General features: G+C 45.5%; 1 protein-coding gene, 1 long non-coding RNA gene and 1 pseudogene across 3 annotated transcripts; 1 reads left to right on the top strand and 2 right to left on the bottom strand.

Annotated features, from left to right (window-relative positions):
- The first annotated feature begins 13,255 nt into the window (after nucleotides 1-13,255).
- On the top strand, nucleotides 13,256-71,471 carry LOC144785434 (uncharacterized). Its single transcript, XR_013601882.1, has 3 exons — nucleotides 13,256-13,435; nucleotides 68,201-68,319; nucleotides 70,858-71,471. It is a non-coding gene; the product is annotated as an uncharacterized LOC144785434 (long non-coding RNA).
- Nucleotides 32,235-40,307, bottom strand: LOC144785253 (polypyrimidine tract-binding protein 2-like; annotated as a pseudogene).
- RPS15A (ribosomal protein S15a) lies at nucleotides 49,357-62,294 on the bottom strand. 2 transcript variants are annotated; one of them, XM_078663175.1, is made up of 5 exons: nucleotides 62,148-62,294; nucleotides 60,708-60,845; nucleotides 60,415-60,494; nucleotides 52,850-52,935; nucleotides 49,357-49,486 (listed from the first exon to the last, which is right to left on the bottom strand). In XM_078663175.1, exons 2-5 carry the CDS (start codon nucleotides 60,838-60,840, stop codon nucleotides 49,393-49,395), a joined length of 393 nt encoding a protein of 130 aa, XP_078519301.1. In that variant the 5' UTR covers nucleotides 60,841-60,845; nucleotides 62,148-62,294; the 3' UTR covers nucleotides 49,357-49,392. The 2 variants fall into 2 exon arrangements, with proteins under 2 accessions (XP_078519301.1, XP_078519300.1); XM_078663174.1 differs by having other exon boundaries at nucleotides 62,111-62,209.
- Nucleotides 71,472-72,089: the final 618 nt, after the last annotated feature.

The raw sequence follows: 72,089 nt of genomic DNA, 5'->3' as shown, positions 1-72,089 counted from the left end.
TATTAATACGACTTAACTCTGTATGTATGCATATACTTACCGTATGTTAATTTCACATATGATGTATCTGTAGTCAACCCCAAAGGAATATCGTGCCATCATGTTCAACTCCTTCTCCCTTTCCTTGTTTTAGTTTTCCCTCTTCCCCAGTTTCACCTCTTTGACTTTGACTGTGTTGGGCTGATTTGGTGAGTGAGGGAAGTTTGGCTCCGGCATCTGTTCATCCCCCTCGCCTCTGCAGAAAAAACAGTGAGCTCCACACTGCAAACCAACAGTCCGGTTACCAGTCCCGCTGTTAACTTTGCGTACTGTAATGAGTCCATAGGCAGCTTGGTGGCCAAGGGCGCGGATTCCACTTGGCAGAGCCTTAGAAACATATAGCTGAACTGGCTACAACAGCTGCAAACCAGCAGTCAGGTCAGCAGTCGCCCTCCTCCCCCCCAGGTGGCCATATCCTCTTATAATTTTTCAACAGTTGCATCAACTGTGGTCCTTCAGATGGTGTTTTCTCTCCAAAGGAGCCTCTTTATGAGGATGTGCAACGTTCTCAAACCAGAGGCTACTTAAAGGCAGCAGTCCATTCCCAGCACGCCAAACGCAGCAAACAGACGTGGACTGCATAATTAGTCCACCTGCTGCTCAATGGACCCAGGCCCTAGCAGTAAATACATTACTCTCTTCCACAAAGCCATTTAATTTGACAGTTCAGGAAACATTGCTCCCTTATCCAGTGATATGGAACCAAATGATCAGTCTCTTCTGGAACTGTCCATTTTCCTTACAGTCCATTCGGAGCCCTGGTCTGCAAGATAAACCTGTCCCCAATACGATTACACCTTCCCCCAGCACAATCTGGTCAAAACTCTTGCAAACATTATAATCCACTGTCTCTGCCTTAAATTATCATTCAAGCAAACTGGATGTAGAAGTTGACCTTTTGAAGTCACTGGCTGTTTTTACGGCAAGGATAGACAATAAAATTGACAACCTAAACAAACTAATCCATAGAGCACAATTAAACACAAGTCTTGCGCAGTATGTTTGCTGCTGTTCTCCCATCATAGACAGACTGCATTTGTTTCCTTAATGCTGTCCTGACTGAAATCAAGGGACTCCCCGGTGGCTCTGGCCAATGCCAAAAACCCACATTTGCAACTTCACAACAAATACCTGTGGCCCACAACAGCAAAACATCTGACGTGTATTCTAGTTCTGGTCCAGAACCTGAGGTTCTCCAGTCGGCGTCCAGCCCCTCGGTAACCAGCAAAACTGTTGCCACTCAGACCCACACCATCTCTGACTGACCCCCTGGAAAAACTGCCTCAGGTGACCTGCAGTCAACATGCCCTTCCAGTAATATAAGCATTCAGTCTATGACTTTGAGTCCCATGCTGTCAGAGGCTGAATCCTCACCATTTCTAAAAGGAGACCTACTTCAGCGATCAAGTCAATCCTTTTTTTTCCTCTTTTTATTGGCATTTTGTCATAACAACAATATACAAAGGACTGAAATAAAGATAGAAAACAATCAGTGCAGTGCATTCCTTCATAACAGCGAGTACAAGTCATTACAAATTGTTATCTACAAAGGCAGTTTGTATACCATGTGTATTCCAGCTCGGATTTGCAAGTCCTGACCCCAAACACTTTCCATGTATTTAATGCATACCTCCTAACCAAACACCGCACGACCCACTCTATAGAGCCAACTGTGTAACAATTTGTGGGTCCACGCACTCCCCGCCCTCCGGCATGTCTACGTTTCGGTGTACTCGATGCATGATTCACAACATTGAATTTAGATCATCCGCGGCCTTCGTGCCCAGCCAAGCCACAAAGGGCTCCCAAGTGTCTGTCGGTCTGGATCTTGGCAGTAACAGCTCCCAATAGTTACCCAGTTGTGTTTTGCAGTATGTCACACTCCCCACCCACTCTTTGACTGTAGGGGTGTCACTGCGCCCCAGTGTATGGATATTTGTCTTTTTACCATGAGTAATAGCATTTCTGGCAGTTTACGCGCTTTTGGCGGTATGGTAGTTCTAATTCCAAATAAGGCGGCCTGGGGTGTACATGGCACTTCCCATCCTGTAATATTTGTTATGTGATGTATTATTAATTTCCAATAGTTTGCTATGGGTCTACAGTGCCAGGCCATATGTAGAAAGGTTGCCGGCGTGGTCCCACATCTTCAGCAACTGTCATCTGTGGGCAATCCCATTCTGTGTATTTGTGGGGGTGTTCGGTAAAGGCGATGTAAGTATTTAAAATGTAGCAGTCTTGACGGTAATTTGGTGACAGTTTCTCAAGTAATTTGCAGCTCTGATCCCACTGTTCATCTGTGAGTACCTCCCCTAGGTCTTCGTCCCACGCTTTTCGGGCTACCGGGATTGCCACTGGAGCCAAGCGCTGGGTCGTGTGGTAGATCCGCGATATTAATTTCTTACCAGAGTCATTGGTTAATATGTTTTCAAGTGCGTGTACTATTTGCGGGGTTGGGATGGGAAGTAAATTTGTCTTTACAAAATGTCTGTAGTTGATAACAGAGCAACATGTCCAATGCCGTCGGGAGTAAGGGGTCGTACATCTTGTCTATTGTGAGGAAGACCTTCGCATGATATAGATCTCCTGCCTTTGTCAGACCATGCAAGATGGCCCTTTCACGCGCCTTTGCATCTGTGAGTGGGGGGATCATTGGGTTGTTTAAAATAGGCATAGAAGGAGCATATAATAGATCAGCGTGTGTTCTTTTACGAATACCTTCCCACGCCCAACATAGTATTTGTACGGTATCTCTTTCATCTCATGGCCGGCGGTATGGCTGGTATAGTGCAGTGGCTAAGGGGAGGGGGGCAACTTTATCAATCTCGAAAGTGACATGTGGTTGGAATGACGTTGGGTGCATCCAAAAATGCAAAAACTGAGCCTGGGCACTGTAAGCAAACAACGCGAATTCAGGGACCGCCTGTTAGACCTGTCAGCCCTTTCGGTGGTCCCTCCTTATTTTTCTCCTCTTTTTGCCTTCTATTTTTGTGACCACCGTAAGTTTTGGGTTTTGACCATAGGTCTCTGGGCACCTCATTATTACCAATTAACAATGTGGCGCAGGTGCTCCTCTAAAATGGAGGGAGTGTAGGTGAAATACAAAATGGTGGCCTGTCCAGATCACCTCATAGCCTGGGGCCATAGGGTTGCACTGAGGGGTTCCAGAACCTTTTGGTCCACTCTGGACTCTCCTGGCCCAGGCTATAAAAGGTGGAATGTTGGGTGGCCATTTTGTGGGGGCATTGTGTGAGGAGTAAGGTCAGTCAGGAGCTGAGGCTTTGGGAAGGAGAGGCTGGTGCATTGAGGAGGGAAGGAGTAGTTTCTGTCCTGTAACTCCAGTTCTGTAGTAGGGGTATCTCTGTTATAGTCATAATCTAGTGAATAGTCCCGCCCATGTGCGTGGACCCCGGAGCAATCAAAAATAATCTCTTACAGTGTCAAAAAATGCAGAAAATGCATAGACACTTAAGAGAGAATTTAAAGACAGATAATGCAGCCAAAAAGGCTACACTGTCCAGTACTTCAACTAGAAATTCCACCATAAAATCCACAAAACAGCAAAGCCTGTACAGATTTCCCTTGCTTAACAGCAAAATCCCTCAGGAATGATAGAGAGAAGAACCTGGACAGACAAGCCCCATAGGCTGCCATTATGTGGCTTAATTAGGATACTGTGCCTTTAAGGAACCCTCCAGAACCTTCTCTCAGTATCCCAGAATGCATAGCAGGTCCAACTTAGCCTCAGTTCTTTTTGAAGGCGCAGAAAACGCCAGACCCGTAGCATTATGATCATGAACAACACTCCACCGGGGAGGCGGGAGGGCGCTTATGACTATAACAGAGATACCCCTACTACAGAACTGGAGTTACAGGACAGAAACTACTCCTTCTGTAGTAGGGGATCTCTGTGTATAGTCATAATCTAGTGAATAGAATGGCAAGCCCATCCCCACACCAAGCGGCGGTGGAGAATAAAATAACGCCACTACTGTGCGAACAGATTCCGCAGCGAAGCCTGCCCAACCTGAGCGTCTGCCCTGGCATCAGTGTCCAGGCAGTAATGCTTAGCAAAGGTATGGACCGACTTCCAAGTGGCCGCCTTGCAGATCTCTGCAATGGGAACATTACGGAGCATAGCTGTCGTAGCAGCCTTGCCCCTGGTGGAATGAGCCTTTGGTTTGCCCCCTAAGGTCTTATTAGCTTTGCAGTAACACAACTGAATGCAGGACACAATCCACCTAGAGATGGACTGTTTAGAGGTAGCAAGACCCGTCCTGACTGAGCCATAATTGATGAACAATTGGTCTGACCTACGAATATCTTTAGTCTTATCAAGATAAAACTTCTGCACCCTCCGCACATCCAGGGAATGTAAAGACCTTTCCGCCGGAGATGAAGGATTCTGAAAGAACGTAGGCAAAGTGATAGTCTGATTGATATGAAAATCAGAAACAACCTTGGGAAGAAACTTAGGGTGAGTACGCATAACAACTTTAGCATTATGAAATACAGTATAAGGTTCTTGGCAACACAATGCCTGAATCTCACTCACCCTGCGGGCCGATGTAATGGCCACGAGGAACGCCGCCTTCCAGGACAGGTGCTGCAACGAAGCCTTATGAATGGGTTCAAAAGGCTCCTTCATCAATCTGGACAGCACCACATTCAAGTCCCATGAAGGCGAAGGAAGCCTGACAGGAGGGAACACTTTCTTCAAGCTTTCCAAAAAATCTTTGATCACAGGGATCTGGAAAAAGGAAGTCTGTGAAGGGCCTTTCCTGTAGGCAGTCAAAGCAGCCAGATGAACCTTAATGGAATGGACATTAAGGCCCGACTGCGCCAGATGAAGCAGATATGGAAGGATGACATCTTCCTTGCATGACGTAGGGTCATAGTTCTTAGACTTGCACCAGACGCAAAACCTCTTCCACTTGCAAGCATAGGAAGTCCTAGTGGAAGGTCGCTTAGCCTCCTTCAGTATGTCCATACAATCCTCTGGGAGATTCAGATGGCCATATTGCACTATTTCAGGAGCCATGCCGCCAAACTCAAAGACGAGAGGTTGGGGTGCACCATCCGCCCCCCGAACTTCGTGAGAAGGTCCGGCCTGCACGGCAGCTTCATGTGAGGAAGGAGAGATCGGTGAAGCAGGTCCGTGAACCACCACTGTCTGGGCCATTCCGGGGCAATCAGAATCATTCTCGCCCTGGATTGAGACAGCTTGATGAGAACCGCCGGAATCAGGGGAATTGGTGGAAAAGCGTACAGAAAGCTGTTCGACCAGTTGATCCATAACGCGTTCCCCAGCGTCCCCGGCTGGTAGTACCTGGAGGCGAAGCCTCGGCATTTGCTGTTTTCGGCGGTGGCAAACAGATCTACGTCTGGAGTTCCCCACCTTGCGAAGACTTCTCCTAGTACTTCGTCGTTTATGATCCATTCGTGGTTTTCCTGCACGATTCTGCTCAGTTCGTCTGCCTGAACATTCTGCACACCTGGCAGATGGGTGGCCGTCATCGACAGTCCTCGAGCCAGAAGCCAGTGCCAGATCGCCTGCGCCTCCTGCGACAGAGTGCGCGATCTCGAGCCCCCCTGCTTGTTGAGGTAATACATCGTTGTCGTGTTGTCCGTCTGAACAAGCAGAGAGTTGGTCTGAAAGGACGGATGAAAGGCCTTCAGTGCCAAGTGAACAGCTCTCAGTTCCAGGAAATTGATGTGGTACGTGGACTCCGTCGGGGACCACGTCCCTTGAATTTGCAGGTCTCCGGAATGCGCCCCCCAACCTTGGAGAGACGCATCCGTCACGATGGTCTGTGTGGGAATGTCCTTGTGGAAGGGAACGCCTCTGAGGAGATTCTCCTTCGAGCACCACCACTTTAGAGACTGAAGAGCATGTAGAGACAGTCGTATCCTGTCGTCCCAAGAACCTCTCCTCTGGTCCCACTGATCCTCCAAGCACTCCTGCAGAGGTCTCATCTGTAGCCGTGCGTGAGGAGTGAGAAAGATGCAAGAGGCCATCGATCCCAGTAGAGAAGACACCGTCCTCACAGTCGTAGACGGAGTTTTCATGAGAGCCTGAGCCTTCCGAACGAGTGATAAACGTCGCTCTTCCGAAGGAGACACGCTTGCTGACAGCGTATTGATGGAGGCCCCCAAGTACTGGATGCACTGTACCGGAATCGGGACCGACTTGGACATGTTGATGTGCAACCCCAGCTTGTTCAAGAGAACGCACGTCTTCTGGAAGTGTGCTTGAGCTTCCGAGAAGGAGGAGGCTTTGATCAACCAATCGTCCAGGTACGGGTAGACAAACACCTTGTTCTTCCTCAGGTGTGCCGCTACCACTGCCATACATTTTGAGAATGTCCTGGGTGCAGACTTCAGTCCGAAGGGTAGCACCATGTATTGATAGTGATTGGTGCCGACTTGAAAGCGCAGAAATTTCCTGTGTTTGCATGCAATGGGCACGTGGAAGTATGCGTCCTGTAGATCCATGGCACACATCCAGTCTCCTCGTTGCAGCTGAGGGTAGATCTGATGCAACGACAGCATGCGAAACTTTTCTCTGCGAATCCACTTGTTTGCCTGCCGCAAATCCAGAATGGGCCTGAACTCGTTTCTGTCCTTCTTGCGGACAAGAAAGAACCGAGAGTACAGACCTCTTCCTCTTTGAGACAGAGGTACGTCTTCGATCGCCCTTTTCCTTAGCAGAACGTCCGCCTCCGCCTGAAGCTCGCGCAGTTGATACTGCGAGCTGACGGGAGGAATCGATGGAGGAGGGCTGGTGAAACGTAGACTGTATCCATTGCAAACAATATTCAGCACCCACTTGTCCTGAGTAATTTTTCTCCACTCTGCCAGAAAAAATTGAACGCTTCCCCCCACCGGAGCGGGTAACGGACGAGGGGGAAGTAACATCTCAGGGACGGGACCCGGCCGGGCCCTTGGTCGCGGTAGAGGACTGTTGACGACCTCTACCACCCTGTCGCTTCTGGAAGGGCCGCCTGTACTGCTGCTGCTGCTGCTGCTGTTGATGTTGTCCAGCAGACTGCCCCCTTCCACGACCCTGCGACCCAAACCGACGTTGGTACTGTCGGAAGGGTTTCTTTTCCTTGGGCTTCTCCAAGCCCACTGCCGTCAGGGTCTCCGCCTCGGCCTTCATCCTGGCCATCTCATCATCCGCGTGTTTCCCGAAGAGGGTATCTCCGGAAAACGGGAGATTCGCCACGCGTTGCTGTGCTTCCGGTTTCAATGACGTCAACCTGAGCCAAGCGTGGCGTCTCTGGTGAATCCCGTGGCAATATCCGTGCGCGGACAGTAATGATATGTCCGCTGCGGCGCCGATGGCCTGATTAGAGACCAGCATCCCCTCCTGGACGATCTCCACAAAGTCCTCCTTGCGGTCTCGAGGGACAAGGTCTGCGAACTGCTCCATCGAGTCCCACAGGGACCGGTCGTAACGTCCCAGCAAAGCCGAGTCACTGGCGGCCTTCATTGACGAGGCGGATGTCCCACACGCCTTACGACCAGCAGAATCGATCCAGCGGCTCTCCTTGTCCGGAGGCACCGTGGACGCAGGGGAGGTGGCATGAAGCTTTCGTGCAGCAGTCACGATGACCGAATCCGGTACCGGGTCCTTCCTCAAGAAGGCTGGGTCTGAGTCCGGAGCCCTGTACTTTTTTAGGATCCTGGAAGGTGCAGACTTCACCGTTGCCGGCGTCAGGAATAGCTGTTCGGCGGGCTCAAGGAGCCCCGGCACCAGAGGTAACAGGGGGCGAGACAAGTGCCTTTTGTGTAATGTCTCAAATATCACCGAGGTAGAAGCCGTAGGTGCTTCAACCTTGATGCCCAACTTCGCCGCTCCACGCAGGAGAACCTCCTGAAATGTGCTTATATCGTCTATCGGAGACACCCTAGTCTCCGGCGAATCGGACAGCGTGGGCGAGTAGGAACGGGTCCCAGAGGGAGAACGTGACCTGGACCGACGTCTCTTGTGGTGACGCCTGGATCGTGAGGAAGATCCATGCCCACTCCTCGATCTGTCCCGTCTCCCCGAGCGAGACCTCGACCTCTTGGGCCTCGGACGCTCCTTCGGCCTCCCAGGGTCAGGAGTCCTAGGCTTCTTAGGAGTCTTCTTCGGAGGCGTCGGAAACTTAGGCATCGACACCGCCCTCGGCGGGACCGGGGGTGGAGGAGTAACCGGACGCGGGGTCTGCGGAGCCGGCTTCGGAGGTGGGGTCGGGGCCTTCGGAGGCGGACCCTTCGGCACAGCAGGCCGCGAAGGAGGTGTAGAAGGCTTCATCGGAGTATCCACCCCGGAATGCGCCGTTCCCGGCGAGCCACCATCTCTTCCGGAGCGTGGGGAGCCCCCCACAGTCCTGGGCCTGTCCTTAGGACCTCCAGACGCTGAAGACCGGTGCCCAGACGACGACCGATGTCCCCTCGACGTCGAACGGTCCTTCGGCGTCGACCGAATCACACTTCTCGACGTCGAACCGTGTCTCCGTCTCGACGTCGACCCCGACCATATCGACGAGCCACGAAACCTCGACGACGGGCGATGGTGCCTCGACGGCGACCTCGACCTCTTCGCCGGCCTCGACGTCGACTTCTTGGATCGCTTCGACGTCGACCCTTTGGACCTTCTCGACGTCGACCTCTCTGACCTTCTCGACGTCGATCTCCTTGACCGTCTCGACGTCGGACTTTTGGAATGCTTCGACGTCGACCTCTTCGGCGCCGGAGACGCCTTCCGTCTCGACGGCGACCTCGACGACGAGGATCCCCTCGACGACGATGTCCTCGACGGCGAACGGCGGTGTCGCCTCGACGGCGAGCGCCGACGCCGGGCCCTCCGATGTCGACCACTCGACGCCGACAGCGACGACGAGGATATCGACACCGGCTTCGACGGCGGCCGGAACACGTTCCTCGACGTCGACGGGCGACGTTTTCTCGACCCAGAGCCCTGGGGAGACCTGGAACTGGCCGTCGACCGTCCCCTCGACGTCGTGGTCATCGCAACTGACCCAGACGGAGATCTTGGGCGAGGGCTGGTCTTCCTGCCCCTGGGGAGCCCCCCAGAGGCCTCAGCATGGGTAGAAGGAGCCCCTCCTGACCCACCTCGTGCCTTCAACCTTCTCTCTTCAAGTCCCTGAAGCCTGATCTTCTTCCTCTCCTTCAGGGTCCTTCCAGAGAAGCTTCTGCAGATCACACAATCCTCAGGAATGTGGGAAGAGGGAAGGCAGAGAATACAGACCTCATGGGAGTCTGACTTGGCCTTCTTCCTTGAGCACTCAGGGCATTTGTCGAATAATGCAGGCATTATGGACAAAAAAGAGTGCAGAAACACAGAAAAAAAGTCACCAAAGTACTTTAAAAGTACCAAAAATCGAAATTAGTGTAAAACACTAACAAAAACCCTTGAAAAGGGAGAGCTCAATGCTCCAGGGTCCTGCTTGCAGGAGCCGGAAAAAAGAACTGAGGCTAAGTTGGACCTGCTATGCATTCTGGGATACTGAGAGAAGGTTCTGGAGGGTTCCTTAAAGGCACAGTATCCTAATTAAGCCACATAATGGCAGCCTATGGGGCTTGTCTGTCCAGGTTCTTCTCTCTATCATTCCTGAGGGATTTTGCTGTTAAGCAAGGGAAATCTGTACAGGCTTTGCTGTTTTGTGGATTTTATGGTGGAATTTCTAGTTGAAGTACTGGACAGTGTAGCCTTTTTGGCTGCATTATCTGTCTTTAAATTCTCTCTTAAGTGTCTATGCATTTTCTGCATTTTTTGACACTGTAAGAGATTATTTTTGATTGCACATGGGCGGGACTATTCACTAGATTATGACTATACACAGAGATCCCCTACTACAGAATTGACTGTCTTTGGGCCTGCTACCCTTTTCTAATGACGTCCCTTCCTGTCTGATGACCTAGCCCTGCCTTTATCCTTGACCCCGAGGCAAAGTTCTCCCTTTTGGTACCCCCCCTGGGAAGAGAACCCTGGTTCAGACCGGTGAGCCAAGTTTGAGGGTGGAGGCATCTACCACAAACAAGGGTACCCAAGTCCGTTGACCTAATTCTCCTCACCTTGGTTGCTGTCCTAAAATCTCGAAGGAACTGCCCCTTTTAGGCTATTTCCCCCAAGCCCGCTGCAGAGTTGATTTCACAAGAGGTTTGTTATACAAGAAAACGGACCCTGGGCAGCATAGCACTTTTCGCGCTTTCCTTCACTCACCGCTTCTGACCTGAAGTCCGCTGTGGAGAGGGAGTGTGCAGCCTGAGTTTCCCCGCACTCTTAAGCGGTCGGATTCAGCGTGAGGTAGAAGAGCTGCTTCTTCGTGAGTTGCTGTAATGAACAACAATAAGTCCATTCTTTGTTATTTAAATGATGTATTTATTCCGGTTGTATTCAAGATGAAGAGAGCCCCACCAGGAGCGGTCTGTGTCCTGCTCAGCCCATTCAGCAACTGATGACATCCAACCCACATTCTAACATTCCACATTCTCTCACGTCATACATCCTGGCTGAGCAGTACACTACATCTTCTCCCTTCTTTACAATGAGAAGGGAGAACTTGGTACAATAAATTACAAGTAAAATTTCAGAATTAAACATCTTGAAGGGATGGAATGATGATTACATTTTAAAGGTGAAGAGTTTCAAAACATGAAAGTGAATGAATGAAAATGAATTAAGAAATAAACCAACCCTTCTTCCCCCTTATAGAGAGAAAACAGATGTGAAAGAGAAGCAAGTGTTGCATGGTGAATGAAGGAGTGAAGTAAAGAAAAGTAATAAGAAAGATGAGATTTGTGCATCAATGGTGACACAAACACATGGATGAAGAATAATAGATAAAGTAATAACCACCAGAGCACACTGGTTGGCCAGACCAGTGTGGAGGTGGCAAGAATGTGAAAAGTGAATGCAGGAGAAAATGGAAAGAAAAGATGTAGGAAGGTGTGTGAAGTACACCTAGGTGGATTCTTGAAAAAGTGAATCCACAAAAGTTACAATCATAAACATGAAACGATGTAAGGTGAAATATAAACTGTAATAAATCCCATGTAAAGGGAGTGTGAAATGGGTACTGCGAGGTACTGTGAGAAAACACAACTTTAAGGTTGTGTTTAGTAGGTAAGCACTGAAACGTGACGTGCAAGGTGTGCATGAATGGCACACGGCAAAATATATTGCCTGAAACTGAATGCGGGTATGACCACATGAAACAAAGAAAAATTTCCTCAAATAGAGTGGAATATGTGGAGGGTAACCACATTGTATGATACAAAAACGTGAAGTAAAAATTTCCCTAAAGTAGTGTGGAGGTGTGGAAGGTAAGTAACCACACGGTATGAAACAAAAATGACAAATGCAACATGGGCATTCGAAGTAGAGGTAAGCTATATAACGATGCGAAAAACAAAGATGCACATACAATAAACTAATAATGTAAAGTACTTTCAGTGGTGTACATTCAAAATGCGTGCATGAATTGCAAAGATGGGAATTTACGCAAGTAATGAAGGAACCCATTGTGAAGTTGCACAATTGAAAATGCAATCTACAAAGTAATAGTAAACATTTTAGTCATGGATGATAAGTAACACAGTAAGATAAAAAGGATATGGTCCATTTTGACATGGTGACACTTTGCTAAAAAGTAAATGTTTTAAAAAATAATAAAATAAAATAAATAAAGTGGTCACCGTAGTCTGAGGAAATGAAACACTGGAAAGACTGCATAATCGCTGAAAAATTGTTATTCTTGTGAAGATGCAGTGGTGAGAAGGAACCGCTAGATGGCAGTGTTGAAACTGATAAAGTACAGTATTTGGAGAAACGCAGGACGAAATGATATGAAAAGTTTTCAAATGAGACGGCTTGTCTGAAATGCGATGGCCAAGTATAAAATAAAGCGTGCCTATCGCTGTTGTAAAAGCTAACATGCAATAGACAAATTTATAATAAAGCGTGTCTATCGCTGTTGAAAAATGCTTAAATGCAATAGGCTAATAAATAACAATGCGTGCCTATCGCTGTTTTGAGGAAGTTGAGGTGACGTAGATGAATGATGACAGGTCATGAAACGATGAAAAATGCCAATCTAAAATGGCTGCATGTCGACGTGGGAGGTGTCGGGTGGCTCTCGGTGTTGGTGTGTTCCAAGGATTCTGGCGGTGGTAGAAGACTGACTGACTCACGTCATAGAAGAATATGACGGTGACACGGTGGTGCATGAAACAGGTGAGGTGGCGTGCGCTGAGTGCATGCGCTCTGTGTGAAGCTCGAGTGCATTTTGAATTTGGTAAAGCGGTTTAACTGCCATGTAGAGAAGGCATGTATAGGCATATTAAAATTAATAATGAAAATAAATAATTAAAATGCCACCGCTATGTACTGGACCACGGAGGGTGCAACAGTACAGAAAATAAAGCGCACTCCACTGGTAAACGTAGTAAATAAGATGGGCTCACCTGCTGTGGTGTTTATACTAGAGCTGCATCCTACCTTTAAGACCAGTATAAGGTTTGTGGATTGTAGGCTGTCAGCAAAGAGTAAATTGTTCTTAGGTTGCCGGAAATTTGAAAATGATGCTTTGAGCATTTTGAAGAGAAGGCAAGGCGGCTGACACGCGATGCAGCTGACATCTGTGGTGCAGGGCGATCTGTGTCACAGGAACACGGATGAAAGCAGGTGCTAGCATGAAGACAGTTCATAGTTGTCAGTGAATTGAGTGATTTGTAGATGGCACGATTGATTTTAGGGCGACCGTTGGTAGGTCACTGGTGGGGCTCATGGTGCCATAAAGATGAGTTGCTGAGGAATTGAAATCTTGAATGATGAGGTAGCTTGAAAGTTGACGCGCAGGGCGTTTCCGGATCGTCGCCAATGTAATGAACAACAATAAGTCCATTCTTTGTTATTTAAATGATGTATTTATTCCGGTTGTATTCAAGATGAAGAGAGCCCCACCAGGAGCGGTCTGTGTCCTGCTCAGCCCATTCAGCAACTGATGACATCCAACCCACATTCTAACATTCCACATTCTCTCACGTCATACATCCTGGCTGAGCAGTACACTACAGTTGCCCAGCAACAGAGGCCCAGCGGAGCCCCGCCCAGCGAGTAAACAGGAGGCGAGGCGCCGGAAGGTGAGGGGCGGGCTGGGAAGAGGCCGTGCCAGAACAGAGCTCTTCCCCGTGTGGAAGGCGGTGAATGCGAGGGTCCTGGGAGCAAGCAAAACGCCAGAATCGCCCCCCCCCTCTTCTTTCTCCCCCTTCTTCCGGAAGGACTGCGGTGTGAGAGCAGTCACCGGAGTTCTACAAACAGCGGAGGGGTTCGTTCTAGTAAACTACAAGATCTGGTTTATTCAACAGACTTGCCATTGACAAAGTAAGCTGGGACCTTCTTAGGTGGAGGGAGGAGACTCGGCTATCAAAACATTTGTTGGGAGGTATCCTCGGACAGAATAGTTCAAGGGGGACATGGAAACAGTGGGGAGCTTGCTGATTAAAGAAACCCAGCCCAGTTCCGACACGTTTTCCGCACCAATAGGAGTGCATAATTGAAAAAGTTAATAGTTAAGTACTGATTATTTACAGCCATCTTACACAGAGTTAAGCCAGTAACTGATGGGGAATGAGTACTGCTTCAAGGGGAAATGAATATTTCCAATGTAAAGCCAGTTGTCTCTAGAGAATGATCCTGACTTCTTGAGATGTTTGCAGAACACATTCAATGCTTCTATGATAATTTTCCTTGACTCACCTTTGACATTCTAGGCAAACGACTGTATGATTCTGCTTAGAAGTGTAAGTACTGCAGAGCTGCTTCTAGAACGTGTATTTCACTCGTTGTAATTTCAATATGTCCATAATGGTAATGTAACTCCTTCACCTTTTTGCTCAAGATTATTGCTGATAGGCAAAGTCTGCAAATGAAATTAGTTTCTAAGCTATACTTTGGGAATTTACAAAAACATGCGAATTAATAGTGATGTTTAAAGTGCAGATTTAACCAATTGTGTGGTAACTAAAAGAAATAGTTACAAGGAAAGATAAAGCTTTTCTAACTTTTTCTAAATATGGTGTGGTGTCAATTTTGAGTGGAGGTACGCTGGGGTGCTGAGAGAGTGTGACGCAAGTACAGCACAAAAGCCTTGGAGTTAAGTCTTGCCCTCTTGTGCCAAGCTACCCTAGTCGGACTGGTGACCCCTGGTCCAACACCGCCATTCCTCCCTGTGATTGAGGCAGCATCAGGACCTCCCAGGCTATTCTAGGTTGTCGGCCTGCCCAGACTAAGTCTATCATTAGTGAGCGTATATGTTTGAAAAAATGCTGCGGTAAGGGAAGTGGAATGTTTACAAAAAGGTATAGTAGTTTAGGTAAGAAAATAATTTTTGCTATTGCTACTAGACCTGCTTGCGAGATTGGGAGGTTTCGCCAGCCTTTCATCCTTTCTTCCACCCAATCTATTGTTTTCCCGTAATTGGTCTGCCAGATCTCTTGTACATCCCCACTGATCCATATCCGCAGATAGCTGACTGGGTCTTTTGCCCAAATAATTGGATCCTCCGTCTCAAATTCTGGGGTGCCTGATGTCAGCGGGAGTATAATTGACTTTTTCCAGTTAACGGAAAGCCCCGACAGTCCTCCATATCTTTCTAATTCGCATGTCATGGGAGCAAAATTTTCTTTCGGTTCAACCATATAGAGAGTAATGTCATCCGCATACATGGACACAGTGAGGCCGCGGGTGGTAAGTCCAATACCCCGATTGGCATGTTTTTGGCGTAACCGAGCTGCCAAGGGTTCTGTGGCAATGGTGAATAAAAGTGGTGACAGGGGGCAACACTGCCTTGTGCCTCGGTGATGGTTTTTGGGTCTAATACTTGTCCATTAACCCATATTCGAGCTGTTGACATGGTATAGTAGTTTAATTTGCTGTTCGAATAGCGGGCTTAGACCCAGTCTATGGAAAAGGGGAAACAGGAATCCCAATTCCAAAGAAATGAATGCTTTAGTTGCATCCAATAATGCAGCTATAGCCGAGACATACAGCACTAAGTAATGCAGCAGACCAAACAATGTTCTGAGGTTGTGTGAGGTAGATCTGCCCGGCACAAATCCAGATTGATCCAGTCTCACTATTATGGGTAACAGCGGTTGCAGTCTGGTGGCCAAAAGTTTAGCAAATATCTTTGCATCCAGGTTTATTAGGGAGAGTGGATGATATGAGTCACACTGGAGGGGGTCTTTGTCTGGTTTCAGTAGTGTTATTATTATGGCCTCCCTCATAGACTCAGGGAGAATCCCAGTCTGTTGAGCCTCTTGATATACTTTTAACAGGTACGGGGCCAATAAGTCAGAATACTCTTTGTAAAATTTTGCAGTGAGCCCATACGCTCCTGGTGCCTTGTCTGCAGAGAGACTACCTATCGCTGAACGCACATCTTCCACGGTGAACGGGATATCCATATACTCCCTGTACCCATCAGTAAACCATAATAATTGTATGGAGTTAAAGTATTCCTTAGGGATCATATCTGCTGGGGTCGACCGTGTGGTGTACAGTGGTGCAAAAAAGTTCTGCATCGTGTGAAGTATTTCTGATGGACTGTGTACAGCACGGGTACTCATAGTACGGCTCGCGGGCCAACAGCGACCCGGCAAGCCTTCCCTGGCGGCCCACGGACCGTCTAAACATCGTACCCGTGTTTTAATTTTTTTTTTTAAGTGTGTCAGCAAACACCCCTGCGGCAGCGCGACTCAAAGACTGCTGCTCTGTGGGGACCGGGCGATTCCTGCCATAGTCAGAGTGGAGCTGCAGGGGCCTAAGAGGTGAACAAAGCCTCATTAACATGTGAATGGTCTTTTAAAGACCTGTGAAGTGCTCAGGTGCGGCTGTGTGTGTGTGTGCCCGGAAGCTGTCTCAGACGGGGCACACACAGGCAGGGTGAGATGAAGAGCGTGATAGAGGGAGAGGGAGGAGGTAGAGGGGGAGAGAGACAGAGACAGAGGCAGAGCGAGGGATAGCGAGCGAGAGAGTAAGGGAGGCAGGCAGAGCGAGGGAGAGCGAGTGAGAGAGACAGAGGCAGAGCGAGGGAGGGAGACAGAGGGAGAGCAAGGGAGAGCGAGGGAGGGAGACCTGGTGAGGGAAGGAGACCTCAGAGTGAGGGAGGGGGAAGGAAAGAGAGGGAGACAAAGGGAAGAAGAGAGAGGGAAGTAAAGAAAGAGGGAGAGAGAAACAGAGTGAGGGAGAGGGAAACAGAGTGAGGGAGAGGGAAACAGAGTGAGGGAGAAGGTAACGGAGGGGGAAACAGAGAGAGAGGGTGACAGCGAGAGAGTGAGACAGTCAGAGTGAGTGAGACAGAGGGAGAGAGGGAGTGAGACAGTCAGAGTGAGTGAGACAGAGGGAGACAGACAGAGGGAGAGAGAGGTAGCGAGAGGGAAAGAGAGGGAGGGAGACAGAGAGACTGAAAAAGAACGAGAGAGAGAGATGTGTGTATGCCGGGTCTGGTGGCTCAGTGGACGAAGTCGTCCGCTGCAGGGAGCAGTGATCAACCTCATGGTACCAGTTTTTTTTGTTGCTCTAGCCCCGCTCCCTCCCCCACTGACCCCACCCCCACCGGTGCGGCCCTCGGACTCAAACCACACTGTAAATTTGGCCGAGAGAAAGTTTGTGAGTACCCATGGTGTACAGTGTCATCTTCCGGGGTTTTGAGTACTGTAATGACAGAGGAGCCCCTTGGTGGGCGTAGTAGGTTAACAAGTGTTTTCCCCGCTCTATCGCCCTCTCCATATCTCCAAGCTGATGCATATTTATTCAGAAAATATGTTTCCCGGATTGCCTCCTCCTGGTGTTCTGTGAGTAGCCTGTGTATGTTAGCAAGTAGTGTAGTCTTTGGTTGTGTAAAGTATCGCTTCTCTAGTGAACTCAATTCTGATTCTAATGTTATAAGCCTGGTAAGTATATCTTTTAGTATACCGGCTTTCCCGCTATGCATTGCCCTCTAATTACCCCCTTAAATGCGTCCCATAATGTGCCAGTGTTGATGTCAAAATATTCGTTAATTTTTACCCTAAGTTCTTCCCTGAACGCTGTGTCCAGGAGCGCATTTCGAGGCAAGCGCCACGTGAAGGTTGTTGATTTGGCTGGGGCACTTTTAGAGTAATCAGGACTGGGGCTTGGATCAAGTCAATCCTTGGAGAAACCTCAGCCGTCATGCCCTTCAGTAAGAGTGAAAGGAAAAGATTGCAAAAACAGTGAAATAAGACAAACAATAACACCTCCAACAGCTATCGCAAAATCCACCGCAGATCCATCAAGATGGCCCAGTGCTTGTGATGGAGCAAGGACTCGTATAAAAGAGACTAGCTTGAAAGCAATCCTCTCATATAATCTTGTAACAAAGTATTAATAATGTTTATAATACTCATTTTGTACTACATTCCGTATATTTTACAAATAGGGGAAGCTTGCCTATGTGTTTTACTAATAAGTAAGTTTTAAAATGGCTGCTAATGCGGGAACTTGAACTGCGCATGAGTCAGCTGCATGGCGTCTTAACGCTTGGAAGGAAAATTCTGCTTCTGCGCACTAGCATTTAACATGGCCGCTTGAGAACTCACATGCTAAGCATCTGCTTTTGCTGAAACTAAAACAAGATATATACTAAGTGCTAATGCATAAAAAGTATTTATAAGTAAATGGGATGAGAGTAGAGAGAGGTTGTATACAGTGATTTAATTTATTTTTGATTCTAATACTTTGTCTTTTGACCTCTCTATTAGTTCGTATCTGGGCCTTCCCAGGAGACGTTAAGGTCTGCCACCCACGTGGGTCTTGGGGCATGTGCAAAGAGACAACTCCGAAATGGTGAGCTAAGTCTTGGGACCCGGCCAAGGACATTCTCCTCACAGGTCCTGGGAACCAGCTGAACATCCTGAAGATTCAATGGACAACTGTGAAAATTATATACAATGTTGTCGATATATTTACTAATATGGGTGGGAAATAAAGCTTGGGAGAACAAATTAATGGGCAGGAACTTAAACAAAAGAAGGTAAGAAAATATTAAAATTTAGTATGGTGTGATGATCATCCCCACAGCCTCGTCCAATTAGAAATAGGAGTTTCATAAAATTGAAACATTTGGGGGTGGTACGTGCCATTAGAAATGTATAATTGAGGTAGTTAGTTACATTAGTTAAGCACAGTCATAGCCAGTACGCTGAGAGACCGAGATGCTGTCCGAATGCTGATCGAATACCTGAAGAATCAGACTTAGAATTTCAAGAAATTAGAAGAAGATCACGAAAGAATCGAGGACGTAATAGAAATTAGAAGAAGATCGCGGAAGAATCAAGGCGGTAATAGAAATTAGAAGAAGATTGCGGAAGAATCGAGGAGGAAGTTAGTAACAGAGAGGAGTGAGACACAGGCGTCGAATCCAGAAGAGTTCATCTACCCTGTCCTTAAGTACCTGTCACCTAAACTTTTCTAAGGGGCCCGTTAACTCTTTTCCAGAGGCGTCTGATTTTCGCACCATCCTAGGTGAATATAAATCTGTGTATTGTGTCAATGTACTCTCTCTCTCTCTATCCTCTCTTTCCTGAGGTACTCGTTATTGTGAAATCATAGTCTAATTTGCTAAATCGATCTTACTTCCTCTGAATGATGGAGTTAACACTGTAATTTGTTTGCTCTTATGATTAATTTAAATACAGATTTAAAATCTTCTCGAGTCTGTGGTTATTCAACTAAAAAATCAGGTAATTGGGACTAATGTCATAATCATCAAATCCTAATTAACTAAAATAGATCCATTAGTTATGAAAGGGCTCAAGTAAAGATAGGAGAAGATAGATAAATAAAAGAACTTACAATTTAGCCCTATAAACTCGATCCCCTGCGGTGTTCACTGACCTATATGAGTGAGTATGTGTATGGGCCAAGATGAGCATATAGTGATAGATGTCCACAGGTTGGTATCCCGCTGGATCACTTGCCAGCACTAGGGCACCGCAAGGCTGTCCTGGGGGTGGGCGGAGACCATCATTAAGGCAACAAGGTGCAGACTCAGAGGCGGCAACAACAAGTATCTCTAGTGCGGACCTGTGAAAATGGACAGTTGACCAACAAAAGACATTCGTGCTGAACATTCTAGGCCACCCCATCTTGGTTAACAGCAACCCTGACTGAGCCTGGAAGGTTAGCCTTTGAGTAACACTTATAAAGACCCTGGGATCTATGAATCCCCAGCTGGAACCAGTACAAAGAATTGAGCCCTTCCCGCATGGCTCTCAGGAGGGGCCCACCCAGGTCTCATGGTCCAAAGCAGAAAGCTGAAGTACTGCAACCTTAAAGCTCGGAATTATTGTTCATTCCTGGTAGACCTGGCATCTTTTGGCATGTTTCCCCTGTCTTTTTGCTTTCTGACCTACTGGTTTTGACTCTGTTCTTGCTGGTTTAGTGTCTCTGTGCACTTTCTCACAGCTAATCAGTGTTAAAGTGCAAGCATTCCTACGGTAAAGTGTGTTATGGATTGGTCTTTCCATGATAGGCTGTTTGATTTACTGCTAAGTCCCTAGTACAGTGCACTGTGTGTGCTCCGGGCCTGTAAATCAAATGCTACTAGTGGGCCTGCAGCACTGGCTGTACCACCCACAGAAGTAGCCGTGTATCTGGCCCATAGGATAAAATGGGTGGCCCTCAATCACAGAAATGTAGCGCTCTAGTATTTGGATAGAACGTGGTATCCGGATCACGTGACTAGACTCAATAACGTATTTCGATCACGCAAGAAGTCACAGAGATGGTTTAAACTAACGCACTCCGCTTGGCGCTTACGTCGACTGTCACAACATACTTACCGGCTGCCTTTGGGCTAGACGTATGGAGTGGTAGATCGACTCCCTGAAGATTTCCGTGGACTAATAGCAAACTCGGATGCTAAGAATATAGGTAAGCCAACCTAGATTACTTTTCCCGGTGGCTTTCTTTTAATGCAACATTACCTATTTAAATACGGGTTTCAGTATGGAAAGGCAGAGTTTACTGTCTCATAGCACTATAGAGTTTCTACCGGCTTTAGACGGATTAATTGCCCACATAGTGACCGGAAGAAATATTTTCTATCTCGATCCTACCTCTCCATTACAGTTTACATTCCTTGCTGTTTGGTTTTGTCTCTTTGATTGATATGCCCGGCATTAAGCAATCCTTATCAGGGTCACACTATTTATCCATATCCCTAAATGTAGGTGCCTTTTCAGTGATGAAACTTTGTGGGACGCTCAAGATATGTTGAGATTCTATCCATGTTGACGGGAACGCTATGCATTAGAATAGGACTAAGTGTCCATTATATTGAGGTAGTCATGCTTATTATTCTCCTTATAGTTAGATGAGAGGACCGCCAACATTTTTAACATATTTTAAGTTCATCCCTTTCGTTATTAACTACAGGGCATTGTAAGACGGTTTCTTTGAACAGAATCGGGACCAGTAGATAGGTCTTTCCCATTTGCCAGGTATCTACAATAAAGGATACATGAGTACTAGGTCTTCCTCTCTACCTATACCCCCTCTATTTCTCTGACTCAGTATTGCTTCTTCTGAATCAGAAAGGCACTGGGACTGCTTTTGAGGTCCTGCCACTGTGACTGCATGCTACTATAACTCTGTCAAGAGACAACACCATTCTCTCTCTCTACCAACCTACTGGGACTTCACACGGGGTCTGGCTATGCAGACAGCATGCCAGTAGCAGTCTAATTTAATTCATCATTCACTTTCTATTTATTTGAGCACCTCATAAGGACTTTTTGGCTTTGGTCTATGTGTGGATAAATCTGATGCACAACCCTATAAACATATCCACTAGACTATTCTGGTTTGACAAATTTGGTACGCTCTCGCATGTTGGATTAATCATATTGACATGAATGAATGAATGAATGAATAAAATTTTATTTGTGGTTACTCAAAACCATTAAAATAAGACAACTACAAAAAAAAAAAAATGCAGTGTTCTAAAATAAAAGGAGGGTTAAAATGGATAAGAAGTGGACTTATTTAAAACCTAAAGTTCATTGGACCATTTGTACTTGTCCGTCAGTCTTGCCTGGTCACACTCAGAAGGGCTGGTGAGGCTTCATGGTATGCGAGTTGGTCAATGGCCTAGCTGTAGGTGACCATATTGACATCGTTATTGAATTTTGATTGAGATTTCCACATTATTTATATATATTTTTATACCTATTCATAGGACCTTTGAGAAAATACCTTTTGTATTTGTCTTTCTTTCCCCCTACTCTCAATCGTTTAATAAGAGAAGAACCTGTGCCCTGAGGAAGGTTTGGCCTCAACTTGAACTTCACCGAAACACGCATCAGCGCATGACGTAACAGGAATACTAGAGTGTTATTTGTACTGAAACATACGGACATCATTGGATCTATGGTTTAAAATAATTACGCCAAGAACAGAACCATAATATACAGGAATGTTATGACTCTCATGATGCACTGAAGTGTTCTCCCAAGTTTATATGAGAACTATCTTTTGAATAGCCATATCTTGGTTCCCAAACTCAAGTATTTTACTGTGATTCCTGATTTACGCTGACAAATGTTTTTTTTGCACTATGAGTATGTTAGTGGAATGAGTATGGCTGTTGTATGAGAGAAAGTGGTTGAGGAGCGATTGAACTTGAATGAATGGAAGAGGGGAGAGAGAAGAAAGAGTAATTTATTATTATATATTTTTGTATCATGTCAATATTGGTCATTATCTATTTATACAGGATTATTGCTACTATATGTAAATAAAAATGTAATAAATTAGATAAAGACCAGTTGGTAATGTTTGTGTCAAATTGAAATCTCGATCCATCTTTATTACTTTATTTACAGCAAGATATTGCCGCTCTAATCTATCATTGGCAGGTGGTATTTTCCCTTTTCCTTAAGGGTTGTTTAGGCTTAGGGAGATATTTTGTATCTTACAAGTATAACTTTCCATTGAGACAAGATGGGAGAATGGAGTTTAGTATGCCTGAACTCAGAATTAAAAAAATGTATCTTTTAATAAAGATGTTTTTTAAATTGTGTGTTTGACAATGCCACTTTTAGAAAGTAGGCATTTTCTTGCCTAACCAACCTGTGTGCCTCTGCTGGGTTGTGGATTGACTGTCTGGCTTTGGAGTGACAGGGACCGGGGATGTGCATTCATTGTAGACAGCCACTGGGGGATGGTCCTGCCTTTCCTGAACGAGTCAGGGTTGGGCTGAATACACCTGGGCTTCATTTAGAGTAGTGTGTGGAGATTTCCTTGCACCTGAATAGGCCAAAGTCTGGATTAAACACATCACGGCGTTCAACGTTCAAGCAACCATCGTTGACGCGGCTAAATCATTGGGAATAACCCTGGAGCGCAACCTCAATATGCAAAAACACATCAGCAATGCTACTAAGGGAGCAAATTTCCAGATAAATACTTTGAGGAAACTTAAACCCTTCCTGCCACACAATGACTTTAAGCTGCCAGTTCAAGCACTAGTTATCCCTAGAGTTGATTACGGAAGCATCTCTCTTTGCGGCCTACCCAAAACTACAACAGTACAGCTAAGAGCCTCCATCAATGCTGCAGCAAGACTCATCACTGGTTCTAAAAGAAATTCCCACATCTCCCCAGACCTAAATTCCTTGAACTGGCTACCTCTGCAAGCCAGAATCCATTGGAAAATAGCATGTTTGACACACAAAGCCCTACTTCACAAAACGCCTAGCTATCTAGCACAGAAACTGACTATCTCTGGTGGGATCAGACCTTCAAGAAGTGCGGAGGCCCTACTGCCGAAGCCACAGATTCCAAGAAGAAAAAAACCTATAACAGATCTTTCTCAGAGATGGCATGCAGAATTTGGAATGCTTTACCCCCAGAAACCATACTGAACCCCTCAACTGCGTCCTTTAAAAAGGAGGTAAAATCTATTCTCATGGCCAAATTCACCTGAGCCAGGGGCAAAGACATTTCACACCCTTATTTTCCCTCATTACTCCTCCCCAGGACAAGGACCAACTAAGCAATCCAGACTTTTCACACTCCTTTGAACCAATGCGAGAGGTTAACACCCAGTTGTACCATACCACTGTGCCTTTGCAAATGGGCTGTATACGTGTTTTATCCAGCTTGTTCACTGATGTCAAGATACCTGTATGTATGGATATGATGTTAATTTATCTCACCACGGTGCCTTACAAACTGTACATATACATATAGCTTTTAATGTCATTAGAACTGCATTCACTGTAAAGCGCTCTGATACCCGCCAGGGTCTTGTTCGCGCTCTATAAAACTTTCAAATAAATAAGAAGAGCTGGAAAAGCTGTGAGGAGGAACTTCCACTTTGCAATGTGATTTGCTGTGTTGGCCTGCAGTTGCTGCTTTTGTCTCGGGCAGAGAAGGACTGGACTGAACTTTCTGCACTTTTTTGTTTGAGTTTCTCCAAGGGCTTGAGGTAGAGCTTGCTCCCTGTTCAAGAAGACTCACGAACAGCAAAGACTACAAGTTCATCTGCTACCAGCACTGGTGTGAGAGGCAGACTTAGTATATAGTACACACTTATTTAAGAGATGCCCCCTGCACTAAGCCAGACAGCCCTTATGGTGATTTTAATGGTCTTAGACAACCTTAGAAAGCTCTCTAAGTGGTAGCTGTAGAGATCAGCCTTCAGGCTTAGCCCAGAAGGAGTGTAAAGCAGCTTGTTTTATCAGTACTTAATCCTATGATATAGGTTAAGTGAAAGAGAACACAGTGTAGTTATAAAAATATGTATTTATTATAAACACTCACTTACACATTGCAATATTTCTTACCTGGAGATACAATCACAATACACACAATACTTTGGAAATAGAACACGTAAGTAGCACAAATACACTGTGGTCTCCAGAGGGAGACCAAACCATATGCTAAAATAGTGGAATGCGAACCACGACTCAAGTCGAGACTGGACCCAGAAGACGTAAAAGTGCTCGGGACCCAAGGAACCACCCGAGGAAAGTACCCAGGAACCCCATGGAGGCCGTGTGCAGAGCATGAATTTGACTGTGTGATCAACACAAGTCAATGGGTAAGTCAGTGTTGCAGTTTTAAAGAACAAGGACCCTGAATAAACCCTGTGGAAGATGGAAGGTTGGAGAGTCACTCCACCAGTGGATGCCCCACGAACCAGGATACTACACCAGGGAAGCCGGGTGCATAGGTGCGAAGTGACGTTGGAAACCCCAGAAGACCACAATATAGGACTTCAGAAAAGATGCCGCTGGAGAAGAAGACGAAGGAGTCCGGTGGAGCCCAAAGGTGGGTTCAAGACAAGAGGAACCTGTAAGCATAGGGGACACAGTCTATGGAGTGACCAGGAGGCATGGAAGACGAATGCCTAATGATGTGGTAGATGCAGGAGATGCAGGAGAGGTGATGGTGCCCCTGAAGTTGCAGCTGTGAGGAACAGGCAACGCTGTGGAAGACCGTGAGCGATTCACAACCTGCCCCTCGTCGGGTGTCAAGAACCAGGTGATCAGTGTGCATCAGGGGCACAAACAAGCCTTGGCAAAGGCAACCAACGTCGTCGTCAAAAAAGGTGAAATGTCAGGACCAGCGAGGTCCAAGTGACTCACTGCGATCAGGTAATTCAGAGCAGGCTAGCAAGTAGGGGAACCCACTGGAGCCAAAGAAGAGCTTCAAGAGGACCCACAGGCTGGAGGCACAGGAGTCGCACGAGGACCTCGAGCAGCTCACCAATGAAAAAGGCCCACGGTGCAGAGGATGTGGTGCGGGCAAAGATCTTAGTTGCAGGAGATACTTGAGGTTTGAGCTTCTTGGAGTCCAAAGATCTCTGAAGGAGAGAGTCAACAACCCTTGGCAACGGCAAGTTGACGCCGTACACAGGGGTTCTTTTCCAGTGGTTCCAACAAGGGATACTGGCCTCAAACTTTGTGAGAAGGCAGTGCAGGCCCTGAGGGAGTTGCAAAACCACCACCTATGTTGCTGAGCCTTTTACAGTCTGTGGGAGCCCAGGATCAGCAGACCGGTCAGCTGCATTGCGGTGCCTGCAGATGCAGGGGAGTGCCTCCTTCAATCCAAGGGAGATTCCTTCAGGTGTTTTGTATGTCCACAGGCCTGATGAAAAACCTGTATGGAGCACCATGGGCACAGACGTTGCAGAAGACTGGCGGGACGACGAGACCAGGAGCAACAGGAGTCTTCCCAGTTGTAGTCTCGGTTCCTACAGCAAAGTCCAGCATGCTCAAATGGTTGAAGTTGAAGTGGTGTTGGATTTGAATCGTGTTCCACAATGAATCTAGGGACCCACCCACAGGTAAGACCTTAAGTACCCTAAGGAAAGGGTTGGGACTATTCAGGAGTCCCTCCCAGAGGAGGGGGTGAACAGTGGGGAGGATACTAGCATGTCCTTTGTTCAGGTCTGAGCCAGAGTGGGAGCCAACGGCTCCTTGAACTGGTTTCAACTGCAATATGCAAGGAGGGCACCAAATGTTCCCTTCAAAGCAGTCTTGTGGCACCGGCAAGCACCCCCACCCTGTCCCACTAAACTAAATCCTATCTGATAGGAGGTCACACATCCCTGTGACAGGATACATATTCTTCTGCCTTCCCCTTCTTGAGCTTGGCTAAGCAGCAGGAAGGCGGAAACATGTCTCTGGTTGGCAGCAGCCCTAGCTTGCTGTCTGGGTCTTGAAGACTGGTACCGGAACACTGAGGGCTTAACAGTTCATGGAATCATACCTCTCACTTTTCCAACATGTTTGATACCCAACACGACAGGGTTCGTCTCAGCCAGTTTAGAGATAGCCATCGCGTAATGATGCATGGCCACTCTATGCATCTTAACGGCTGATGCACTTACATCCCCAGAGAATTGACTCTGAACGTTGTATGGGTGTCCTGCTCATGCAGGGGCACCCTCACACTTTGAACCGAGCACCCTGCCTTCAGCTTCAGAATTGAAAGGCCTGCCTTAGTGGTGACTAATAGGTTTTAAGTGTAGTGACCTCAGATATAGGAAAACCTATATCTATTGTACGTGGTGCTAGCACCAGCTTACACAGGTTGCAACGGCAGGCCTGGAGTCACAATTTGAGTGGTCTCACATGGGTGGCATAATACATGCTGCAGCTCATGGGAGACCCCTGGTGTACCTATGCCCTGGGTACTTTAGCACCATATTCTAGGGACTTAGAAGGAGACATCAGTAGCCAATCTGGAGTGTAATTAAGTACTCACCATGTCCAAATTAGGGAGGAAGCACAGAGATTAGCAGGTTCCCAATCAGACTAGTCATAAACCACAGTAATACCAGCCAAAAGGTGGTAGTAAACATGCAGAAGGATCCTACCTTCATACAACTGGGAACTGTGTGTTTTGTGCTGCAACAGAAGAAAAAAAAAACCTGATGCTAGCAACAACGCCGCTGCCGGCTCAATGTCCTGAAGGCACTGCATAGGGTACTGCCACACTTTGCACCGCAACCCTGGTCTCACTGAAGATGCATGCGACGCCGCCACCGAGCCGCTACTTGCAGGTGACCTGTGGGCACTGCACGTCGCATCGCCTCACTTCACACTGCCGTCATGGTATCCCCACCGCTCCACACCGGCCTCAATGCCACTACCTGCACCGTGGTTCTAAGGCACCGTTCGTAAGTTACACAACGCACTGCCCTCATCCCGCACCACAGACTTGGCCTACAGACGCCATCGCCATTGACTCCGGTTCGTCAGCTGACGACAGCATTTCAGCAACGACGAAGCAACTTGCACCGTGACCTGCCAGCACCGCGATAAGCACAGCGGCCCTGGTCTCACCGATGCCACTGGACGATAGTCACCAAGCCGCTGCCTGCACTGCTACCGGAGGGCACCACATGCCGCACCGCTGCACTTTGCACCACAGCCCTGTCGTCTGCTAACGGCGGTGCTCCCGACTTCCACCAAGGGTGTGTTCATTCTGCAAGGCCCCGAGGACTCCTGCACCTACCTCGGGAACCGACGCCTGCGAACACTGGCTCTTCGGAGCTCAACGGGAGGTCGCTGACACCCTGCATTTCTAAAGCTTCTGTTTTGTATGTCTTCTCCACACCGTCTGCGACACCGCGGTCAACCAGAACTGTTTGAATTTGTTGTTCACAGTGCCGTGATAGCCCTGAACAGACCTATCAACTTCAAGGAACTGTATTTTTTGTCTATTTTTGCTTATTGAGATTTCTAAGATCTGTATGGTGGATTTTTATCGTATTGGTCTTGCTTTGCATTGATAAAATATTGGATATTTTTCTAAAACTGAAGTGCTGTCCTTTTGTAGTGTTTTCACTATATTATTGTATGTTATGTGCAAATGCTTCACACACAGCCTCTGAGATAAGCCTGACTGCTCGTGCCAAGCTACCAAGGGGGCGAGCAGAGGTTTTTACAAGTGTATCCCCCTTATCCTGACTAGGAAGAAGGGCCCATACTTGGACAGGGTAACAACCTGCCAACTAGAGATGCCCATTTCTAACAATTCGGGAATATCACTCGCAAGGCCCACATGACATTTTAAACAGGGGGAGCATTCTAAGGTTACTGAAGGCTATTCCTGGGCTGAGTGGTTTGGAGTCATGTGACATTGCGTCATTTGAATTTTTTCACCTCAAGGGTTTCCAAACCTCGGGATCTACATTAGCAACGCCTGCGTTGCCCACTCATGCCTATCAATACTATCCAGATCGGAGACACTCAATGCATGGGGCATTATGATCAGCCCATTTAAAGAGACTGGTTATTCTGCTGTGTTGCCGAAATTGCTGACTCCTCTAGAGACCTCCAGGAAGAAACCCTATTCAATTTTGGAAAATGACCAGGGCTGTGCAGTTACAATTTGCAGCGAACAAAGAGCGGTAATCATCGATCCTCCAAGAAACGATTGGAACTGGCTGCCCAGTTTTGTCCCGTAGACATTCTGATTGAACCACCCCCACAGTTTCTCGACGCTCCAAGGCGCTTTTGCTATCTGTGTACTCTTGTAACATTAATGGACTCGCCTAGAAACTACAGTCTCCTAATCTAAATACATTTTTGAACGGTCATGATATCTTAACTGTGAAGGAAATAAGTGCCGAGTAGTCCAATAACGGGGTTCATTGAGCATTGGAAGCCAGCTCTCAGAGAGCATAAGCACAGTAGATCAACAGGTGGCTTATCTATATACACCTGAGTCAAGCTGAAAGGGAATACTGACACCATAAATGTACAAGAGAGTTGGTTGTTAGGAATTAAAATTAGCAATTGGAGCTCACAGCACCCACTCCTGCTTATTTTTTACAACAATCCCTGCACAGGGGACGAGAGGTCGAAACTAAACTGTTTAATACGGATCCTATGCAATTTAGCAAGGGACTACCCCAGGAAGACTGATAACCGGGGACTTTAACACAAATCTCTTCCAAGATCATCATGAGGAGTTTCCTTTGGGAGCTCCCAGATCACCACCGAACAATCCAGGCCAAGGGGTTGTTCACAGATTGTGTTAAACAAATTCCACCAGTGTGGGCAATAAAGTACAGAATGGTCTATTCCTGCAGGACACACCACTGAATTGGACAAGAGCCTTTGGGAAACCTGCTCCTACCTTGATACCATCTGTAGTACAGAAATGCTTTCATCTGTAGAAAGCTATTGCATTGCTCCGCATACAGATAGGGATTACAGTCTCCAGATCATCACCATATATTCCAACCAATCTCATCACACCTCGACCAGCGCTACGTGTGAAGGAATACACCCTGAGAATATTAAGCGTCTTAAATGGAAGAACACAGTCATGGCAGAATGCACACAGTTCATAGCCGGAAATGGGGCAGGTAACGGGTCTCCGATCACAAAATGGACGAGCTTCATCATCCAACTGCTCACTAAATTCTCGACCAGTTTGACAGCTCAGTTCCTCCAAGCCAATCGTCGTTACAACAAAGGTGTTGATCGATGCATTCAAGTTGACACAGAAAACCTACATGCAGGCAATTTTTGCAGAGAGACAAAACTTGTATGTGCAAGTAAGAATTCTAATTCTAGGCATTTTTGGGCCCCAGTAAATAAACAAATGAACTGAACCAGTGGGCCGGGTTGTGCGAACATCACCAAACTGGAATGGGCATCCTTCCACGCCAGGTACTTTTTGACAAGTGAGAAAAAAGACGGCCTGTCGTATAGGTGCGCTCAAAGTCCAAAGTGTAATTTCCACTCAAGCCCCGCTCCAAAAATCAAGATTGTTCGCTCTCTTCAACCTCAGACACACTCCACTTGGTAAGTCGGCTTGACAACATAATATCAGAGGCCTCGCAATCTCTTCAAACAGGATATTCTGTTTTGGGCAGGACAGGTCTCTACGCTCGATTACTGCCTGAGGAGCTCAACAATACCTGAATGGTGACGTGGGGCTATAATCCATCCCATTCATGAGGGGGCAATTGATCAGAATTACATGTTAATGCACTTTTTGACAATGAGGCTAAATATTATGTCAGCCTGCTTCTGGAAGACCTATGGCTGCTGCTTTGTTGACTTCAAGGTGGTGTTTGATCGAGTGCCAAGGGGGACTCTCTGGTCCAAATTTAAGAAGTGGGAAATTCCCCTAGAACTCTTGGATCCCATAATTAAGTTACATTCCAACACCTGGATCTGTATTAAACTAGGGGATGGCACCCATGTATTCCCATCACACGGCGTGTAAAGCAAGGGTGCATGTTAGCCCTTACTTTTTAACCTGTTTATTGACGACCAATCACAATCTATCAACTCCATCAACAGTCACCCCTCAAAGATTGGTGGCCTGAGTATGAGTAACTTGCTGTATGCTGATGACCTTGCTTCATTTAGCTCCACGCGAGGAGGGTTACGCCGCCTAGTATATCAACTACACACCTAGACCAGTATCAGTAACCTGGAGGGGAATTTGAAAAAACAAAGGTAGTTCAATTGGTAAGAGAAAGTTCCATGGAGGTGGCTGGCTCTAAATGGCAATAATATTGTGGTGGGGCAATCATCCAAATACCAGAGTGTACTCATTGATCCTAGGGGCTCCTTCACGATGCAATGCAATGAAGCAAAAGCCCTGACTCTTAAGAAGACCCTGTCGAAGCTATCTTTAAACACTATTGGAGCAAAGCCTTCCCCACTGCTGGAAGTCAGGAGGGCCAAAATCCCCCTTTATTGACTTATGGCAGGGAAATCTTATTGGGCAAGGACAGTAAGACCTTGACCTCGGTTACAGGCCTGCACTCTCCCGACAGCTCCTGCGATCCGCTGCTAACTCTGGGCCCCCTGCTTTGTGTGTTCGAGTCAGCTGGTGTCAAAGTACTAATCATTTGTTTTTTGTAAATGGCGCTTGCCTGCTTCTCCTCTGTATTCCTGTGTTACTGTTGTTAATACTGACTCAGTTTTTATTTTTCTATCTTTACCTGCTTCGTGCCCCCTTTCGCAGTCCCCATCCCACGCTTCCCGCCACTGCTCACCCGGCCTTTCCCCTCTCGCCACGCCTGTTTTCCCACCTCCCAGCTGAGCGTCCCTCCCTTCCCCTACATAATGCAGACCACGGCGCGGTCATGCCTAAGGCAAGCCCGTCCGCGACCCAGACGCGACCAGCACCAAGAACCCTGGCTCTCCCAGGACCCACCACTACCAATGTTCCCTCTAATTTTTTTCCTCTCTGTGCGGCAGTGTGAGGTCTTTGTGCACTTCAGCCACAGCAATGTGCGCCAAGAACCCAACCACATGTGTGGGTGCAGCAACAGGGGTTCTGATACAGGGGCTCCTGCTTGATTGTGCAGATAAATGGTTGTGTCATGTTCGAAATAAGAAAGTGCTGTGCAGAGCATCTGCAACTACGACAAAGCTACACTAATATATATATATTAAGAAACCGGGGCAACCGGCCTCCTTCCACAGTGCCAGTGAACCTCTTCTTTCCTAACTAACTACACAACGGTGGCTCAGGGACATCCTAATTATTTTGAGGGACCTGGGCCAAACGTAGTTTGGGGGCCTCTGTGCGGATCAGCTTTGAATTTATGATCGAGTTTCACCGTTCTCTTGTCCTTTTGGCCAGATCACAAACAGTGCACAGACACACTGGTTTAAATTCCAAAAGTGTTTATAGTTTATATTCAAGGATAGTGATGTATTTTTCCAATATTGTAACACAGTAGAAATCCACCAATTCTACTGCAAATAATCACTGTGACATCCTCCCATTTCTCATATCTGAGTACCTGTTTGGATCTAAAATAAAAAAAAATTATGGATGTTGCATGAAACAAAAACACATTTGTCATAAAAGGTCTGTAATTCAATCTCACTCATTACCCAGATCAAAAATAAATTAAAGGAAAATGCTATTTGCGATAATCTGTTTGAGAATTATTCAAGGTAATCGGGGCAAGACTCTCTGCAGAACAGATCTGGCTCTACCAAGGCAGGGGTTATGCCACTCTTTAAAACTGATGATTATGAGTTTACTTATCAGCTCTAAAGATGGTTTCCTGGATACGCATGTGTGCATTCAGAGTCACTAATAGATGTTAGTGATTCTGAGAAAGCCCTGAGGCTTGCTCAGGGCTTTGAATGAAAAAACTGGGTGGGTCTCTCAAAGGGGCGTGCCTGATGTAATTAAGGGCATGGCTTAAAAACACGTAAGCTAAAAATCTGTGCTCAGCATAGTGTGCTACCCGGCCGTTATTGTGCTGCCTCTGTCATTGCATCCAGATATATAATACAACAAGTAACTTTATACCTACAACACACCAGGACTATTGACTTTGTCAATCGTTGTTAGTTGCATAAGATAAATAAGCAACAACTATGGCTCTGTTGAATATAAATATAATATTGAAAATGCCTCAGTTCTGAAATGATCAGACTGTGGAAAAACTATAAATAAAGTCCTCTGAAGTTACACCAAAGGCTTTGAGCAGTTACACTGCTGCACTATCTGATGCTTAGAGAGAGTTACTCGAATTATCTTTCCATAAATTTTTTGACCATTAAGATGACTCTGTCATTGCATCCAGATATATAATACAAGTAACTTTATACCTACAACACACCAGGACTATTGACTTTGTCAATCGTTGTTAGTTGCATAACATCTGATGCTTAGAAAGAGTTATTCGAATTATCTTTCCATACATTTTTTGACCATTAAGATGACTCATTGCAAGTTGAGATTGGTTCGCATCAGCCATCTGTATGAAAGCACTGTCTTTCTTATTGTTTAAAATCTTCACACGCTGCACATCCCCATAAATACTGTAGAGGGTAAACAGACTTTGGGGCGAAACCATCTCTTCATTACCTCCTCGTCCTGGTCGTCTCCCCGTCCCATTCCTTACAAGTGAGCAGCTAGTCTGTTCCACAGAAAACCCTAGCCTAGCTGAGCTGTTTGCACTTCCCCCAGGATGACGTCACCATCACGTGACGATAAAGGGGGAAGTGCAGAAACCAAACATCTTGTTCTTTTTTTTCTGCACTACGTGCCTGTTTGCCTGGCTATGCTGATCGGAGTTGCCTTACGGTGAGTTCCCTGCTGTTTATTTATGTTGCTGTTGGCGGCGGCCTGCTTTAGCGGCCGCCTTTGGTTTTCTGCTGTTATTTCCCCGCAGTGCTCTTTGCATCCCGCTTGACGTTGGTATGCGGATGGGCTGCCTCTTGTCGGAGGTCTTTTGCTTTTCATGCGCGGCTCACGTTAGCAGCCGTCTCTGCTTCTGGCTCACTCACCTGTTTGTTGGCCTGCTTCCGTGGCCGTTCCTGGGTGCTTCTCGGGTCCCGGTGCGCCCTGCATTAGCGGGCGGGGGTCTCTGATGTTGAGTGCGCACTTGTGTTTTCTTGTGCATTTGGGGGAGATTTTTGGCAGCTTCCTGGGCTTTTTATGCCGGCCCTCTTTTCCCTTCGCCCACGGGTGCTTGGGTCCTCAGGACTATATATGGGGTCCTTCCTGGCTGTTTTTTTGTCCTTGTTTGTGCCTGTTTTGGTGGTTTTGGACTGGGGTGCTGAGCTCTCTGTCTTTTTGTTGCTGCCATGGCTTCTGAAGCTTCTTCTTCTGCGGCCCCTCTTGATGCCCTGCGCCTCGTTATTAACGAGGTTGTGGCTGCTGCTTTCCTGGCTAGGGACGCGGCTGGGCCTCCTCCCAAGGTGCCTCGTGTTTCTTTGGATCCGCAGGCTGCTCCTAAGGATGACATTGGTCCTGATGAGGATGAGGGTGTACGTGGTCGCTTTGTTCAGGGTGCTGAGCTCGCTGAACTGTTCACCCATGTGCGGTCCAATTTGGGCTTCTCTCCTCCTGCGGATGCTGTTTTGGAGGATGACTTCTTTACGCAGTATGTCCAGCCTGCTCCTGACTCTTTTCCCTTGCACAGGGCGGTGCGCAATGTGCTGTCTCACGAATGGAAGGAGGTGGACAAGTCTACTTTTCCTCGTTTCCTGTCCAAGCGTTACCCTCTTGAGGGTTTTGCTGCTGAGTTCCCTCAGGCTGTGAAAGTTGACAATTTGATGTCTGGCCTTTCCCCTCAGGGTTTGGTCGTTTCTGAGGACGCCCTTCCTGCGGACGCTGTGGATAAGCGTGTTGAAGGGGCGGAGAAGCGTTCCTATGCTGCTTCTAATTTTTCTGTCCGGGTGACTGCTTATTCTAACTACATGGTTCAGTCGCTCCTTAAGGATTTCCAGTCCATCGGTTCTGCTGAACGACGGCGAGGATGCCAAGCCTCTTTTGTCTTTGATGGAGTTGCAGGTGCGGTACCTGTCAGACCTTTCCTTCGACAATTTGGGTGCTGCGGCGGCTGCTTCTGGTGCTTCCATCACTGCCCGTCGTCATATTTGGATGAGGTCCTGGAAGGCGGAGTCTTCTCAGAAGTCGGTCCTCCTTAAATTGCCCTTTGAGGGTTCCAAAGTGTCCGGTCCTCGGCTGGAGGATATGGTCAAGCAATCGGCGGAGAACCACAAGCTGGTGGCTCCGGTCCGCCCTCCTTCTCGGGGTCGTGGATTTGGTTACTGTCGCGCTTTTGGGCCTCCTGCTCGTGGCGCTTTTCAGCCCTTTCGTGGCAGGGGTCGTGGCCGGGGGGCCCCTGGAAGTGCCAAGCCCCGGGCCACTGCCGGTGTTGCCACCTCCGCTTCCTCCTCTTCTCAATGACTGTCTGCCGTTGCCAGTTGGTGGTCGCCTCCAGTCCTTCCGCGCCCAGTGGTTGTCCGTTCCGGATGCCTGGGCGGTTCAGACTGTTTCGGAAGGTTGCCGGATCGAGTTTTCCTCTCCTCCTCCTCCGGGTTTTGTTCGGACTCCCCTGCCCAGTCTTCCTCTGCGAGAGATGCTTTGTTGGCAGGTGTGCTGCTCCTGTTGGAGAAGAGGGCTATTGTGGAGGTTCCTCCGCTGGAGAGAGGCGAGGGTTGCTATTCAATTCTCTTTCTGGTCTCCAAGAAAGACACTTCATATCTTCGTCCTGTTTTAGATCTGAAGCGGGTCAATCGCTTCGTCCTCCATCGTCCATTCAAGATGGTGACTCTCCAGTCCATCCTGCCTCTGGTCCTTGCGGGAGGCTTCCTGGCGTCCCTGGATCTGATGGATGCATATCTGCACGTTCCTGTCCATCCGGAGGACCAGCGTTTTCTCCATTTTGCTGTGGGGGCCCTTCATTATCAGTTCCGGGTGCTCCCTTTCGGCCTGTCATAGGCGCCCAGGGTGTTCACCAAGCTCTTGGCCCCTCTGGTGGGTATTCTTCATTCCAGGGGGCTGCTGGTGTTTTCGTATCTGGATGACTGGTTGATTGTCTCTCCTTCTTTTTCGCAGGCTCTGTCGGATGTGGAACAGGTGTGTCTTCTGCTGGGTTCCTTTGGGTTCCTTATCAACCACCGAAAGTTATCCCTGGTGCTCTCCCAGTCCCTGAAATTCCTGGGGGCTCTCTTCCGCATGGACCTTGGCATGGTGTTCCTCTCCCAGGAGCGCCAGTTGACATTGTATCGTCACCTTTCCTGACTTCTGTCCCAGTCCCGGGTGTCTGCCAGACTCTGGTTGCGGAGTCAGGGGGAGATGGCGTCCACTTTGCATCTCCTTCCTTGGGCCAGGCTGCATCTGTACCCCCTGTTGCATCATGTCCTGTCGCACTGGGATCCTGCCTACTTGGACTACGAGACTCTCATCCCTGTCACTCTGGGGATTCGGGCGGATCTCCAGTGGCGGTTGTCCCCTCTGTCTCTGTCCCGGGGGTTCGATCTCCTTCCTCCTCAGTCTGTGGTCGTGTTGTCCACGGATGCCAGTGCTTTGGGGTGGGGTGCCGTTCTGGGTGCCTCCAAGGCTCAGGGTCGGTGGTCCAGTTTCGAATCCCTCCAGTCCTCGAACTGGAAGGAGTTGAGGGCGGTTTGATTGGCTCTTCTTTGGTTCGCTCCTCTCCTTCGGGGTCGGGCGGTCTCTGTGCAGACCGACAATCAGGTGGTTCATTCTTATGTGAATCACCAGGGGGCATGTGTCGTGCTCTGTTTCTCCTGTCCCGGAAGATCGGCCTTTAGGCCGAGTCGACTCTCTTGTCTCTGATAGCGGTCTATCTTCCGGGGAAGGAGAATGGGCCTGCGGATTCTTTGAGCAGGGTGTTCCCCTCCTCGGTGTCCCTCTGTCTGTCCCCGGATCTGTTCGATCTGATTGTCCTCAGGTTCCGCCTTCCTTGGCTGGATCTTTTTGCCTCGGAGGATTCTGCCCTTCTTCCTCTGTTTTGCAGCATCGTTCCCTCTCCGTTGGCGTGGGCCACCGATGCTTTCTCGATTCCGTGGTCGGAGGGTCTGCTATTTGCCTTCCCTCCGTTTGACTTAATTCCGCGGGTCCTCCGGTAGATTCAGTTGGATCAGGCGGAGGTTCTCCTGGTGGTTTCGGAGTGGTCTCGGCAGTCTTGGTTCCCCCTTCTGCTGACCTTTTCTGTTTGCCCTCATTGGAGGTTTCCCCTGTCTCCCTCCCCCTGCGGGCTCCTCTTCTTGGACTTGCCTCCCTGCGGCACCTCCGGCTGGGGGTTTGGCACTTGAGAGGTTGAGTTTGCTGGGTCTGGGTTGCTCGGTGGAGGTTGCCCATTGTCTCCAGCTTTCCCGGCGTCCTTCCACCTTGAAGTCGTATGCCCGTCACTGGAAGAGTTTCTCCACCTGGTGTCTTGGGAGGGGTCTCTCTTCTGCCTCCTGTGAGCCCGTGAGGGTGTTGGACTTCTTACGGGATGGTTTCCTCTTGGGGCTTGCGGTTTCTTCCCTGCGGGCGCAGTGGGCTGCCATTCTTGCCTTTCGGGGTTCCTCTGTTTCCTCTGTCTCCCCGTTGGTGGCTCGCCTTCTGAGGAGCTTCTTGCTTCAACGTCCTGTCTCTCATTCCCCAGTGCCTCCTTGGGATCTTCCCTTGGTTCTGAGGGCTTTGACGGGTCCTCCTTTCGAGCCTTTGGACTCCGTGGCTCTGAAATTCCATTCTGCTAAGGTTATTTTCCTGGTGGCCATTACTTCTGGGCGGAGGGTTGGTGAGACTGATGGCTTCTCCCCCCTTCTTGCGCTTTTGCGCTGACAAGGTCATTCTCCGTCCGAGTCAGTTCTTTCTTCCTAAAGTGGTGTCTTCTTTTCACTGTCAGGAGGATATTGTTCTCCCGGTGTTTTTTCCGGCTACTGCCTCTCCTGAGGAGGTGCTCCTCCATTCGTTCATGTGCTGAGGGCTCTCCGCATCTACTTGGAGCATACGGCTGATTTCCGTAAGGTTGATTCCTTGTTCGTCACCTATGGCCTCTCGGGTCTGGGGCTTCGGCCTTCTTTGTCCACCTTGTCTCGTTGGGTCCGGGGCGCCGTGGTTTCTGCTTACGGTTCTGCCCACTGTCCTCTGCCTTCTTCTGTTCAGAGTCGGTCGACTCGGAGCGTGTCGTCCTCCTGGGCCATGTTCAAGGGGGCCTCTTTGAGGGACATTTGCAATGCTGCCACGTGGGCTTCTCCCCATACTTTTGTTACACATTATCGTCTTCAATTGGGAATGGCGGCCTTTGGGGTTGGTGTCCTGTCTGCGGTACATGATTTGTAGACTGTACTGTTTTCTGTTGATTGAAATGGACCTGTTTTTTCTCGAACTTTCTGGTCTGTTTTTTGCTTACAATCACCGTGTGCTTGTGTATGGGCTCACTTGTAAGGAATGGGACGGGGAGACAGGACGAGGAGGTAATGCCCGGTTACTCACCGGTAATATCCATTACTCAGAGTCCTGGTCTCCCCGTCCCATTCCTGAGCCCTTCCCTCCCTCCCTGGTTTGGGTTTTCTTTGGGTGATTGATTGTTTTTCGTTCTGGTTTCTTTGGTAGTCTCAGGATGTTTGGTTTCTGCACTTCCCCCTTCATCGTCACGTGATAGTGACGTCATCCTGGGGGAAGTGCAAACAGCTCAGCTAGGCTAGGGGTTTCTGTGGAGCAGACTAGCTGCTCACTTGTAAGGAATGGGACGGGGAGACCAGGACTCGGAGTAATGGATATTACCGGTGAGTAACCGGGCATTTAGATTGCTAACCAAGAGTACAGTGTAGACTCCAGGTGTCATTCCACCCATACTAGCACGACCAGCAGCATGAGCTGCCACAGCAGCATTAGGAATACCCATGGGACTTAGAGTTCCTGAACCAGCTGTACTGGAAGCCCTAAAAGAGGTGTTTCTTTGGCAAAAGCTGCAGCAATAGCTGGATCTAAAGATGGCTGTCATTTCCACTTTTGTCATTATTGTGCTTCACATTTAAATTCACCAATTTAGAAAAAGCAATCATCAGAGTATAGCAGGCATTGTATATATTTTGTCCATCCAATGCTAATTTTGCTTGCTGTGCATTTACTGGATCACCATACTGCAGCAAAGCTTGAAATTTGTTTTTCTTAGTAAATGTAATAATCTTCAAGACCGCACCAAACTTTTAAAATATCTGGTGAAGGACATCAAGTGTCACAGGATAGTCATGTCCATAATTATTCTTAAAACTGGACTCTGGCCAGAAGAAACTGAAATGGTGCCAGTTGTGTTACAAAAGAGAGGACTGGGCTGTTCCTGGAGTGCAGGTGCAGGTCAAAGGGATGTGGATAAGCACAGGTGGTTAAATGGTAACCAACTAGTGGGTATCCATTTTGTTGGATATATTGGCCTCACACACCCTTGCAGGTGTCATGCTTCATCATGGGCAATGCTCCTCGTTGGGTGGGCGGTGCAATACCCAACGGGCTACACCTCAAAGAGGGGCTCTTTGGCGGAGATCTTTTTATCCAACTGCCCATGTGTGAAGTGTGGGCGAGGGGCCAGAATAGTAGTAGACGGACAGTCAATAATAATAAAGGTCAATAGGTAAATGTAGCAGCAGTGTCTGGCGGGATGGACATCAGTGAGTCAAGCCTCTGTAGCTAAGGTTCTTACTCCTGTGTCAGCGTTGTGTAGCCTACCCTTCTCCGCCAGGACCGGTCCTTTTTACCTATTGACCTTTAGGCATGGAACTATGTATGAGCAGGTATTTCATTTCCAAACTATTGTTATAAAACACTGATACTAGTTAGATCAGCAACACTGTAGACAGCAAGCTTATAGGTCCTGATGAATCGCGGGTAACTTCACCCTAAGCGAGAAACAGGTCGACCACTACCTTCACCTTTTAGTATAGTCTTGAGTGCGGAATACATCACTTTCCAGACCTCCCAGACTAACTATTGTTTTTAGTTAGCGCACAGGACCACCAGAATAAAGTTCCTTCCCGTACTCCTGCGTTATTTTATATTTCACGGTCCATCTACTACTATTCTGGCCCCTCACCCACGCTTCACACATGGGCCGTTGGATAAAAAGATCTCCGCCAAAGAGCCCCTCTTGTAGGTGTAGCCAGTTGGGTATTGCACCGTCCACCCAACGAGGAGCATTGCCCATGATGAAGCATGACACCTGCAAGGGCCAATATATACAACAAAATGGATACCCACTAGTTGGTTACCATTTAACCACCTGTGCTTATCCACATCCTGCACCTGCACTCCAGGAACAGCCCAGTCCTCTCTTTGGTAACACATATCTGAGGGCCAACACTGTGGTCTGGACCTTCCACTTTTCCCAAGTGGTAATTTTGCCCTCTTGATCCATGTAGATCTCCTATCCCTCTTTTGTATAATAATAATAATAATAATAATCCACATTTGTATAGCGCACAATCACCCGTTAGGGTCTCTAGGCGCTGGGGGGCCGTCGGGAAGATTAAGCAAGCTATTGCCCAGAGTCGCATGGTGCTGGGCTAACCTGCCGCCGGAGCCGGGGATCGAACCCTGATCCCCAGATTCCAGCGTCAGTCGCCCTGGCCGCGGCGCCACACCTCTCCCACTATACAATGGTGCCAGTTGTCCCAGCTAGAGAGGAATTTGATCTATGTACGGATGTAACAGCCTGAGCTTGCTGATTTAATGGCCATCTATTTTCAACTCATTATAATTAGAGTACTGGATATAGACAGGTTGGTTACGAAGACTGGAAGTTGTTGTGTAGTAATAAACCATTGACATTTCTGTCACCAGTGTGAGCGAGTCAGATTTATCATTGAACAACGCATCAGACAGTGAACAGACCTTGAGACTGGCAAATTTTTTAGACGAGTACAGACACTTGCGCAGAGGCCGTACAACGACAAGGGACACACCGACACCGGAACCGAGAGGAAGGGGTCGGGGCAGAGGCAGAGGAAAAGAAGGAACAGACGGAGATGCATCAAACAACGTTGTCAGAAGAGGCAAGGCACGTGGCGCTATGGGAAACAGCAAGACGTGCTGGAAAAGCCCAATGTTATTTTAGCGCGGGGACACACTAGTTCAGTGTAAACATGCGCTTTATGAATTTGTTTATGATTATGATTATTATTGCTGCCTCTTCACTACCCATATCCAAAAACGCCAGATTTTTTCCCTTAAGCATTAGGATGTTGGTAACTTTTCCAAAAGGCAAACTAAAGCAATTACTTCCATCTCTGTTACTTCACCGGACACAGGAAGGTGCAGCATCTATTTTTAAATCTCCTTTAAATTTCTTGCTATCATTACCATTAGCCGTAATAACGATGCTGCTCATATTAGAATTTAGCCCGTTAAGCATACTTCCTGAAAGCAGTTCGTCTGATCTTCTATTCACACCAACTGCAGCATCAGAGACAATGCTGTTCATTGTCGAACAGGTCGCCGCTGCGATGGTAAGTACAAGGATGCAACCGCCTCCAACAAACAGCAACAAAACTGAATTTCTTCTCTTAAAGTAGCGTGGCTGCAGGCTGATTGTGGGCCATTGTGAAAATAATTGTTAATTGCAGGGCATTGCGATGCTGCAATTAACAAATATTTTCACAAAGGCCGACAAACAGCCCCCAGCCGTGCTTCATTAAGAAGGAACAGCAGCAATAAGTGCAGGAGCCAAAAAAGTTACCATTTTTTGCGTCGCTAGCGTTATAAAAGCGGCGGTGCGAATGCTCTCCCGGGATGTGTTGTGGGTGCGCGCTCCGCACGCAGCACTGCACACTCTCTTTCAAGGATGAAAGGCTCAAACATTTATAAACTAATAAGATATTAGTGAGTATCATCTCAGATTCTTTTAGAAACACAAAAACCTGCACTTAAAAATGTGACATAAATCTTGCTCTTCAGAAGAAAATGAAAAGCTGGCTTCATGGTTTAAAAAAATCACCCTGTGTAGTTTCTAGAGTGATTCTCTTTATAGCAGTGATTGAGGGGTGCTTGGCAGAAACCGGCAGATGGCTGCGGCGCTGGCGGTGACTCTGCAGCATCGCTAACAGTGGAGTGAAAAAGTACGTCAGTTGACTGCCGCCACAGAGAACTAGTTAAGTGGCCCTGTCCTCATACATCGGAATGGACAAGGAGCAAGCTGTAGAGGGGGGACGGTGGCAGCGCGAGCATGCCCTGTGGAAAGGGGGCGAAAGACACTGCACTATTGGAGGTGCAATTGGTTAATGTTTTTGGCGCGAGACGGTGGTTTCATTCAGGTGAACACTGGGAATGAGGGGATAAAATAGGATAACTGCCGAGGGTGCAGAGGACAGAGGCGGTTACATGGGACTTTCATCTTTCTCATTCTTTTTGGTAACGAAACCATGAGAAATGACATGCTTGCAGTGTATTTCGGACTAACAACTCGGAGGAGCAATTCAACAATTAGTCGTAGTGATAGCTAAGGATGTAAAACTCTGATCACGTGATAGAGGTTTTATCTATAGGTGCAATGTGCGTAGCTGCTAGCAATCCACTGCCTACACGTCTCAAAAGCACACTTCCTGAAAGTAGTTCTCTTCACACCAACTGCAACATCAGAGACATCGCTCTCCTCCCTTTCGCAGCCAAAGTCACTGAGAGACTCATTAAAGCTCAGCTGACCACCTTCATCGAAGAGAACTCCCAGTCTGGATTCCGCAGTAACCATAGCACCGAGACCGCTCCCCTCGCCGCCACAGACATCCACATGCTACTCGAACAGGGATACACTGCGGCCCTCATCCTTCTAGACCTCTCCGCATCTATCGACAGTCTCTCATCACACCCTTGCAGCCAGACTTCACGACGCAGGGATACAAGGAGCCGCCCTTGACTGGATCCGATCCTCTCTCTCCGGCAGAACCCAGAGAATCAGACTCCCTCCCTTCCACGCCGAACCCTCCGACATCAACTGCGGAGTGCCCCAAGGCTGATCACTCAGCCCCACGCTCTTGAACATCTAAATGGCCGCCATCGTCAGACAGCTTGGGCTCAGCATCGTATCCTACGCGGACGACACCCAGCTCATCCTCTCACTTACAAAGAATCCCGAAGATACCAAACTAAACTTCCAGGAGGAAATTAAGAACTTGGCAACCTGGATGAAAGACAGTTGCCTTAAGCTCAACTCAGAGAAAACCAAGGTCCTCATTCTCAGACCCCCTAATTCAGCCTGGGACAACTCCTGGTGGCTCTACACCCTCGGGAACCCACCCACTCCTACAGACCACGCAAGCAACCTCTGCATCATCCTAGACTCTTCCATCTCCATGAACCGCCATGTCAACGCCATCGCCTCCACTAGCTTCAACTGCCTGTGCATCCTCTGCAAGACCTTCAAATGGATCCCCCGACTGCAGAAAGACAGTCACCCATGCGCTCATAACCAGCAAACTGGACTACGGCAACGCCCTATATGCTGGAATCAGCAGATCTCTCCTACACAAACTCCAGACCATCCAGAATGCTGCCGCCAGACTCGTCCTCGGGACTCTACGCCACAAACACATGGCCTAACACCTTCGAGACCTCCACTGGCTCCCTGTAGAGAAGAGGGTCACCTTCAAACTCCTCACCCATGCCTACGAATCCCTCAATATCGGACCCAAATACCTAGAGAGACTATCCTTCCATGTACCCAAGAGAAACCTCTGCCGACCTCACCCTGGCAGACGTCCCCCGGATCCGCAGGAACAGTACAGGCGGGAGAATATTCTCCCACATCACAGCCAAGACCTGGAACGAGTTCCCCGTGAACATCAGACACTCCCCAACCCTGCACACTTTCAAGAAGGACCTCAAAACCAGGCTCTTCGACTGATCCAGAGCTTCCCCCAGCGCCATGAGACCCTCACGGGTGAGTAGTGCACTTTATAAACCCGATTGATTGACAGTAGTTTATTAAATAAACATCACAAATTTATACAAATGCATCCTCCGGCTGCCAAAGTCCTCATTCGCTGCCCAGATTAGGTTAGAACTGTGCATTTTCGATCAACGGTCAGCCAGAACTGGTGCCTAACTCAACCTGTGTTTTAAGCTGGAGGAGGCCAGGGCTGCCTGCCAGAGGCATTGTTATGGACTGAAATTAGTTCCAGCGGGGGCAAGTCCATTGGTTCCTCAAGGACTGTCAGCACCGTTTGAATTAATTTTGGCCCGTCAAGCTGAATCAATCAGTATTTAAACAGGAATACCCAAAAATGTGTCCACCTTTGGTCATAACACTCTGACAGACCCATTTTAGCCAATCATAAGCATGCCTGGGAATGCATCAATACGTACCAGCCAGCATCCCCCCTCAACATACCTTGAATCACCTGAAGCAAAGATTTATGGCCCTGAGGCTGGGGGAATGGCGTGAACATCTTTTATTGGTTGCAGCCAGTGTGCCGAAACACTAACATGTTGTGTGCCTCTAGCCAGCTCTGTTGGAGGAGCGCAAAAACAGGTTATGGAGAGTGTGGAACAAATTGCGAGTTTGCACTTGTCGGCAGGCCATTATTGCAGCCCTCAGTCCTGACAATATTCCCTTGAATATTCAGCAGGCCAAATTTATCTCCCTTGCAACCAACAGACTCAATCATCTAGAGACCTTATTGGGGGAGCTCTGCTCCTACCCCTGAAACACACCCAGTAGGCCCAGCCGAGCCCTATGGAAATCCCTTGAACAATTATACTGCTACCTCCTTCATTGCAGTCAACAGAAAAGTACCTCAGACCATAAATTTGCATGAATTTCTAAAATGAGAATCTACAAGTCCTCCTATTCTTGCCCATAAATGGACTTTTTATCTTTCATTATTTTTTCTGGTAAATAGTGATACCCCGTGCTTGATTCCAACTTGAAAAATTGATTGTTACCAAATGTTTGCCAATTAGAAATTTATATTTTTCTTATTAAACTCATACACATTTTTACACATACATAGACTATTTACACACGACAACATAAGACAATAAGCATTCAACTGTATTTTGAGCAAGAAAGGAAACTAAGTTGCAATAACCTATGTCTAGTGATTAGTTGAACAAATGTTACAAAAACAAAGATGACTGACATTACATTACTTCGATACTTATATACAACACATTTACAAACTCCTCAAATCCTTTGAGGATGAATCTTGTATATGGGAAGACAACAAATGTTATGACTGGTGTCCTTATGGTAATTACTGTAGGCACCTAATTCCCTTTGGTCTCCTCTTTGTCGTTTGTGTCAATGCTATTCTGTGGCCCTACAGAGGTCAGAGCATTTGATATTAGGCCAGGGTATCATCCAAATAACGCTTCCCATGATGCAGTGCCACTTGAGCACCGACTATACCATTAATTGCTAGCTCTTGCCCTCAATGATGGTTACGCCGACATGCGTCGACCTTAGCTGCTGATAAAGGAAAGGCCTTTTTCAGGGCAGGTGTTCTCGTAGGACACGTTTCCAGGATGATAAATGGGTCAGAGCCTTATGTTGTGGACTGGTCCTTTCATGGAATTCAGTTGATCTTGCCATGTTCAAAAGGACTGTGAGCCTTGTCAAGCAGCTTCTTTAACTTTGCTTCCTCCTTTTTTGTTGAATCGAGCTTCATCCGTCCTCTTGCTCTCATTGTGGCAGCGCACATGTCCTTCTGCTGCTACACGCTGTTTAGTCTCTTTACAAACAGTTTGAAGTTTCTTGTTCGAGTGGGGCAGAACCAGATATATTGCACTGGCACTGCAAGTTATCACCCTTTAAGTAATGCTGGTATTTTAAAAGGTCTGAGTGTTCTAACGTCTAGTGTGATGCAACCAGGATGATGACTGCTTTTCTTAGTAACTTGCAGCTATATTCTTTACAGTAACTCCTGTGGGTCATCTTAGTCTACTAGCAGACCACTGTGGGGTGTTACAAACTGGCTCAAGTAGCCAGTTGCATAAGGCAAATTTGACTGATTGCACTTATCTTCATTTGATTTCCTCGTTTTTTTAAGGTCCTTCTTCAGACTAGCACTTTTTTATGGTTAAACTGTTTTAATTTGGGCCCATTCTGCATGAGCTCCGGACCTTTTAAGCTAAAGTGATTTGCTAAACAATTTTAGTGTGATGTAATTGACCGTTTTAAGGAATGCAAAACCAAAGGGGATGATGGACTGAGTGTCGAACATTGCACTCACCCCCAGTCAACTGATCTGGGTTTAATCCATCATCATTCTTTAGCTCACTCCGCTACCCCAGTTCAGACATGGCCATATGCAAATCAGTCCAACCCTGTGCCTCATGGGAACAGTCCAGCCCAAACTGAGTTGACTGGGGGTGAGTACTTGCAATGTTCAACACTGTCCATCATCCCCTTTGTGTTTTTTTTTTTAAGGAATGCCCTGCTGCTTTTTAAAAACATTGTAATGACCCTTGCATGTTACTTCCAGTGTAAGTCCCACACAGCAGGATTGATGAGAGCTCAGGGGCCCCTATGATGCGGAGGATCGTTGGGGGCCAAAAACCTCTCCCATTACCACCAGTCCTCAGTCCCACACAGCAGAAAGCTACCAGAGGCCTCACCCCATCTCTACCCACTGTCCAGCCCCATAGAGCCACTCACACGCCTGCTCACAAAGCCACCCACACAGCTACTCGCACATTCAGTCACAGACCGATGCAGCCATTAAAACACCCACTCACTGACCTACACAGCCACACTCACACCCACTCTGAAAGGTTAGAGGTTACCATAATGAAGTCATTTAAAAGCCTTTGAAATTCACTGAAAAAATCCAAAAGGTTACAGGGACATTCTAGTTGGGAAATCGAATTTAAAAATAACAAATTCATTGAAGAAATACAAAAATAAAAGGAATAAAAAAAACAAAGGTAACGGGGACTTTTTCTATTTAGGCTCAGATTTCACTCGTACAAAACCAGAGAAATTTAGCAGTTATAGCTACCTGAGTTAACTAGAACTTAAGCCCCCACAATGCCATGCTTATGGTCTTGCATATTACATCACTCACAGCATGGTCAGTGACATCACTGATGACATCCACAGAACCACTCCCCGTCACACACATTCACAAACTCATACAAATAAACATGCACCCTACACATGCATTGAGCAAGTCACACACCCACCCACTCCCTTTCTCCCTCATACAGTTACTCACAACCAGTTGCACACCTATACTCACACTTACAGTCACCAAGAGAAACCATTAGAGCCACTCACCCATACACCCACTTAGAAACCCATTCACTTAGCCATACAATTAGTCAAGCATCCTCTCAGACTCGTGCACTTGCTGACTCACCCATACAAACAGCCACTTAGTCACCCATACAGCTAATCACATCCACGTATTCAGCCACTCACATAATTGGTTTAAAAAGTCACTCAGTAGTACAAACTAATTTAACCTTTTTAGCCCATTATATATTAACACTCAAACCTACAGAAAACAATCACTGCCTGTCAGGGACCATCTCATGAGTGATGTAATATGTACAGTCATAAGCAGTGCATTGCAGGGAGTAAGTTATATAGCTCAGGTAACTACAACTGCTCATTTTCTATGTTTTTGTACCAGTGAAATCTGAGCCTAACTATATCACGTCCCTGTAACCTTAGGTGTTTTCAGGGAAAATATACACACTCATTGGCACCCCTAGTGAGGAAAAGAACTGGCATGTCCCTCATACCGAGGAGGGACTGGCTAAACCCCTGGATCATCCTAGAATTACATTAAAAAGATGCCAATTAAAGGATATGCTTTGTAAAAATACAGTGACCTCAGCGCAACCAAGAGCCATTACTTTCCCTGAAGTCTTCTACTGATACAGTAAATGCAAGTCATGTATAGTACAAACATGAAAGTAGCTTAAGTTGGCATACCCTTCACTATGCGAAAACATCTGCCTATTCCATATATTGCATGAGATGTAGTTGTATCAAGTACTTAATTGGTAGTACAGTACACTAAGCAAAGTAACGTGTACTGGAACATGAGGGCCATCACCGATGATGATTGGGAGTTTCCCTTGGTACGGCACTTTTTTTTTTTAGTTTTATATAGCGCGAACTAGAACCGAACTGAATCAGTTATCAGAGCGCTTTACATAGCACCAGTTACGTTACATTAGGACACACTTCCAGCAACACCATGCAGGAGAGGTTACTTAATTGCAGATGGTGGTTCTGGTAGGGGTCACAGGGTGCAGGCACAGCAAGTTAGAATCAAGGTTTATCATCAAATTAAACACCATGACACCTGTGGGAGTTAATGCCGATGAACTGTCAGTACATTGGGTTGATAGCTCATTGACCACCCACCTTGGTTAGATAAATCTAACCAGTGCACTTGTAAGAAATGTGGTTGTGCAATGTTAAACAAGAGTGCTTTTGTATCATATAGGAAGTTGGTTTTTTAATGTTTATTTCAGGTGACGCAGGAGAATTGCATCATAGCAATATGGAAACCAAGGTCTATGGGCCAGATTCACGAAGCTATTTAGTGCTTCTCAACGGACTAAATGCTATTTCAGTCCGTTAAGAAATGCTAAATAGCATTTTGCCATGCACAAAGCAGTTTGAAAATCACAAAATCCGATTTCTACCCAGTAGAGAATGGCATTTTGAGACCCCCAAAAAGGAAATCGCAAATAGGGATTTCCGATTTGCAATTCCTAATGTTCTTGTACAAAGCATTACCCAAATCAAATTTGGCATTTAGGAAATGCTATTACGATCAACTCAAAGGTAATGGTAACCATGCATAATAAAAAAGTTGGTACTCCAAAATGTATTTTTTTTTTTTTAAATTGTAAGAAAGTATGCACATGCCCCTAGGGTATATGTGCGCTTTTCATGTACACCACTTTTCCCCAGAGTGCAGGCCGAACGTCACCTTTCCTTTTCAGAAATTGCAAATTAGAAAATGTTAAATAATTCGTACCTATGGGCCCATACGGACAACTGGTTTGGTATTACGTAAACAGTGATTTCCCAATAAGGGATTCGTATAGAGAAGGAATCCTATCAGAATCTATTTTCGAGTCCTTTAAGCATTTACTCAATAGCAATTTCTACAGTCACTATTCAGGAAATGCAAGATATGTATTTTGTTCATCTGGCCCTTTGTATTGTAGTAGTGCATGCCCAAAAGTAGAAAAATGGCTGTTTGCTCAAATAAAGCTTGGTTTATGAACATTAGTAGTCTCACATCTTATAATATAAATGTACTGTTGAGGAGCGAGCCCAAGTCTTGGTTGTGGTACTTCGAGCCCACTTGGGCCAAATTACGGAAGTTGCTGTATATTTAGCCAGGTCCAGTGAACTCTTGGTCCCACACAATGTATTGGTAGATATTTAATTTGGTTTAGAATGTTACAACAGTACTCTGCGATTGAGACTGCCCTATGAAGCCCGGTGCTAGGGCTTGTTGCCATTAGATTGCCACAGCACCTTAATGACTCGTACTGAGGTACCGCTCACCTCCCCAGCAGTCATGTACATGCTGTGGTCTCAAACTCACTTGACACTTCAGCAGTATAATGCCAAAAATATTTATCAATCAAGTCCCATCTCACAACGACACCAGATCAAATCACAAAAAGCACTATTAATCCAATTACCAGTATGTCAAGTCACAGCTCAATATACCACAACCACCCTGGCCCGCCCACTATACAAAAAAAAGGTCATTAAAGCCATGCAACATTACAACACATCCAGTTAACTCAAAATTCAAATCTCACATACACAGCTGCAATGTCAAATAAAACATTGATTTGATTTGCCTTCTGCCACTGGTAATGACCCTGCAGTCCCATACGAAAAAGCACAAACCCTCATGGTTAACTTCCTTCAACAAGGCACCACACTGTATTATCTCAACTATATTCCTTGCATGTGTCCTCACAGTGCGGACAACCCACCCAGTTCCACATAAAGAGCAGCTCTGCGAGTCCTGGTGGACAATATTGCAGGTGTAGTAACTCTCCACTGAAGTATACATATGGGCTCTTACTAAGGCTTTAAGAGCTGAACCCCTATCGCGCAACAGAGTACTCCAACTTTTTTGGCCTCTAGACCAACTGTGGGTGTATAATGTGTGCAGCTTGCACCATCTATCCTTCTGTCTTAGTTACAGAAGGAGGGAGCCTGTTAATTGACTTGTCTATTCACGTAATTAACTGTCAAAATAATCACTCACCAACCATTCTGGGCATGATACAATCATGCATACTGTCATTTCTCATGATCACCTAAAATAAGCCAGGCAAATAAGGGCCAACATACAGCGCCCATGGTAACTAATACATCTGCTTTCTAGTACATTGCTCGGCACAAACATGCATGGGTTAACCATTTACTATTTTAATGCACCTCAAAGTACAGAGAGGAATAAATATTAGAGTGACGGATAAACTGACCTTTACAAAAACAGTTTAACGCATTAACCAATCCATCAAACAAAGTCTAAAACAAGTCTGTTTTACAATTTATTAGTCTGCCTTTTTACATTCTAGAAAAAGAATCCCAGGATTTTGCCTCCTGTATGTTTTCGCCTAGCTTCTTCGTGGTCCATGATGCCCGCTGACGTTGTGAGAACAATGTATCTGTTTAAAAGCAATTAAAAAAACGTTAGATTACAAATATTCAGGCATTATCACAAAAACGGTCCTAAGCTTGGAAATTAGCAGCTGCTTTATGTATACAGTTCTATCAAATTAATTTCATTTGTTATAATTGTAGGCTGAAACCTGTCATTAACATAACTAGCAACCCCAGAATGGCATAAAAGTTTTCTGGATTTAAAAGCGCTAGTTATCTTGCTTTCCTGGTTTCTAGTACTACTGTTTCTGCAGATTTAGTGTTTTATACCCAAACATACCATTCCTAGTACAAACATTCGGCATATATTAGTCATATGCTGGAAGAATGAGATTACAAATCTGAATTATTGCTATATAGCAGATTCAGTGTGCCTAAATAAAGCTATTTTACGACTTTGGTTACTACTTTGGTTACTGCTGCACCAAAATGATTCTCCTAGCATGAGCTGCTGGGCAAGTCCATTATGTAAGTGGGATTGATGGCCAGTCACAGCTGCTTAGGTTGGGAAAAGTGGTGGGTCTGCATTTTGTCCCACTTCATAGCATCAGCATGATTTCAGCTAGCACATTCTATAGACCTGCCTCTGAGATGGCTCAAATGGACATGCCTCACTTGTCAGCCAAGGAATTCACTTGCCATCTAAATGTTCTCCATCCATTATACGGAGGGCTGACGTAGTAGCACCAACAGAAAATGTGGACACTGGAATCTTGTTTTAGAGGTCCAAATGAATGGTCTAGATGAAGAAGAAATTGGGCTTGGAGGATTTGTAAAGCGCACGTTCATCAGAAGGGCATCTTGGCGGTGAACAGATGTTTGTTAGCCTTTCATCCTTCTGAGGTCTATGAAATGAGTACCATTGAGTTGGGTGAGTGGACCAGCCAGGATTTGAACCTGTTACCATGAGGCAAAACACAGGCCCCTACAGTGGACACATTTGTACACTAGGCCACCAGACCAGACAAACCTTTGCACCATTAAAAAAAATGGCACTTAAAGGCGGCTGAGCTGCTGCTGTTTTAATTACTTCAAAACAGCCTCTGATCCTAATTTTTAGGGGGTGGTGGGGTTTAACAGAAGAGCCCTTTTCCAGATGCCAAGCAGTCTCCACCTTGTGATCTGTGTCTTAATCAATAGAAAAGCTTAACTTTACTTTCTAAATAGTGCTTAAAGGGCTCCAGTCAATAGCAAAAATGTTTTATCAATTCTTAGAAGATGTACACAATTTACTAAATATGCATACATGTACGAAGACAGGTGTGCAAGAAAGCAACACTCCAGTTTATTCTCCCAGGGTAGCAGGTGTGCTACTAAATCTTGAAATAAAACAGTTGACAGGCGCAAATTAGAACATCAAAAATGAATAGGAGTCATTGTAACAGTGGCTATGCACCCAAAGCGATACCTTGAAAGATATTGGGCAAGAAGAGAGCAACTGCATTTGTGGTACAAGGGGACCTGGCACAGTAAGGGGTATTTAAGATCATACTAAATCTGGCGGCAGTTAATTAAGGGTGGATTAGCTCATTTCTATCCAATGTGGGAATAAGAACAAAAGCTTGTTTTGCTGGCGAAAAGTGAGGTCTAGACAGCACATGACAACTCGATAGAACTCTGTTACATTCATTTTAAAACTAATCTTGAAGATCTGTTGCACAAGAACAACCAGCAAGAGTTCAATTTGTAATTGCTTTGTGTAATATATTGCAATTGCATTTAAATAGCGCTAACTTCTGCTGATGGGGTGTTGAAGCGCTTTTTTGGCGAGTAGGGTGCTACTCCAGTACCCATAAGAGATTAGTGGTGAATTAGGATTGTAAAATAAAGTAATTTGAGTGGTAGATATGTTAGTTATCTGGGTTGAGAAGGGTAGAGGAGGGAAAAAGGTTTGCATTTATGTAGCAAATGCTACCCCTGATACGGTGTTGTAGCCATTTATTGGAGAGTAGCACGCTACTCCGGAACCCATAAAGTATTACTGGTGAATTACTATAGTGCAATATTCAAGTAATATGAGTGGTGGACAGGTCTGTTATTTAGATACACTAATTCTTTGATACCTAGCAGACATTCATGGACACTGTCAATCTAGGGGACAGAGTAGGCCTAAAGACCTAGAGCCGTCTCGTTATCCAGGTCTTCAAATTTTGCAGGCTTAGATATAAGAGTTAAAGAAATATCATTAAAATCAGGGTGTACAACACCTCAGGATGAAGATCTTAAAGGTGAAGATGGCAATATACTTATACGTGTTTACTTTCTCCATAAATTAAACCCTAGCTTATAGTATTGCTAGCAATGTTTTTGGTATAACGTTTTAATGGATCAAACTCTGGTGCGTTTTAGGCAAGTCAAATAGGTGCATTTAAAATGTGCATTAGGAGTAGAACGGACTAAGACTTGGCTCTTGAGAATTAGATAAGCATTTGAGGGAGGGGGCACCACCTTGAACTACCTACTCACATAAAAACAAAGCTATAATATTGTCCCCTTGCCCAACCGCCCGATAATTTTGGGCATAGTAACTGCAATGGATCATAGACTAGTCAGCGAACGTGAACAGCATACTTTGAACACGCAAGCTCAAAAGAACTCTACCTGGAACCCCTGCTGAAGATTGGCCGATGTAGTTATGCACTTCTATCCAAATAGTAATTGCATGGATATATCGATTACTACCCCCGAGGCAGTGAAGGGCTTTTCGGCGAGTAGCACACTACTCCGGAACCCAAAAAGGATTAGTGGTGCATTATTATAGGGAAATATGAAATTAATGAGGTGGACACAATTCATATTTGGACTGAAAAAGAATAGGAAAGGGATAGAAGAGGGAAGGGTTTGCATTCATATAATGCTTGGTACACCAGATTAGGCATTAGAGCACTTTTTGGCAAGTAGCGTGCTACCCCAGAACAGCAACTATCTCCACCCAAAACACAAGCATGCAGAACAAGATACTACAGGAGAAGTTTCCCCATGTAAAACTGCTTATAACATTTTTCTACAAAAAAAAAAAAAAAAAAAAAAAAGGAGGGAAGGGACAGTTTTATAGTCAAGCCACCACTCAAAGTGGGGAAATAAAAAATGTGAAGGGAAAGAACTGTAGAAGGGTAGGGGCTGTAAACGGATGGGAGGCGCAAAATTATTAGCAGGAGACATGAAAAGCTGCAGTAAGAAAATGACCATGAAATTAAAATGGCAAAGTTATTAAAGTTAAAAAAAAATTGCAAACTGTGCTGAAAATTAATAAAATGCAAAATGGGAGATCGAAGTGACAAAACAATGACATTGAAGAAAACACAACCAGAGATTAAAGAGAACAATGGATGCCTTTTAAGCAGGAAAGTTTTCAATTCTGCACCTACCCAAACTGACGAGATGGCAACAGATTGTTCTGCCACTTCTCCAGATCTTTCAGTTGCACATCAAACCGTGGACTGATTACACCACACTGCAAAACGAAAACTGAATTTGATTAACACATTCACATATTTGATAAAAGACAACCATCAGCACAGAAACTAATGCAGCAAGCAATAGTTTCAGAGGTCATACCTTCATATTTTAAGTCCATTATGACTGGCCATTCACATGAAACCAGATTTAGTCCTAGGCTGCAGCAAAGTGAGTGGCACAATAGTTGCATGCATACACCTCCAACTACTGTTTCATCTACATTTAACTTAAAACTGGAAAACAAAACTCCATGAAATCTTATAAGACATCTTACAAAACGTTCACAAGAGACATTCCTATTACACAAAATTGTATGAACATTGCACTTTCAATTCGATTGAAACTATTTCGCAATTTAAAAAAATTAGAATTACAGTAAACAGAATAAAATAGAAGAGCCATAAAACATGAAATGATTCTCTCAAGAATAAAAACAGTATCTTACAAACATTAGAATCCTCTTACATCAATCCGTTCACCACTTAGCGATTTAAAATTCATAGTTTACATCTTTAAAATATAAAAAATAAAGTGTATCTATATTTTTCCTCTCCAATTCGAGTTACGGACACATCTTTATATAGATGGGCACAATCCAGTGCCCATAAATGTCCGCAAGGTAAAGTCTTACTGTACATATAGGGGTGAATACTATAATTGTAAAGTTTCTCTATATTGCCTTTCTTCTTGCAGTCTTAAAATACTGGGATGGGGACAGCCCCATATGGTTTTACAGCTGCCTGTAAAAAGGAGGCAGTCAAAAAGCATACACAAGGTGTTTAATTGTTGCAAACGAGAAGTGCGGACATACAAAGGAAGGTGGGTTTGCTATTAGTGACCTGCACATCAAATAGTGCCCCCTTAATGTAAACATTTTTGGAGTACTAAGTTCAAAGCATCAAGTAATGAGTGCAACTTTGGTGTTTGACGCTCATCCACCTACGGCGTCAAAGCCTCTCTGCCCACTAGAAGTGCAACAGATATCACATTAACAAAAACGAAACACCAGCCCACATCACATGTAGTAACTTTAATCCTTTGTGCAATCAGCACACTTCAATCAATATTCTTGTAGGAACACTTTTCAATCCAAGAAAGTCATGTTGCGTAGACCATTCAGACTTTATTTCTTTTAAAATACAACTATCCACAGCAGACACGTGTTTCGCCCTATGCGGGCTTCCTCAGGCTGGTTCAGTGTATTGAACACTAAAGTCAAAAGCACAGGTTTCCAAAATTTGAAATTCTTTGTATGAGATGCACTGTAGATTTTTCGCACTCATTCAAGCATGTAATAAGGTCCTCTTTATTTTCAGGTGCCTGTAAAAAGGAGGCTGTCACGAAGCATACAGGTGTTTAATTGTTGCAAACGAGAAGTGCGGACATGATTGTGCAGACTAAACTTCCTTAGAAGAGACTAATTAACTTTATCCTTTCCCCCTCATAAAACGAACAGAAAAACTGGTGTACAATCAATTGCTTTGAAATAGCATCACATGGGCAAGGTGAAGGTTGGTTCAATGAAAATACATTTGTGGGGTACCCCAAAATTAACGGAACATAATTTAGACGAAAATATCGTCAGAATATACCAGTGGCAAGGATTTTCATAAAGAACAAGCTAGGAAGAAGATCCATATAACAAAGAGGGTAAAGTGTGGTATGCAATTAATGTGAATTTTCTCATTTCTATCCCATCTGTCGTGTATTTTGGGCCATAAAAAGATTTTAATCTTGCTTTAGGAAAGGTTTCCCAGCATGTTGGATCATCATACAGGGTTGCCAATCCCAAAGAGACAAGTGACTAACATGGTACAACCATGGAATTTTAAGTGAATGATCTAAATTCATAATATCCTTTAAAAGGAACTGGATTTAACTGCAGTCTTTTCCAGATGTATAACGATAATAAAGGGGCCTTTCGAATAGTATCATGGATAAAAGGTAAACCAATTTCTTTATGGGGAACGGAGTTAGAGCAGGCAGCTCGGACGGACAATCTCTTAGCAAATCTATCTTCTATGATTTGTAAACTTTCAACTTGTGCTATACCCCAACCTGCTGCACCCTAAGTGGCCACAGGTATTGTTTTTGCTAGACATTTTTACCATCCAGTACAGACGTGTTACCTAAATTTTTGGCGAATTTAAAGATTGCAGCTATAACTTTATTCATATGGTGGGCTCTAGATATCACCATCACATCCCATCTTAATCTGGAGTTTAAAAGAATACACAGGTATGGAAATTCGGTGTTCAATTTTTCTAGCTTCAATTGGTAATTTACTTTTTTTTCTGCCATCTCCTACCGTCATAATAAAGGACTTTGTTTTTATTAACGTGCAGATTCGGGTCCATCGTAAAGTTTCCATAGTTCGTAATACACTTCTGTAGAGACAGGAAAGTTCATACCAGCAAAACCCCATTATCTGCATACAGAAGAATGGGGAGCAGGAGTCTAACTAGGGAATATCTTTGAATTTTTCGACCAGCGCCTCATTTAGGTTATTGGCATACAGTGAGACTAGGAGATGAGCAGGAACACAGCCTCGTCTTACTCCTGTCTCAAATTTGAAGGGTTTAGTACATGCTCCCAGTTTCCCATTGCGTACCTTCGCAGTAGCGCCTAAACAGAATTGCCTAATAAAGGAGATTGCGGCATCTACCCCTATTACCTCCATAATGCACCATAGTTTGTTGTGGTCGACACAATCAAATGCTGCCGACAGGACCATGAAGGCCAGGTAAAGGTTGTCTTTTTTAGCTATTGAATATCTCACCACTAATAAGAGTTAGATTTAAGCGCTGATCCAGCATACCCCTGGCCTTACTGAATCCATATTAGACTTCCGCTATTATTGCATTTTCGGCGACTCATTGCACATTGAGACATTTCTAGGCATAGACAGGGGACAGAATAACCCTCAAGAAATGAAGTTCAAATGATGTTTAGTATGAACAAATAGATTACGTGCATTTCTAGAAACACTAAAATCAGACGGAAAGTGTGATAGGGAGAAGAGTCATTCCGGAAAAGTGCAGCCTTCATTTTCCACATTAAGCACGGTGTGCAGAAAAGCCAGGCACGGGCGCTACTACCCAAGTGAAAGTGCAGCATGGTAGTTTTCAAAAGTATAATGAAAGTGTTAGTAAATTTGATTTAGTCGAGCTATGCATAAGCAAACAAAAGTGCAGCTGCCATGTTAAAGATTAGGCGTCGTGTGCAGCGCTTTTATGAACTAAATAAAAATATGTTTCAATGTAGGCACTGTTACTAAGCAGCACAATAAGAGGGCGGGTGTCGAAGCAGGAGAGCACAAGTCAGGCTACTCGGGAGGAAACTACCTCGTTTGTGGAAGGCTACCCTTCTTGACACCATCAAGATCACACCCCCTGCTAGAAAAGACTGGCAGGATTAAGAAAACATGCTTTCTGGCGGAGCTTAGCTTCCTGTTACTGTAGATTTACAGTGACAGGAAAGCCGGGCCCGAGCAGTAAAGCAACCGCCGTAAAGAAAAAAAAACACGGTTGGCACACAAGCTCAAACATTGTTTAAGTGTAAGCGCACATGGTGCACTGCAAATACAAACAAGCAACCGCCATTGTTGAAGCAGGTGTCCCGCAAGTGCTATGTGGAGCTAGATCTACAATGAGCAGCATGCCCGCTGAAAATATAAACAAGAAGCAGCGCCGTTATGTGCTCTGTTGTGCCTGCTTCAGCAAGACTGTTTTACTCTGCACATTCCATTACTACATCTACACATACAAGGCCCCTTACACCCACGGCACCCATACAGCAAGGAACAAAATATCTCCACTAAAGAGCCCCTTTATGGGTGCCCATCAGGTATTGAAACGCTGACTCGACGAGCAGGCTCATATGATGAAGCATGACACCTAGCTTGCTGGGTGTGTGAGGGACCTAGTTCCGAAAGGAGAAATTCCCCTCCATAGAGGACTTTCGACCAACCTTTCATCACACATCCCCTTCCATTGTGTTCCATGACCCACTGAGGAACTATGTACTCTATTTTTCACAGTAAATTAGGGCATGTACGTTTGGACCTCCCCATAAACCCACTGTCCCCCTTTTGACTGAGCCACTGGCTTTTGCAATGATTTTTAGCCATGCAGGAAAGCAGCGCGGAAGCCCATCCTTTACGCTTGCTCCTTCCCCCAAAATACCAGACGGTAGCAGATAGGTTAGGCACTTTGACCAGTTGCTCACACATGGCCACTTGATTAGTCGCCTTAATCTGCACTCCTGGCTTGGCCACATCAAGTTCTTGCACACCTTCACCCCTCCTGTACCCAGAGTTAGGCTTTACTCCCTCCCACACCCTTGCCCCATCCTCTGATGTACAAGACAGGCCTGCTTGAAGCACCAGAAGTCAGAAAAAAAGTTTCGGCACTGTGGGTGTGGCCTCCCTTGTGTGTTTATGGCTGCATGTGTGAGTGAGGAGTGCTCACTAGACAAAGTGAAATGCTGGTTCTTGCACAAAATTGGCAATTCCTGGCAATCTGCTTGCCTTGTCACAGCGGTGGCACTATGTGTCAGCACACTTCGCCTAGAACAATGGTGGTAATCCACGGTAAAATGCCAGGGCTACAATAGTGCTAAATCCTGGCAACTTGCACGCCCTGTCACAATGGTGATCATTTAAGGTAATAAAAGGTATTACAGATGATTCAGTCTGTAGGTAGTGTGCACTATATTCAGGGTAAATCACCACTTCACAACAGCTTAAATTTTTGCACAATACATCTTAGCACAAGCCTTAGTCCTAAAAAGCACCACCAAATCTAACCACTGTAATATTACACAACCAGTTTGGTCTGGATCACTCAAACCTATGCAAGCGGACCTCCAGACCCATCTTTTGTACAAGGTGAAGGCTCTAACAGCAGGAAGCTAAGGGGCTGGCTTCAATCAGAAGTACTCAAAACCAACGCAATTAATTGTATGAGATCTGCTCCAAGCAGTCAGCCTCTCCAAGTAGTAATATGGGACAGACCAAAGGGAAGGCATGGCCTAGGAACTACTCCATTTTTAACAGAAGCTGCAGTCCCACCCCTATCAGCTACCAAATAGCAGTATTCAGGGAGAATCAGTAGCCCTCTGCTAACAAAGCCGTTGTGGAATCCTAAAAGGTACCCCTGTCTCCACACACCTTACTTCAGTGTCTGGGCCTCAACATATAATGCATTTCCACTCGCTGGGTGGGAGCCATTTTCGCCCTATCTTGTATCATGCTAAAACAACTGGATCCCACTTTGCTTTTTTAGGTCTCGCAACCTATCGATGCGCGCATGCGCATCGAGCGGAGCGAGAATTCAAGTGGCGAAAACATCATGAAACCACCAGCTTTTTGCTGGCGTTTTCATGCAGTTCATGTGAACCACGTGTTCAAACATGAACGCGCATCAGCCTCCCTCCATTTGCCGCACAGCACATCAAAGGGCTTCGCCCAGCGTGCGCTCTGCGGTTTCTCGGCTTCTCCCCTAATTAGTCATTTTCGCCGCTCCCCTGCCCGCCGTGTCGCATTTCTCCTCCCCCCTCCCCTTCTCTGCCTTCCTTTCCCGGCGCACGCATTTAAATGTACTTCTCGTTCCTTTTCTGATTTCTAAGATTATGTATGACAACACCTTCCAATTTCATTACACATGATTAGGACTCTCTCCAAAGAATTCACAGATTGTGGTAGTGAGCTTGTGATTTTTCCAGCGTACGTGGTCGGTTTGCTGCTTGCTTGTCCCTTTCACCACCTCACTCCTGTCTATCTTCAGCTTAAGCACAGAAGGCATGTGCTTTCGATTCTCTCATGCTGTTCATGTGTTTCACGGCCTTACAATGCAAGACAAAGGGGCTTCGGAATATGTCCATGCAGCAATTATATTACATTTTTGCAGACGATGCGACATGGCTGTGTTCACAAGCACACTTTACACATGTCTACGGCCGGCTCAAGATGGGCATGTGTGCTTTTACAAGCCCTCCACACCACCAAGCAACCATTTGGACGCATAAATTAACATAACGTGTAACACGTGCTAAAGGATTAAAAACAAAATCGGATTAAGAAGCCTCAAATAGACAGAAAAGTGGCACCGCTCAAAACATAACACTTTAGTACACTACACACGGTAATCTCTTCACGCACATTCCCTTTAGACTACACGTAATAGTAACATCTAGCACAAAACAAAATGACAAATTCTAACTAAGGTCTTAAATCCTTGCAGAAAATGCAGTGTCAAACATTAATGGCAACCAAGTTATTTATAGTCAGTCGCTGGCTCTCAGACTGAAAACAAACATCTAATTTAATGTATGAAAGCGTGGCGTGATCCGCTGATGGTTGACAAACAAAACAAGCATTGGCATTGCCAATAGGTCTCGCTTGGGGACCTTTTAAGTATTTAGTTTTGCAGCACAATATCCGATTATGCAACAAGGATATTGTGCTGCAAAACTAAATACTTATAAGGTCCCACAAGCGAGACCTATTGGAAATGCCAATGCTTGTTTAATTAGTGGTGTTAAACTTTAAAGATGATCATCAAAAAACATCTGCTTGGCATTCATTGAATTTACAATGTTTGCACAAAAACCTCTATATTCGTTCACATTAAGATCAAGGAGTTACTGTTCCCTAAAGCACAGCAAAAATGATATTCTACTATGCGTGTACAGCCATTAATGTACGCTTCCAAACCCTTAATTTGATCAGGAAACAGTAGTCTACCAACAGACAAGATAAGAATCCACACGAATACTGCCTTACTAGCTAGTTTACTTCTACAGTTTGCATACTCTAACAGCATGCCATCCCCAAAAGCCTCTATTTTAAATTCTGCAAGCGCAAAAAAAATGAATCACTTAAAATTCCCAATTCTACCACAAAGGTCTACTGGATAAAAATCAGTGCTATCACAAGACCGCACAAGGCGAATACCAATAACCAAGAAAACCACTAGATTAACCACTAACATGGGGTTCCAGAGATGCAGCGCTTTAAGTGCTTCAAACACTGTTAGGCGTTGTAAGCGCTACATAAAAAGAGTTTACAATACAAAGCAGACCGCATTGGTAAATGATGGATTTGTAACTCTTGCCTCATACTTGTATTCTCGCTCGACTGTTTGTGTTACAAAAAAAACATAACATTTTAAGCCCCCATTTTTTCCCTTAAGGAGGCAAAAAAGTTAACACATGAGGGAAACCTTTACCAGGAGGGGAAAATAACGTATGCCTCTGACATGCAGCACGCCGACCCACAATAGAGTATGTATCACTTGAATTCTAGAGGGGGGCAGCATATTATAGAGAAGTAAATGTAACATGGTTGGGGGCGGAAGAGAGTTAATGACAGTAGGAAGTTACAAACAAGAGGGTGTCGATAGATTTCCTGAATGGCAGGAGCAAGTCTGAGATGCAAATATAAGTACAGCGTTGGTTTCAAATGATAGCTTACCTTGTTTAGTCTACCAGTGAGATTCACAACAATTTTCCCAGCTCGGTGATCATCAATGATTTCAAATTCACCAATGTAACCTGAAAAATCCAGATTGTGACAAGTTACCCAGTCATATGAGACTACAAAGAGAAACATATTTAAACAAACGTATATTGATTGTGACATGGGTCAATGGTCCTTCAACTTAACACAAAATTTAAACTGAACCCATTTTCCCACCAAAATAAACCTGCAACCGGGTGGGATGTTATGCCAGCCAACTAATTTGACTGTCAGTATAAGACACTTACCATGTTTCATCATCACAGTTAAGAAACGAACGATCACTTTGGAGCATGGCCTGATCATAACCTGGCGTTTTCCACGTTCTTCTGCATTGTTAATGCTTTTCAGAGCATCTGCAAGAACATTCATGCGCACCATGGTGCCTGTTCAAAAAAAGTAACAAAATGGCAATTAGAAAACAAAAGCGTTGCCCTCCCTTATAAACGCACAGGTAGAGCAATGTACATAAATACAACACAATTAATAACAGTTGTCCAAGAGCCCGTGGTCAATAAGAAACGGGGACGAGTGGTTTAAATGGCGAGTTATCAAAAGTGAAAAACATTCACGTACCGACGATTTTGCGGTTAACCATGCAAACACCGGGGAACATCAAGAGAGGAAAAGCAATGCAGAAGTTGCTCCCGAATGTTTTAGTAGAGGAAAGTAGGAGATGCAAAATTGGAATAATGCATTTCCCCGATTGACTTCTATGGAAGGAGAAGCAATTCGAGGGGAGGGAGCGGGATCCAAAAAAAGCACTTTTTTTCCTTCGAAAAATCGAGCCTCGTGTCTCAAAACAGATCTATTGGCAGGTATGCGAAACGTGTACGTTTTCCATAAGATACCAGCATGCGGAAGGTGGCTTCGGCACAGTGTACTAATTTGAGGAATATGTATGAAGCTAGAATACAGGAGTTTACATTAAAGATCGAGTAATAAAGTGCACGTTTCACAAGAGCCTGTAAACATTAACACGTCAAGGCCACCACAATATAGGACGAACCAAGACATGGATCCAGCGCATGTTTAAAAATCTGGACCATTCTAGAAGACGTCTTATACGGGGTCCCTTTATGATGAACCTAGGCTAAAAGCTATAAAACTAGCACAGGCAAGAGACAGAATGGCCAACTGGGTAGCCCTTGCTCTCGTTATAGTACAATGTTAATTTCCTCAAACAATTGCAGCCGGTATAAAAACCGTGTTAGTGTTAGAAGATAGCGCACGTTGGAGGTTCTATATACAACGATATACTAAATGGCACACACTACTTTTATATTAATAGTGCTTCTACAGTAAACACGCCATAAATGTCATTCAGATACTGGATCCGACTGCACCAGACATATAGTGTTGCGGTTATAGTTCACATGATGCGACGCCAGAACCTAAAAGCCTTTCAAGCACAGAGACACCGCGGTCACAAGGAAATATTAAACATGTACAGCCTGAAAACCCGCGAAGATAAATCGTACAGCTAACAGGGAAAATAAGGGTTTCTTGATCCACCCACGAAAGGGGACAGCGGGTGCGGCGTATCCACTCCCCGGGGCCAAAAATTTAGTCGAACAGATGGTCGGAAGACGTACTGTCCGGTTTGCACTACAAAATAAAGATGGAAAAAGGGATGGCCCCGATATCCTACCGATGTTTATAGGGCCAGAACAAGACCGGCTACTCACCGGTCCTGAAATATGGCGGAAAGAGAGAAGGGGAGGGCCAGAGGGGGATTTCGGAACAATCCTATTCTCGCGAGATCCTGCCGAGCTACGGTGTACTCGCTAGCCGTCTCTCGTCACTGCGCAGGAAAAAAAGTCGAATGCCGAAACAGTCCCACAGACTAGGATATTGAACAGCCCTCGGTTTACAAAGCGCAGCTGTGTAAAGATAGTTGTTCCTCCTCAGTAATTATTTGGATAATTAATGAAGCTCTGATAACGGAAATACGCAAATAGTCAAAAGACCTTCTTAAAAGACGGGACGTATTTGAACGATTTTTCGGTATTTGTTGTTAAGGGCCTGGTAGCCAGTGGCAACGATTGAAATCGTCATAAACAAGGAAAGACTACAGTGCAGCTGTGGACGTAAAGCAGGGCTAAAACATGACAGTTTGTCATTATAAACTCATACGCCATCTTGTTTCCAATCGTGTTAGGAATGGAACTAGTATTAAAGTAGAATAGGGGTTGGTCAAACCTAGGATAATGTCGCGTTTACTTACATTGGAGTCGAGTAAGAAGATATTTGGAAAACGTCGATACAGCATCTTTTAGCTGAAAACAATGAACCTCCTAGTCTAACTCAGGACTATTGGCATGTGGCATAATGTACATTGTAAAATGGGTCGCTAACATTTCAGAAATATAAATGCTGAGTGTAGGAATGTAAAGTGCTATTCTTCTGTATTTGATACGTCACATGTAATGCATTCTGCTTCAGTATTTTCTTTATGTTCATTACTTTACTTAAACATGTTCTATAGTCTATGTTGGAAACCTTTGGTGTGCGCACCTCCAAACATGTTTATCTTTGAAGGTGCATCGCTCGAGGTTCTGTACTCTTCTGAAGCCTACAACTGTTGAATAGCCATTCGGCAGTTGTACTTCGACGAGAACAGCAGTACTCCCGTGAAAGGCTGTTTATGGAAATAAACCTTCATTTGGAACTTACCTTCTTCATTGATTTTCTCTTTGGATGTAACCTGCATTATTTGCATCTTTACAAAGAATTAGTGTTTTCTTTAACTTAGGACGACTTCGGCCTCGTCATCCATCTCTTCGTGGCATTGCTATCTAACATGACTTGAACTGCTATCTGTCTCGTGTCCGTTTAAAGACTCGTAGACTTCACTAGTTGAGAAAATGATTCCCTGTAGCTTCCTCAGCAGAGTGTACTTTCTCAGGGACAGAGCAACAGTCCCAGACTGAATAACCTACAATGTACTGAATAACATGACAGGCACTAAGAACCTTAAAGCTCCATGTATTAGAATAAGTGAGAAAATCTTCGAACTCTAGTTTAATTAGAGAGATGGGGAGGACCAAAGTCAGGCATGGACTACATTGCTCCCGATCTGATGCAGTTTGCTAAGGGGAAGTTATGTATGGATTTATGCGGTGATGCATCCAACAGATGCAATGAGAATTACACCCAGTTAAAAAGCGATATTTCAGCTGCCTACCAATGCCTACTTTTCCTTATGTTACAGGTTGGGAAGTACTGCATAAAATATGAAACGTTATAACTGGCTAGTAGTGATAAGAGTTTCAAAGTAACATGTTATCAACATAATTTCAGGTGAAGTAGTTTAATGTTTCATGCAACTTAACTATTTCACCCCATATGCTGCCTCAGCTGGCACATTTTCAAGACAAATATTGAGCCTGATAGTCACGCAGGGCTGAAAATTTACCTAAGCTGGTTGCAGGGGGAGGGGAGTGGGGGCATGGGCCTAGTGGCATTATCCAGAGGAGGAAAGTTCAGTACAGTGGTGCTTTTCAAAGCACAACTGCTGGATAACCTTGATTTTTGGATAAAATAAAATGTATAGAGCGCACTAAAGCCCAAAGTGCTAAAGTATATAAAATAGAGGAGCACACTACGAATCCAATCACCTGTAACCTACTACTTATTGGGTTTCAAAGGAACATAAAAAGGGGACGAGAACAAAAGGGTTTTGCTTTTAAGAAATGTGTGTGTCTAATTTTTGCCCAAGCAGGACTGATAAGAATACTTTAGACGTAAGTTTCTGGTTGAGCCAGAGCTTCCACTCTTTCACCATTCGCAGGTCCCTTCTCTACTACTTTATGGGCTCTGCTCCCAGGGTGTTCAAAACCACTGGATGTGTCTTGGGACTGCTCAATTTATCCCTCTCAGGCAGCTGCACACACTTTTAAATTACTGTTTATTTCCCATACCCTGAATATTCATTTCAACATGAACAGCAATCGGAAAGGAGAAAATCTTTTCTGGTCTAGTTTCACCTCTCAGATTAGTGTTTTTGGTTCTTAACAAATATATTCCTCTTGTCTGTCGCGTAGTGGCTAAACGTTTTTGGACTACAGTAACTCCCTATTTGTGGTGAGCAGCACTGGCAGAGCAGGCTCACATGAAGACTCATACTGATTCTGGCGGAATGCCCATGGCAAACCCTTTAAGTAACTTGCTGACGTGCACATATGACCATGCTTATGTGCGCACATCTCTTGTAGTGCGGGCTGGCACTATATTCAGCCTGCCTCAACTGCTGCACTCTGTACATGCAGTAGGCTGTCTGGAAGGGCATCTCTCGATGATGGCCCTTTTTATTGTGTGGACTTCATCTTCCTGTCAGTTAGTGTATAGCAGTTGCTGCCTATCCCATGCTCCAATTATTCGGTTTGGTAACAATTAATCGTCACATCCCACCCAGCTGTGTTGGGAGAAGAATTAGTCCCCCCCATATCATACTGGTAGGCAGACTTCAGTCTATTTGCATAGAAAAGACTGATTTGGCAGTAGTGTGGTTGCTTCAACCCCCATGATGGTGACATCCTCAATTAGTGGGTGATTTGACAGATCTGTACTGCTAAGGTCACGAATATGAGATGTCTGTGGTATTCCAATCCCTGCAAAGCTCTCAAGTTTCCCGGGTCTAAGCTTTAGTAACTTCCACAACACATTTTTGGCTATGCATTTTGGAACTATTAGTCCTTTTTATCCCTTTGTGAAATAAAAACTACAAGTACCAACAGACACATGAGAAACTTGAGAGCTTTCCCCTTGCACATGTACTGACATTCCAGGTTGTATGCATATTATCATTTATCTGGAGCAATCTGTGCCTCACACTTTTCCACCCTGTTCAGAATCAAGCATAAGTGTGGAGGAAAGACTTGAAAGTATTGAGCTGTGTTTCCCTCTGACTTCTGACATCTAGTCCAAGCCCAGACACATCTCAAACTAAAGGTTTTCGTTTGATGAATAAAACCCCAAATACCATCCCCAATAACATTAAGAAAGGCGGCATTATGGGGTGCCTCTCACATACATGAATTTAGAAGTAGGAAATAGTAATGTTCTGAAAAATAAATTTGGGGAATGTATTTTCCCCATTGTCTTTTAATGAAGTGGGAGAAATCTAAAAGAAGGCAATTTTTTGCTCTAAAAATCAAGAGTCTCTTGACTGAATCTGGTGTGTTGGCATGTATGCTCCTACTTTCTCGGGAGACTGTGAAACACGGAATGGGTTAAATCAGTGCTGAGCCTCTGGAAAAAAGGCTGTAAAACACTTTGTAAACGTTTTTTTTTCAAGCAATTAATATGTTTATTCATTCAATTAATTAAAACTGTGACAATAAATACAGTTAAAATAAAATTAATAAAACGTGCTACACAATAACAGAAACATTTAAACAATAAAATTCGAGCCTATGATGGAGTCAAATTGATGCACCGCTTACAAAGTGAAAGGAGAAGTGGGAGACCCAATAGACACTTGGAGGCTTGGGTAATTAATGTATCAACGGGTAAACGTGTCTGTTGACTGTTGATGCAGCACCTCACAAGACGGAGCAGCGCCCGACTTTGAATTGCAATTGAATTGATCGGCTACACCAACACGTGTGACACCTTGTCACATTTTGACGACTGGAGGAGTGATTGAACCCATGAGCCTCATGATCTAGAGACCATTTTGTGTCATTGCCAGCTACTCAACAGCTGTGATTTCGACCTCCAACACGTTTTTAACGAATAAGACTGCACCATCTTTTCTAAATTACCAGTGTAGTCCTCGAAGGGTCATTTAGCATATGAATTTTAACATCCTGAAGATGGTCTAGCAGATGTCTTCACAACATAGACGAAAACGTCAAAACGACACCTATTTTCTTTGTGAATTTTTTTCACTTAAGGATTTGTTTTCTGTATGATCTGTCACAATTTCCATTTATATATCTTGTTGGGAATAGATGACCACATTAGTGGCAATGAGATGAATATAGTTACAAATGACTTCCGAATATCAGTCACTGTGGGATGATGTATGTTTATATATGTAGCATGTTTTGTACCCTTTAATATTGTTTCAACATAAAATTGTGTTTTAAGAAGCATACACCCGTCTGGAATATTTTTCGATAGATTTGTTCATATTGAAATAAGTAATTTAGCTGTTCAAATAACTTAATGAAAGCTACTGTGTAGAGCTTATTGTTGACAATTGCTCGTAGACAAGAGAATCATTTTTAAAAAGTATCCCTTGTAGGCACGTTTACTTGTTGATACACCCCTTACAAAGTGGGTGGTTGATTGAGGGCGTCTTACCAATGGATTGCATTAGTTGAAGTTCTTTTTAAGATAATTCTTTTTATTGCATATTATATTTATATATTCACTAAACCAGGGTAATTCTGTTAAGTCGCTGGTGTTAAAGCACATAAGTGAGGCTCCACTACAGGTAAAAACTCTCTTTTTTTTTTGTTGAAAGATTGTTTTGTGTAAAGTGCAAAGTTCAAGTAGAAATTCAGGACAACAACAAAGAAGGTGCACACAAGATTCTCACCTGTAGATACAGAACCTGTAGTGCACGTTGAGGGTTAGTCAGTTCCTCCAGGGTGCCCTGTACTCTTTTATAGGGAGAATCTGAAATCTTGCACACAGGAAATTGGTTCTGCGTGGCTTGCTTAAAGCCAACTTTAGGTATGGCTGCCTACGGTTTGTTTCATGCAATTTGCAAATCAGATAAAAAGAATGGCAGCTGATTTTAGTTTTCTTAGATCTGGTTCCCTTGAAAGAGCCAGGACTTGCTCTTTTATTGTGGATTTTAATTCTGGGTAAGAGAGAAGAGCATTTAAGATGATTTTTTTTAACTCTAATTCTGTTTATTGTATATCAAATTAGCGAAAATACATATTGCGGTGTCTGTATTGATGCATAGGAACAATAGTCATTCTTATCATCACAACAGTGTGGCACAGGACATAGCTGCACATGTGATGAAAGAATATTGAGGCAATTTCAGATACATGTAAGATACATTAAGCAGCAAGGGAACAGCATCCTGTAAATTCAAAATACATTGGCTGGCAGTACCTCATGTCTTAAGACACAAATTAAAACAAGAAAGTAAGAGAAACATTCATATGTAAATCTAGAAAACTATAACAAACAAGGTAAATTTAGATCTGGGTCTGCTGCAGGGAGGGCGTGAGCAGGGGTGGTGACGTCCATGTGTGGAAATAGTGTGGTATTCCCATTGATGTAGTAACAGCTATTATACAAGGTGGGGTATTAAGGGTGGTTTTACTCAAAGAACTGGAGCACCCGGAGTTTCACAGGGATGAAGCAAGTGAATTTTATGCCCATGAGGTATTGTTAGGGGCTTCCACAGGTACTGGATTTTTAAAATCTGTTTTGGCTATGTTGTGTGATATCCGTTCCATTGCTAAAATATGCCACACATGGGTAAACCATTGTGCCATCGAGGAAGGAATCGCCTGCCTCCACATGAGCGCTATAAAGTTGTTGTGCTGCTAAAAGTAAGTAACTGATGAGCATCCAGTCTGCATGTGTCATTGCAGTTAAGGCTGGGGGGGGGGGGGGCGGTATGGATGCCCAAAATGACCATGAGATAGGAGGAAGAAAGCGGGTAGCATATAATGTCTTTGATGTGGCCCAGTATCTCATTCCAGTATGTGGTGATCACTTTACATGTCCACCACACATGTTGAAAGTCTCTGTCTCTTTTTTACAGCACCAGCAGAGCGGAGGAGGTTCCACTCTAGATAGTGAAGAGGCAGATCGGTGTATAATACCATTGAATCATCAATTGTTATGCCGTTTCTCGAACGGAAAGACTGCAGTAAGTTTTGGGTATGTCCCGCCACAGTGTTTCCCATTGTTTAGGTTTTATATCTTCCAGTGTGGTGTTGTGCCATGTTGACTGGGAGGTATGGGTGCGCACTGGTGTAGAGTGTTAAACTTATAGTAAGTATTGGATATCAAGCCTTTTGAGCCATTAAATTCCCGAGTGAGCTTTTCAAAAAGGGTGTAAGGTCGAATAGTCACCGGATATACCGAGGGGTGTAACGCCCAGGGTCGCAGTTGGCAATACTGATGCTGTGAGGCATCTATAAGCTGTTATTCCACTTGACATTGGTCAAAGGATTTCATGACATCTTCCGTGAAGAGATCGCTGAGTGTCTGACATTCCTGTCACAACATAAGCAGAAAGATAGGGTTGAGAACGCTGGGGGAAAGGAGGGAGTGAGTCACTAGTGCGTAGTCTATACAGTAGTGAAGAGTATGTACGTGTGACTGGAAGGAATAGTCCAGCGTTTAGGGGTGAGAACGCTGTGGGAAAGGAGGGAGTGAGTCACTAGTGCGTAGTCTATACAGGAGTAGGGAGTATGTACGTGTGACTGGAAAGAATAGTCCAGCATTTAGGTGTGTTTATAACACCATGTATCTATTACGCCTAGGTTCTTAATGTCCTGCTTAAGCTGGGAGGACATGGCTCCCGTATTGTGGAAAGTGGCACCACTTCGGTCCAGAGCTGGATTCCACACCAGATTGAAATCCCTGCATACTATAATGTCGTTCACTACCACCCTAATTGTTCCAATAGAATACATCTATGGTAAATGTCCTGTGAGGTATTAGACACATATATGTTGAGTAATGTGAGCCTCTGCTGTCCCTGAAAGAGATGTAGTCAGAAGTCGACCCTCCCCCACACGGACTACATTGGTAACAGAAGTGTAGAAGCCTGCTTTGCAAAGGATACTAACTCCTAGTGTTTTAGTATTCATGTATGCCCAGTGGCGTCTGGGGTACCTCGAATATGGCCCCCATGAGATGGGTCTCCTGCAGGAAGATGACATCATGGTTGTGTTGTAGTATATATTGCCAGATTTGACTGTGTTTGTTTGGGGGTTTAGGCCTTGCACATTCAGAGATATCAATTTAGTGTCTCCTAGTATAGACATGTCGCCGGGTGGTATGTGGGGGGTTGCTCTATACATGGGGTGAAGATAGCATGAAAAGGTGCTTCGTGCGGGAAGGGGAGAATTTACCACTGCCCAATCCAACCTCAGAGGGAGGCAGTCAGAAGAAGGCCCCAGCCGAGCCCATAACACTGAGGAGGAGCGAGGAGGGTATATAGTATGCACTAGTGTCCCACCCAACCCATGATGTATAAAATGACAGTTGCCTTGTGTGACAGAACCCTCAGGTAGAGTAAATTGGCCTGAAAAAGAGAACAAAGTACAACAAGCAAGAATAACAGACCAGCAGGGTCCAACAGCAACTTTCCTGTCTTGCGGAGGCCGGGATCAAAGTGCTCCAGACCCGCTGGAGGAGCCCCCCCCCCCCCCCCCCCCCCCGAGGGATGAGTCTCTGAGGATGTCCATCGCACTGGAAACGAAGTCAGTGACAGATTATGAGTTCAAGGGCCCCTCCTAGGCCCCACGGCCCAGCGTCGCCAGTAGTAGGAAGGAGAATATACAGGGTAGTGACATCGTGCACGCACTGGTGCATGTGAGCACGATGAAGTGTCCGAGTTCAGAGGGAGCCTGTAGTGAGGCGAGCAGGAGAAGTTCTCCCCCCCCCGACCCCCCCCGAGGCTGCAGAGGCGGTGAATGATATCCCGTTGGGGGCGTTGTGGCTTCACAGTGGTCCAGATGGGCCGAAGGTCTCTTCCAGGGGCACCCCAAACAGGGGAGGCACCGCTGTTTTGAGAATAAACTTTGAGTCCCATCTTCATAGCGTACATAATATTGCTTACTTGAGGAATCCTATCTACACTTTTTGTTCCCTTGTAGTAGGGATCGAATTCTCGGGGTGCGTGTCACCCATTGCTACACATTACAAATTGTTTTAAATTGTTTTATAAGGGGGAGAATGGGTAATATCGCTTGTCAATTTATTAATTCATCCTGTCTTGTTTCTTACTGTTCAGACTCTCTCGAGATGTTGTATTTTACTTTGCATCCCTGAGTTTGGAACTATTTTTTGCATATATTAATAGTATTGTGTATAGTTGTTCCCACTTAGCATCGTTTGTTTTGGTTTTCATTTCAAAGGAGGGGGATATGTTATATCCTGCCTATGAACTAATGTTTCTCCCAGTTTACCTAGCTGCTCAGCCAGTGTGAGTGTTCTGAGTGGCATGTTGGTGTGATGGAGATGCATGGAATGTTTGGGTGCCTTTGTGGTGTGGTGTGGCAGTTGAAGATGGGCTGAGCAGCAGGCAGGCTGCTCCTGGTGCGGCAGTTGTACTTATATGCCAGGCTGCTTTACATAGAAACCATTCTGTAACATTGTGACGGGGAAGCGGGACCCATAGGAAGAAGACTGACATCACCACCTTATAGACCTGGTCTCACTCCTTCCCCGTCTGTCTCTTCACAGTGTCCCCCACCCATTCAAGCTCCGTGCTTAACAGCAGTGCCTGACCCGGAGCCCTGTTACTTTAATTGGGCGGAGTTGGCGGGTGTTCCCGCCCCATTCACCAACGTCACAGGAGGAGACGGCCTGAAAACCTGGACGCCCATTGGAGGAGTGTGCGAGCCACCAGACCGGAGTGAAGCGGAATCAGGGAAGGAGACGGAGTTCGCGGAGTCGAGAGAAGAAGAGCAAGCGTCCCAGCTGAGCCAGAGGACTATGAACCTGAGCGGGAGACGAGAGGAGCCTGGAGGCCAACGTACCCTCGCGCTGCCCAGCCGCTCTTCAGGAGAAGAGTGGCTCCACCAGGTACGAGCACGAATAGCGGGCTGGGCGGGGAGAAGAGTGTGAACCGAATCCCCCTCACCGTATTCCTACTCCCAAACCCCCACTTCCCCTCCTGTGCACCGCCTTCACCGTGTGCCTCTGTATATAAACGCACCGTGTGCCTCTCACTCCCGTTCCCCTGTAAAGCAGGTCAGAGAACGTTATCTGACTGCATCTTTTCTTTTTCTTTTGGGGCCTGGCCGTATGAGGAGACATCCTGGAGAGGCGACGTCGGACTCCAAAGAGCTGCCCGATTCCAGAGGACGAACCGGAATCCTCACTGCCTTATTATCGCCCCAGTCCGAGAAGGAGAAAACTTTTGTTGAGTTTAATAAAATCCCCTAACCACAAAGATACTGTGTCATTGCCTTCCTCCAGCCCGCTCACAAACATATACTCAATAAAAACACTACAGCTATGTCTGGTACATCACACAACAGAGTCCCAACTATTGTTTTGCCTCTATGAGCAACCTTAGTGAGCTGCATTTGGCCTCCCATGTGAACAAGAGAGCAAAGGGGTAGCCCCATTGATAACAGATTTCCATGCGCAGTTTGTCAGTGACAGACTTGAAGTCCTGCCGTTTCCGCAAAGTGATAGGAAGTAGATCTTGGTAGAGTTGCACAGCATATCCCCAAAAGATTCATTCAGTCTAGACTCGAGATTCTCTAAGTATTACTTAATTTTCAGAAAAGAAATGCACTCTAGTCAAAATGTCTGGCACTACGTCCGTGCTTCCAGTGGTTAAGTCCAACCGATGGGCCCTGTCAAGGGTTGGCAAAGAAGCATTGTCTCCTTGAATTGCCTGGAGAATACCCGCCGTACAAGAAATGATAACACTGCCTTCTGCACCCCCCAGGATGCAGATAATG

Source organism: Lissotriton helveticus, chromosome 10, assembly GCF_964261635.1.
Source record: "Lissotriton helveticus chromosome 10, aLisHel1.1, whole genome shotgun sequence".
NCBI lineage: Eukaryota > Metazoa > Chordata > Amphibia > Caudata > Salamandridae > Lissotriton > Lissotriton helveticus.
This window is presented reverse-complemented; position numbering and strand designations above follow the sequence as displayed.

What these genes read in the sequence shown, in the direction of transcription:
- RPS15A (XM_078663175.1), bottom strand. Translation starts at nt 60,840, where the DNA reads ATGGTGCGCATGAATGTTCTTGCAGATGCTCTGAAAAGCATTAACAAT. An exon ending in TCACTGGTAGACTAAACAAG is followed by an intron (nt 52,936 to 60,414) that starts GTAAGCTATCAT and finishes TTCGTTTTGCAG; the next exon opens with TGTGGTGTAATCAGTCCACG. An exon ending in TTGCCATCTCGTCAGTTTGG is followed by an intron (nt 49,487 to 52,849) that starts GTAGGTGCAGAA and finishes GCTTTTAAACAG; the next exon opens with ATACATTGTTCTCACAACGT.